The sequence below is a fragment of the Arvicanthis niloticus genome, chromosome 19 (assembly GCF_011762505.2).
Source record: "Arvicanthis niloticus isolate mArvNil1 chromosome 19, mArvNil1.pat.X, whole genome shotgun sequence".
NCBI lineage: Eukaryota > Metazoa > Chordata > Mammalia > Rodentia > Muridae > Arvicanthis > Arvicanthis niloticus.
In genome coordinates, this window is record NC_047676.1 from 37,058,907 (window position 1) to 37,130,995 (window position 72,089).

Consider the following 72,089-nt stretch of genomic DNA (forward strand, 5'->3'; position numbering starts at 1 on the left):
TGTTGTTGTTGTTTTTTTTTGATTGGGTGGTTTTTAATGACCTCTTCTACAGCCTTAGGAGATATGGTACTGTTTAGATAGTTTATCTGCTCTTAATTTAACTTTGGTGCTTGGTATCTGTCTAAAACATCATTCATTTCATCTCGATTTTTTGGTTTTGTTGAGTAAAGATTTTTGCAGTAAGACCTGATGATTTTTTAAATTTCTGAATTTCTGCTGCTTTGTCTCCCTTCCTTTATTTCTGATTTTGTTAATTTGGATACTGTCTTTCTGCCCTTTAGTTAGTTTGGCTAAGTGTTTATTGATCTTGATTTTCTCAAAAAACGAGCTTTTGGTTTTGTTGATTCTTTATATCATTCTATTTGTTTCTAATTGGTTGATTTCGTCCCTGAGTTGGATTATTTCCTGCTATCTTCTCCTCTTGGGTGTGTTCACCACCTTTTGTTCTAGGGCTTTCAGATGAGCTGTTAAGTTGCTAGTGTAGGATCTCTCTAATTTATTTACCAGGGCACTTAGTGCTATGAATTTTCCTCTTAGCACTGCTTTTATTGTGTCCCTTAAGTATGGATATGTTGTGCCTTCTTTTTCATTGAATTCTAGAAAATCTTTAATGTCTTTTCTTATTCCTTCCTTGACCAAGTTATCATTGAGTAGAGAGTTGTTCAGTTTCCATAAGTATGTGAGCTTTCTGTTTGTTGTTGTTGTTGATGATGATGATGATGTTGTTGTTGTTGTTGTTGAAGTCTAACCTTATTCCGTGGTGATCTGGTAAAATGCATGGGATTATTGCAATCTTCTTGTATCTGTTGAGGCTTGTTTTGTAACCAATTATATGGTCAATCTTGGAGAAGGTACTATGGGGTGCTGCATTGTTTTAGCTCAGAAAGGAAGTTGAAATCAATTAAAGAGGTGAGTGTGTGTCATCCCAAAATATAACCAACAATTCTCTTTCGTTAACTGACAGAGCGCACACAGAACAGTAAGTTTTCAAGGAAGATCAACAATTTCCACTATAAGAAAATCTCTCCTCTGACACCAGCTCTGCAAATCATGGAAAAAAATAGAGCCATGTGTCATGGGGTAAAGGCTAAGGAGCATGCTTCTGTGTGGGATTCTCATGGTTGTGTATGTTCTGCATGGGTGAGAGATTAGAATACAATAAAATGCTTCTCGAGAAGATGCCTACAAGGGACCTTCAAATATCAACAACAGAGCAACCAAACAACAAAAGCAAATCAGCAAGAAATAGTGTCTAGACAGCTCAGTGGCAGATGCTAACAATGTCTTTAAGTTGCTATAATACATTTTGAGAACAGGGCTTACACAGAATCCCCTGTGGAAGTACCATGAAGGAACTGAAATTAATCCATAGTCCTTTTAGCATGACACTAAAAGTCTGTGACACATTCGTAATTTTATTGTAAATCTCATATTTCAGAGAGAAAACTTTAAAAATACTTATTTTAATGATAATTGGTTGTTATATTAATATAGATAAATTTACAAGCTGTTTCAGAAGGGTGACAGCATACAGAAATAACCAGTAAGATTATATTAAGTTTTCAGTTAATGAATTAATCAGAGATAAACTTCCCTTTAAAATTAGCCAGTTTTGCTAATTTATTTCTTTCTCTTTTTAACATTATATTTGATAAATATGATTCATAAGCACTGGCTGCAATTCTCCAAAGATATGAGTTTATTTTAATAAAATATTTCATATATACCAGCAGAGTAGCTATATGCAGTATTACAGGATAAAATTCATTTTTGACATTTTTGAACAAATGGCTCAATTATGTAATTTTCTACAAAGGAAAACATATTAATCTGCAAAGTTGAAATCTGTTTTCAAAGTGATCTATAATTTAAGCCTGGAATTAGGACAATTTGTCTGAGCACATTGAATTTATGGCATATTTTTCATTCTTTATACATAAACTTGATTTATGAAGAATATCATCTGGAAAATACAAATGGATTTCCTATTTTATAGATAGAAAAATGGAGTTGTGAGGAAATGAAATGCTTTTCCCCAATTCATCTTGAAAAATGACAGTGAAATTGAGTAATAATGTAGGTGCCCTAATTCATGTTTAATTTCCATTGTGTTTGGCTTTCTTTTTGATTGTATATTACTATTAATGTCTTAGAATTGCTGGCTTAGAGAAGCTATCTCAGAAAATGTTAATATCCTCAAGGAACATTAATATTGCTATCCTACTAGGAAGATTTTTAAAGACTTAGTGGATTTATTTTGTACTAGGCAAATAAAGGCTAAATAGAAGATAAAAGACCTGATTATGTAAAATACATTTATTCAATCAACACCATCAATTTATAGGTTTAAATGTTTTTTTGTTAAAGTGTGATTTTATCACTAAATATTTGTTCCTTTTAAAAAATAAAGTTAAAGAACAAGTAGCTTAATTTAATAAAATAAAATATTTATAATAAAGATGTAATTTTTAATCTGTGGAACATGGAAGCAGAGAGAGAAAGAACAAGTTCATAACTACGTGAAATCAGTTACACAGAAAAGAACAGAGGAAAGATAGGAACAGAAGAATGGGGAAAATCAAGAGTATATTCTGAGAGTCAAGATCTACAAAGAACACTATGGAGATTAAGAGACCTTTTGTGAATCCAGCAAAATAGTTAAAAACTATTGATATTAAGTTACTACACAAAATTATTTTATATAGCATCAATAAATAATTGGAATTTGGAGAACTGTCAAATCAGCACCAGAAAATGAAGCAGGATTAATTTAGCTATACACGAATATGTGAATGTGTGTGTGTATTTCTCACACAGAATATGAAACTGAAAAATGCAAACATTGAATACTTACATAGAATGTCATCTTAGGTGGCAATGCCAAGTTCTACCAATTTAGTTTTTATGTTCTAATTAATTCTAGAAAAAATCATTGGTAGATATTGCAAAATCATGTTCTAAAACTATGAGATGACAACATGCTTAGAATAGCAAAGAAACACTGACAAATAAGTGAGAGGCAAGCCAAGGACATAAAAAAATATTTGAAAAATATAAATCTACAATTTTATATTATGCCAAAATTATATATTAAAACTAAACAGAAAGAAAAGGATACATTTACAAATTTGAAATGTATATAAGTAGATACTTCATCAAAGAATATATATTTGCAAATAAGCTCCTGGCATTGTATCTAACATCATTTCTCAGTTATAAATTAAAGACTAAAAGCAGTGGACTACCACTGAACTGTGTGTTAGGATGATTATAACTCAAAACTCTGAGAGTATTAATTGTGAAGAAGAATTTTTTTCAGATTGTTATAGTGATAACTCTTGTATTAGCAAGGGCTGCTAGATATTTGGTGCATCAATGTAAACACATAATTACATGAAATTTAAACACAGTCATTTATATAATCTTAATCATAATAACTAAACAAACAAGAAGCTACCTAATTGCTGCTGTTCTTGTATCCAAAAGCTTGAAAATTAAAACCTCTTGTTGAAGAAACTTCAAACACTGGAATTGAAGGAGTCAAGTTGAACTGACCTGGAAGTTCCTTCTTGAGGACTAATTCTCATAATATTTGAAGGTGCAATGAAGGCTACATAGAGAGAAAATCAAGCAATAATTCAATATAGTAGTAAAGCCTATGAAGGTCAACAATAACTAACATAGCAAAATGTCCCCATGAGTGTAATAGGGGCACTTATATCAAGGCAGTAACCAATATCCATCTAAGATCCATTATTTAAGAGAGAACTCATGACTAGTAAACCTAGTCCACTATCCAAACGTTTGAAATCATAAAATCTAGAGAAGAACAAACTACTAACACTTGCTTAAACCAGTATAGTTCCAATGCTATTCCAAATACATATCCTTAAGTCTATAGGAAATTATAGTTACTGCCATTCATCAAAGAAGCTTCTTTTTGAAGTAGACTGAGACCAGAACAGAAAGTCATGTATAGCCAAAATATAGAGAACACCTATCCATGGAATGCCAAACCTTAATGAAATATCTACAGAGGAAGTAGAGAAAATCTGTTAAAACCAAAGGACCGAAAGATCTACAATGAGATAATATATTCTACATATAACAGGGAAATTATACCCACAAAATCTCAACAGTTATGGTTGCATAAACATGACCTACACAACACCAGTTGTCCTGACATTGTGGATGGTGGAAATTTCATAAAGCATTAACCCTAGATGAAGACCTATAGGCAATTAATTGCTACTTGGAAAGTGAGAAACATCCTTATCACACGTCTGATAGGTTAACTAATCCCAAGTTGGCAGTCCAAACAAACACATATAAGCAACAAGGAATGGGTTCATTAGGCTTTTCGTTGTCTCTCTGTCCCTTACCATTCCCTCTCCCTCTTCTCTCTTTCCCTCTCCCCAACCTCCCCACCTTTCTCTTTATATATGTGCATAACAATGCCTGAAGAAGAAATCACTTATTTAAGAGAGTGAGAAGGGTTGGAGGGATGCAATTTCTATAAAGAACTCTTACAAAATTCAAATAAATAAATAAATAAATAAATAAATAAATAAATAAATAAGACACATAATCTCCCCTCAAAGTGTGCACACACACTCACACACACTCAAATTGACACATACAATATCATTCAATAAGTAACCAATAAAATGTGATATATCAATAACATCCAATGATATTTGTCACTAAAAATAATACATGATTGAATGTCAATAACATATATTTGGCTAAGTGAAAGAAAACAGTCAGAAAATGACACAGTAAGTTCTGTTGTTTAACATTGTTAACTGACCAAACTGTAGAGAAGCCTCTATTGTTTTTTTTTAATTTTTATTGGATATTTTATTTACATTTCAGATGCCATCCCCTTTCCCCATTCCCCCCACCCCCAGAAAACCCCTATCCCATACCCCCTTTTCCTTTTTGCTTTTATACACTTTTTAAAAATGTTAATCAAAGACTTTATAAGTTTGGTAATGCTCAATCAGACATGTAACCTAATACCCAGCCTAGATATATCAACTATCTTTGACTGGTGGAGACACATAAACAACTGCCTCCATATCCCCCCTTCTCCCTCTTTCTCTCTCTCATCACCTAGCTTTTCCTCTCCCGCTTCTCCTCCTCTCCTTAGTCCTTCTCTTCCTCTTGGTACCCCTCCCACCTTAGCTCCTCCTACATATCACCCTTCCTGTTAAAAATAACTTTTCTTTCAAAATACAATTAGAGCATAATTATGCCAATTTGTACCAGTGAGGTACAAGATAGTTCTAATACCCAGTCCATTAAAGCATGCTTTCAGGGACTTGTGGTCAGAGAGAAATACACAAAAGATATTCGAGAGATTTTAATTGTTCTGTACAACAGCATAATAATGAGAACAAATTATACTTAGGATCTGTAAGTTTAAAGCAGAAATGAGATGCAAATGTAAAAGATAATTCAGACAAGTGGAACCTCTTCAGAGGAAATGCAGAGTGAGCTATAAAACTTTATGAGGTTTTGGGGTTTATGAGAAAATCTTATTTGGAAGGGAAGAGCATGTGGGATTTTAAGCTATGTAACTTTAGAAATTATTTGAACATGGATGAGTATTCAAGCACTGTGCTCTTGCTGATAAACTTGATTTTCAGAAGACTATGGACTAACATTTTGACACTGCTATGCATGTATTTACTGAAAGTCGTCAGTTGAATAAATGAGTGGTAGAAAGCGTGTCCTAGCTTAGGAAGTGGAAATTTGCAAAATTAGATAGAGAGAATCACATGCATGGCAATAGGTCAGATTTGGAGACTTTAAGATGAAGTTTGAGTATTTCTGAACACAGAAAATATGCAAGTTTGGAAAAATTCATAGATTTGTGTGAGAATCTATGATTTGTCTGTCTATCTACACATTATAGATAATGCTATACCAGTGGAAATGAGCTTGTCTACTGTCTAGACATGTTTCAATTCCTATCATCAATAGAAGGAGCCAGAAATCTCAGAAGAAATAGACAATTCCTGAAAGGAGAAAGAAAATACCCGTGAGATGCTAAAATAGCTCCACAGAGCTAGAACGTTCAGAACACGACTTTTTAAAATACCCATAATGATAAGGTGTGTGAGAGCTACGCAGTTTCCAATGGTCATCTAGAAATCCATGAGATTATCAAACTGTGTACTGGATTATTGCCAAGTTTAAAATAAGTTATCACTAGTACATGATCAGTCGTGAGTAAGTGGAGGAGGTCTCAGGACCATCTTCAATTTGTTCTGTTAAGCAAAATCAAAAACAAAAAAAAACAGAAAACTTTTTAAAGGTTTTATGTAATGCAGTAAATTTCATTATTATTATATTGCAGTGGCATTTAAAAATATTGGTAACTATTAAATTTCCTGAGAATTATCTTTTTTTTTTCTATGAAGACTAAAACTACTAGTCAATATCCAGAGAGATAATGAAGAAGCAGAATGGTATTGTATTTTGTTATATAATGTTAAAATTTGCAATTTATAAAAATACTTTTTTAGTTCTGAAGGAAAAGTATATAAAGTAGAATTAAATGAATGACGTCACTGTCATTTATTAAAGAATATTTTATTAGACATGTGTTTTACCAAAAAGGTTTTCCCCTGAATCCTTTGTCAGGAGTCATGATCACTCCATCAGAACAAGGAAGAAAGGAAATCATGTGAAAGACGAAGGCTTCAGGGTATAAAGGCTCTGACCCATGACAGAGGAAATACATTCCAGTCTGACATTTGTGCAGTAAGAACAGAGGTCATCCACAGTAGTGCAAATCAAGAGGACAGGAGCTTCAGGAGAAATGCCTTCAAGAGAGAAAGAACAAAAAAATCATTATTTTATTATGATGTAGTCAAGAAGGAGTGTTCATTATTGACATGAGTTTAGGGGCTAATTAATAATAAGCTCAACAAGTAAAAAGAGGTGATTATTAATGCCTGGAATACCAAAGGGTCATTAGGAATTAAATTATCATACATTATTAGTTTACTTGTTACTAATATATAATCTTACTATGGAATTCTTAGGTTTGGAATCTAAACATCATTATGCTACATAAATCACAGGGAAAATAATTTTGTAAAGTTCATTTGTGCTGTTGATTTAAAAGCACTATGTCTACACTTTCTTTTCTATAAAATCAGTATGTACCTTCCTAAAACTGAAAAAAAAAAACCAAGTACTATTTTAAGTATAATTCTTATAAATAAAGACATATATTTAAAGAAAGTGCTTCCCTATAAAGAGCCAAGTCTAGACTGAGCAGGGACTTGATTATGGTCCTGGGCAACAGAAGGGACAACGTTGGGGACCTGTGATCTTTTATCAATAATCAATTTTTATAACAATTTAGGTTTCATCTTTGCAAAACATTTAAATCCGAGTACTTGTGTAATCACTACTTTTATTGGAAAATATTTCAAAACTCAATGTCATGATGTATATGCTCTAGCTATGGATAACTAGAGAATAATTAGGAAAAGCGTGAGAACACTGTTCAGTATGAACTCAGTTACTGAGAGCCAACTGCAATCTGGGAAAAATAAAGATCTCCAGACTTGCAGCATATAATTCTAAACGGCTGAAAAAATCTATTTTTTAACTGAGCACAAGTATAGAGAAGTGAAACAAAAATGAGGACTCACACGTTTTCTCTGGGAGAAACAGTACTTGTAAACTGAAGGAAATATAAAAAAAAATCATATTTAAAATTTTTCTTTGTTTCATGCAGCCTCAGGCAGAAAATTCAACCTCCTTTCATTTCCATTATCCTCCAATACAGTATACAGCAACCAGAAATAAGTGCTATTAAAGGTAATTATATTTGAACATTAAGGGAGTGGTAGAAGTATTAATCACAGCTTCAGGGAAACATAAATGTATGTCAACCAGCAAAGAATTCAGAGATATGTGGTCTTTAGTTTATTATAATATACTCTGTTTGTCTATCATCAATACATCACTTATTATTATTGATTGTAAATACATCTGTATGCCTCCTTTTTCTGCCCTTGTAACAATAGTACTACTTTTTAAAATGGAATATCTGTATATTCCATTCCTGCAGAAGCTCATCCAACACCTTGTCCTGTAGAAAAACAATTGAATATATTTCACATTTGACAATTCCTTAATTTTATCACAGGAAAACAAGTTTTTTGAAAAAATCTCCAATATCCAAATTTAATTTTGGAAAAATTTCATTGAATATATGCAATTTCATTACACACCATCAGTAGTTACTGTTCTGATGCAGTAACATAATTATGACACAAACAGCTTCTGAATGCCAAGATATCTCAAATACCACTTTTCTAAAATTTGACCCTTCTTACTTCTATATGATCTCTTAATAAATATAAATGAAAAAAAAAAAAATATATATATATATATATATATATATATATATATATATATATAATATGCATCCTCTTTATGCACAGATCATTTTTTTCTATAGATACTCTGGTTAAAAATGAAACAGAGGGCTAGCTGAATGTCCCATGCCACCATACACAAGCTAGAACATTGTCATATTCCTTACATGTGAGCTTCCCTTTACAAAATACCTTATTATGTGACAACTGTGTTTATGTTTGCACTGTCAAGTTCCTTTATGTCTTTCCCTCATAATATACTAACATAGGTGTACTAAGTCATGTGTGTCCACATCTGTCTAATAAAGTGATAAGGGCTTCCTCAAGAGCAAGAAATTCTTCAGTCATTCACATATTTATGATGTCTAGAAACACATAAGGAAATTTATGATTATTAAATTATAGGCTTGTCAATAGACTGGGAAATTCCACTGGTTCTTTTTTTTACTACTGATGTCCATATAAGCTTATTTAGGACTGTTATGCTTTTATTATTATTATTTAATCTTTTGTTACAGTCCAGACTTTATCCTCTCCCCAGTTCACCCTCTAACTGTTCCTCATCCCATACCTCACCCCCATCTCCAAGAGAATGTCCCCACACCCTCACCCCCAACCCCACTCCAGCAGACCTCCCCAGTCCGTGGGGCCTCAAGTCTCTTAAGGGTTAGGTGCATCTTCTTTCACTGAGTCCAGACCCGGCAGTCCTCTTCTGTATATGTGTTGAGGGGCTCATATCAGCTGGTGTATGCTGCCTGGTTGGTGCCTCAGTATCTGAGAGATTCCAAGGGTCCAGGTTAGTTGAGACTGCTTCTCTTCCTATACAGTCATTCTCCTCCTTAGCTTCTTCCAGCTTTTCCCTAATTCTACCACAGGGGTCCCCAGCTTCTGTCCATTGGTTGGGTGTAAATATGTGCATATGATTCTTTCAGCTGTGTTTAGGACCTTTCAGAGGGCAATCATGATAGGCCCCTAAGCATATGGTAAGTACACCATAGCATCAGTAATAGTGTCAGACCTTGGGGCCTCCCCTTGAGCTGGATCCATTCTTAACCAGAAAAAATGTACTATAAATATTTTCCTATTATGTTGTTGATAGTTTAACAGATATTGATATTTTCTGGTCACCTGAGTACTAGTTGTTTCATGGGCCATAGATGGAGACAGACAGCTGGATCACAGTGTCTAATCAGTGAATTTCATTGACTGTAGCCAGCCAGTATTTGGCCTCTAATCTGCAGGTCTTCCTTGTTGAACCCTCTCATTTCCTTCTTTCTCCACTCTCTTTATCAGCCTTGTATCTGCCCTCAATCATCACTAGCCGATTCATTGACTGATATTCACAGTTAATCCCACTGTGTACACAAAGAAGGACATAATATTGTATTTCAGAAAACTGTAACAGAATCCTATTAGGACTATGTAATAAACTGCAGTAAACCCAAAGGGGTCTGTCTAGCTAGCCTATAATTGAGTGTACCTTGACAAGTTTATACTTGCAACTACCTACAACTTTACACTGTCTTCTTGCTACAGTTCTTTTTATGTCTGCTCAGGAGAAGTTGGCCAGGAAAAACTGAACTCCGTGGTTCTAGTGTACATTTTTTTTCATGTTTCAGTTGTTTATTTTTTTAATATTTAGACAGATTTTTTGTTTAGTTTGCTATATGACATTTGGGGGGGTAGAGACAGAAACAGAGGAACAAAGGCAGAGAGAGAGACAGATAGAAAGAAAAGACAGAGCAGAACATGAAGTTAAGTGGGTAGGCATGATCTGGGAAGTGCTTGGAGAGAAAATACAATAAAGTAAGTTGTTAGAAAATAGTTTTAATTTTTTTATGTTTTTGAAATTATAATTTCATCTTTTTCTTCTTTCCTATTTCTTCCTCCAAACTTTCTTACATATCCTTTCTCTTTCATTCAAATTTATGGCTTCTTTTTTTTTCATAAATTTTTCTGTTGCTACATATAATTTTGTCCTTAAATACATAAATATAATCTGCCCCATCTGTGTAATATACACATACTTATATGTGTATGGTTTTGAGGGCTGACCATTTCATATCGGATAACTAAATGGTGTGCTCTTTCCTGGAGATTATTTCTTCTCCCATCCGCAGCCTTACATACTTGCTTGTAATTCTTTGTGTAGGGTTGGGTCCTCACGGTCTTTCCCTGATTCACATTAGCATGTCTATTGGTGCTATTCTTGTTGAGCTAATGTTTCAGCAGACATAGTTGTGAGATTTAATAGGTGTAGTGACACCACACTGGGAAAACACAATCTCATAGCAAACCCCCTCTTTCTCTAGCATCCTCTTTCCTCCTTTTTACCATCTCTTCTGCAATATCCTTGAATCTCAGGTGCAGGATCACCTAGGTATTGTAAATGTATCACTAGGGACAGGGCTTCATAGCTACTTTTTGACTGAAGTGGTTTTCTAAAATGGCCTCCATTTGTTCAAAGGCAAAACTTCCTTAGTTAGGAATGTGAATTACACTTATCTGCTGGTAAAAAGACAAATATTTAGAATGTAATTAGAATGTATTCTGGTTTAGTAAAGTGGTGGTTATAGAGTCTCATCCAAGACCCATGAATTTATTAACCCTGTGTAATTGGCTAGATTTTTGAACCAGCATGATTGCCCTCTTGTTGAGAGGGTCTCAAGTTCAATTGGAGAGCTACTGGTTATTGTCAAAATATGAGTGTCACTGATGTACCCTTAGGGTTATCATGTCTTTCTGGCTGCTATGATACTCAATAGATGTCATGGTTCGGTAGTTGCTTCCCTCCTTCTTGTACCATGAAGTTTAGTCCTCAGAGAGGAGACTTTCAGGTCAGCTCCAGCTCAGAGTCTCTGAACACTGTGTCTGAAGTGTATGGTGGTTTCTATAGTAGGAATTTAACTTTCCCTTCTGGGAAGCAACTAAGGACACTAGCAATAACTGATAATGTTCAGAGACTCATTTTGGCAGTCCTGGCAAACAACTCAAAACAGGGCTTCTCACACCTGATATTTTTTTTTTGTTAGATCATCTATGGCTCTTGGGTCAGGGGAGCATTGTCAGTGCAGATGAGAAAATTTCATATACTATATATGGGTATTTTTAAATAGATGGTTATTCATAGTATCCCTTAAGACTTTGTCAGATATCCTTACTCTTATTTAGTTGACTTCCTCATTTTTATGAATTTATCTTCTTCCTATAGCCCTAATTAGAACCCCCCCAATTTTTTATTTCTCCCTTCAAACTACTTACACTTGCCCTTGTATCTCTTTATTGCTCACTTACCTTGGAACAGTTCCCTTTTTACTTTCTAGTAAAAAAAAAAAAAAAGATTTTTGCACTTAGTCCATGGACTGTTCTCACACTTCATATATATATATATATATATATATATATATATATATATATATGTATATATGTGTGTGTGTGTGTGTGTGTGTGTGTGTATACAATTTTTAAGATACTAAATTGAAAAAAAATCACAAAGCACACTCTTATAGGCCTAAATCTAATGAAGAAACCAAGGTTTTTCCTTACCACACAATGTGCTGAGACTGTAGAATACTCACTCTGGCAGCTGCCCTTAGTAAGCTCCTTCTGCCCTAGTTCTTCTGGCTTCCATCCTTGTGTGAGTGAGGGCAAAAAACGAGAGTGAACACGGGCCAACTAACACAGACATTCTGTCAGGAATACTGGAGGGTGTTCCCTTTCAGCACTGTCTTTAAATCTGCCTTTTCTGTGATTTGTGGACACATGTGTGACCCCAGGACCCACTAGTACTCATTTCATTAAAGACAAATATGTCTCTTTTGTCCTTTTGTTTTCTATTCACCTTAGAATATCATTCACATAGAAACTATATTAAATATGCTTACTCTGACCACAACTATCATTGGTTGCTCCAAAGAAGTTAAATCTGTTAAGGACTTCCTGACTTAACTTTGTAGTTCCTTAACATGTCTCTGATTTTGAACATCATCTCAAAATTATGGTTTTTTCAAATGTCATTAGTAGTTACTGTATTAATTCTGTCTTATTAGCTATGTTGGCAAGAACCTCTGGTGTTCCTGTGATGGTCTTCCATGAGGCCAGAGGTCAAGATATAACAGCAAGTTTCCATGAAAGACTCAAACCTTGTGCAGCTGCATTTCAGTAGTACAAAGGACCTCTTGTGAGAGATTCCCTGGCACACCCACGTACCACAATACATGGAATTCTTTTCTTTTTTTTAATTTCATTTTTATTTTTTATCTTTCCCAATCTGCTTTTATACCATTTTAATTACATGCAAGTATTAAGATCAGCTCTAGGTTGAGGAACTAGCCATACAATAGATGCAAAAGTCAAAGAACAAGCAAGACAATCAACACAAATAGTCAAAGAACAAGCAAGGTGATAAACAAAATTCTGTGATCCCTTCCCTGATCACTGTTTCTAAGGGCTTATCAGGATGACCAAAATATCTGAGCCTACTTCCCTGTCCTAGCCCAAACTCATTTTCATGTCTGAAGCCTACTTCTTTGTTCTAGCCTAAGATTTAGATTTCTGCCTGAAATTACGTCTTTGCTCTAGCCTAACCTCAGATTCCTGCCTGAAGCCCATTTCTTTGTCCTTAGTTAATGTCATATTCCTGCTTAGAAGCCCAGTTCCTTGTCCTTGGCCAATCTCAGATTCTTGTTTTAAGGCAGTAAAGTGTGTCTAAGATGAAATCTAACTGAACTTTCTATTTTCATTTAAAAATAACAGGAAGTAAAGGCCAAGACTCCAAATTAGTGGGCAGATGTAACACAAATATAAAAACATAAGAAATTTTGTTCTTGTCATCCTGATCTTCACACTTTTTAATCTATGTTTATGCTTGTTATTCAAGTTAAGAACACTTGAAAATAATTTAAGCAACAGAGAAAAAATTTTTATGTTACACAACAAGATCACAAGAAAGGTAGGCAAGACGACTAAGCACAAGATGGTGCTCTGGATTGGATCCTAGAACAGAAAAGAAACAGTGGGTAAAAACTAGAAAAATCTGACTAAGCTTCTGGATGTTTATAATTAACCAAGAAGACATGAACTTTTTGAAACAAGCCTTACCTCAGACATAGAACAGTTCACCAAAATGCTGTTAAATATTACCTCAGATTTTCACAAAAGTTATTCTAGGGATCTTGCCAAAGTGTTCTGCTTATTATTAGAGATGCAGTAAATTATTGTAAAACACTGTCATATATTTTACACTTGTTTCTATCATGTTTTTATCAATTTTCTGAATAACATCAAGCCCAGTGTTTAAAAAGAAAATCTATATTTGAATTGATTGTTTGTCAATCCTATATTAATATGGTTCTCTAGGCAGAACTTACATCATTGATAAATTAAACAAAGTCACTTCTATTTTTAACAATCCATGGGTCTGAGTACAGAAAATATATGACAGCATAGTAGTTGAGAGCCAGACAAAAAGTTGGTATCAGCAAAAGCCAGTGGTATATTGTCTAATTACACCCTAGTGGTCCTCCCGCTCAGTGGTTCTCAACCTGTGGGGTCAAGGCTCATTTAAAAGTTGAAAGACCCTTTCACAGGGCTCACATATCAGACACCCTGCCTAGCAAATATTTACATTATGATTCATGACAGTAGCAAAATTACAGTTATGAAACAGTAACAAAATAATGTTATGCTTGAGGTAACCACAATATGAGGAACTGTATAAATAGGTTGCAGCATTAGGAAGATTGAGAACCACTGATCTAGCAAGTCAAAGTGTTCTTGAAGAGACTTCATGGACAAATTCTTAAGTACCACTACATAGTAAGCCTTTCCCATACCAATACCAGTAAGAAAACTCTCTTTATACTCTTTCAGAAATGTTATATCTTCTAAAATTACTTATTGATTCCTCCTTAGATTATAATTATTTATCCATATTTCAGCTGAAAGTATATATTAAATGAGTGAAAATCCATTAATATAGTTGAACATAGTACATATATCAAAATTGGAACGCATCTGGCTTTTGTCTGCACCCAAAAGAAAATTAAAAGGTTGATCAAATTGCTTGAAAGGCACAATAAAATTCGTAAGGCACAGAAAACATTAGTATCTAAGCAACCCAAAGAAAGTGGTTCTTTTAGTCTGATGAGCTCAAGTGGAAAAAAAAAAGGAGAAAGAAAAGAAAACAGACAAAAGAGATACATGCTTTAAGAGAAAAATTACTGGCAATTATAGCTCCCTTTAGGATAAACGAAATTAAATCTTAGGTCACCATGTCTATTACTTGAACCTTTCTTGAGGTGCTTGGAAGCAGTGCAAACTCCTCTATTTGAGACATTTTTTTAACTTGTAACAGATTAGAGGAAGATAAATATCCTCACCAGAGTTAGAATGGAAAACAAACTGTGAGCCTAGTGGTTCATACCTCAAACTAGGATACCTGCTAAAGGAGAAACAGTGGCCCTAAGTTCATTATGGGGAAGACCATGATAAAGGTCTTCATAAAAAGAGGACAACTGGCAATTGTCTCAAATAAGCGCTCCCCAGGACATACTCAATCAAGGCAGTGGTCTGAGTATGATTAATTCTACCATTCTATCTCCCCATCACCTTTCCTACCCTTCACAATCTAAATGTTGTTAAAGTTTGTTATTCTAATATTATGATATTAAACAGTTCTTCATGGGATTTGCCTACCGTGTTGTAAGCAATTCTAATACAGTGCATCTTAACTTAACCTGATAGAAGCATTCCATTTATTATCTTCTGGAACACTGATGCAACTGGCAAGAAATAAATAAGGGAGGTATGGAAAACTGAAGGCAGGCCCACAATAGAATAATAATATAGAAATTCTTAAAAAGTAGAAAATGATTAAAATGTATTCCAAAATTTTAATGACAAGACAATAAAGACAGCTTTTAATACAACTTTGAAATGCAAGCATTGTTCCCCCTTTACCATGTTGTACACTTCTACTTGGGTGTCTTGGTTAGGATTTTATTCCAGTGAACAGACAACATGACCAAGGCAATTCTTGTAAGAACAACATTTAACCGGGCTGGCTTACAGGTTCAGAAGTTCGGTTAGTTATCATCATGGCAATTTCCAGGAAGGCATGGTGCAGGAAGAGCTAAGAGTTCAACATCTTCATTTGAACTGGCACTAGAAGACTGGCTTCCAGGCAGCAAGGGTGAGGGTCTTAAAGCCACACCCATAATGACACACTTCCTCCAACAAGGTCACACCTACTCCAACAAGGCCATACTTTCAAATAGTGTCACTCCATAGGCCAACCATATTCAAACAACCACACTGGGCTCTAGGTTTCTCATAGCTGCTACCATATGGTTGAGCCTCTTTATGCATTGCCCTCCCACTCATTCTATCCTTGGATGTCCATTTGAAGACTTTTGTAACAAAAAGTTATTAATCTTCAAAACACTGGGATGATAAACTCATTTGAAGTTAAGTCTGAAAAAAAAGGTGTATTAGATGAACTTTTCCAAGGAAGATAATTTTCATCAGAGTTTTGATTGAGCCTTTAATCTCCTAAAGGTATATACATCTTAATGTGAATGACTTGTTAATTATGAAAGATACATGCAGGTACCTATAAAATTATTGAACTTTCTATATACATTGTATAACTGTCTTTTAGCAGTTCACAACACAACAGTCTCTACTATGGTATTCTTGAGTAAAAAATAGCTTGGTTAGATCATTAATCCAAATGACATGTATTTTTAATCACCAAATATTTTATGTAAATAATAGGAACAAGAAAAATGCCTAAATTGTGGAATTATAATGATAAATTACACATTCCTCATTGAAATTCCTTCTACAATGAAAATATCTAATTTAGTCTAATTAGCTAATACCATACCTCAGAATGATTATCTCCATCAGAGGGCCCCAAAACCATTATTTCATATATCTTAGTTAATTTTTTACAACATATCAACATGTTACTTTCAGCTAAAAAGCTCTGCAATCATGTTTTCAAAAATATTTCTCATTGTATTTTTATAAGTAACTGTAGTTATTTTATTGAAGTACTTAACAGCTAAATTTAATTTCTAAAATATTTTAATGGGAGGCTACATGTGCTAAGTTATACATAATAGTTTTTGGTCTTATCATACCCCCTTTTAAGAATTTAAGATTTTAGTGTCTTGTGTCAATTCATTGTACCCTGGTAAGACTACTGCCATTATAGAAATTAATACTACTATTATTTCTTTGATGTGAATTACTATGTGAATTTTCAAAAATCTGCTGAACTACTTCAATTATTCAACTACATTTTTTTTGGATATAGTTGAGCTCCTATGAAAGAAGGAGTGAAGGAGATGGAGAAGGGACAGAGAGAAAGGGGGGTGAATTGGGTAGATTGCCTATGTCAAGCTTTCTTTCCAACTCTTTCCCAGTGGTGAAAAGGATCCCTTTAAATACTATAGATGATTTATCAAAGCAAAATAACGGACAACCTACAGTTCACATTCTCCTCAAATAAAGGTCTTGACCCTTGAATAACTTGTATCAACTACCTTACCCAAAACTAGGCTGGCAATGGTCTCTAGAGCTTAATCTAAATAGCATGTACCCTTGTCTTCCTATCTTTTCCCATTTATTCTGTTCCACTAGTAAATTCACTGGCACACCCTTTTATGACAGTATTGGTACAAGAATCGTCATATCAGGGGCGCCTACTCTGGTGATATGATATTCAGAAAACTGTCTGTAATGGACAAACAAGTTGTTTTCATGACTAATAGCGGTGAGTTTGTTAATTTAAAAAAAAACTAGATCAGTTCCAAGTGTGCATTTTATGTGTGTGTGTGTGTATGTGTAATCAAGATATCCAAGTGACTCCTTGTCTTTAAACTAATATAATTGTCCTTATACTTAATTTACATATTAACTAGTTAACCAGACTATAGCTAACATTGCTATGTAGAAAACAAGACCAAAAAAAAAAAGTCTTTATGCAGTCAAAAACGTATAGCAAGCTTTCATTTGATAAATGAGCAAAAGGCACATGAATCAGTATCCTCAGGTCTGTTCCAACTGTTGACTTCATTTGCTTTTGACCCTATTACTTAATCAAATTTGCCCAGTATTTTGTAAGATGAACTCTGGCCTTTGTTTCAAAAGATAAACACATTTCAAATAATGACAAGCTGATTAAGTCACTATGCTAACAAGTGTCACATTAAGCTTTAAGATGAATCATGATTTGTAGATAATTAAATAATTTGAAGATTCAATTACCCTGAAGAACTGAAAATTCTATCTGATTCATCACATTGGTTCAGATGAAAGAGGTTTGGACATGAATTGGCCAGTTCCTTTGACTTTGGAACTGAACGCAGGAGTTTCCTTCCATAATGTCTTTATTTGAATCATTCCTACAGAATTTAGAAGGAAAACCTTGATAACTCTATTTTCCTGCATTTCCTTGTCTTTCAAAGAAGATGTCCACTTACAATGCATATTCCAATCTATGTTAAATGTGATGGTTTTCCTTCACATGGAATGATATTCACCTAAATTAGATACTGTATATGGGGCAGGATGAATATCCTTGTTGTCAAGTCACTTGGAATATCACTCTTAAAGTACTTGTAAGTCCCACTATGTAAGCTGCCACTTTCACAGGATGAAAAGAAAATTGTTCACAAGGCAGAAACCAAGCTTTTTCTCCTGCCTTAGCTGCTGTGTCATGGAAGTTTACATAAATAATTGTGCACTTACTTAGTCTGGGCCATTGTGTTAAACTATGTCTGAAATCCCTTAGTTAACTTGCACAAGACTAGAGATTTATTGTTGCTACTTGATGAACTGGTAGATGAAATCTCACTTTCCCCCAGGGTCTCATAAAAGATAAGAAATAGTGGTGGAATTTCAGTTCCACTGTGTGTCCATAACTTACGATTTTTTATGTATTGATACTCTGATGTGAGAAGTGTAATGTTTCAATGGAAGAGAGTTTCTGATACACATTAGCACTGAAAAAAATCAGGCTAGATGCATGTCTCACCTTATTGCAGAAATTCAGGTGAGCAACAGGACATTTGTAATATACACATAAGTTTGACAAGTTGAAGATAGTCTCTATTCCTACTACCACATCAAGTGCAATACAAAATACAGGTGGTCAGTTTGGGCTTTCTGAGACTTGTAACAGATTGCATGACTACAGAAGCAACTATCTGCTTGTTTTCCTTTTTGACATTTTTGTTTTTGTTTATATTTTCATCACATGTGTATCTTAATGAAAAGACTACTAAAAAGATGATTGATGAGTAAAATGCATTACATAGAAAGCCAAACAGAGCCCTAGAGGAAGGTAATAAAATTTTAAAAATCGTTATTGTACACTCAATGGAAGATGGACTGGTTTTGGGCATTTTGAAGAGACCAAACTTAAGGACAAGGGCAAGAATGAGAAGAGAAGATACAGAATATAAGTTCTAGAGTACTACAGACTAAATACCAGAGACTAGTTTGTTATTAAGAAAGCCTAATTTACACATAGACCAAGTGCCTCCTGCAGCGAGCAACCTGACACTATGGGAATGTTGCCTGTGTCTATAACTGGAAGTGCTGTTCCAAGAATGAGTTTGGATGTTTTGAGTTTATGTCTGTATTATCAGAGAGACACAGAAGATCGTGCCTGAACTTTCTTTACTAGGTTGCTCCTTTCACTCTAAGACGAAGTTGGACCAGCAATTATAGCAGGATGCCAACAAAACAGTTGACAAAGAAGGTAATGTATCTCAGAAGAAATATGGTACAGAATTCAGAGCTGATCTGAGTGTAAATATGATATTACCTTTGATACAAATGTCTTTATTCTGCTATCATTGATACATCGCAAAATTTCAGTGTTATACCACTTGAATAGTACTGTATTTTCTACTAGAATGTTACAAGGACTCAGTCAGTAAGAGAGCAAAATATCCTCAAGAAGACAAGGTGACGCTTTACATGAGGAGCCTGAAGATCTGGATTTAAGTCTGAGTCCTAAGTTCATATTCTGCCATGCCAGGCTCAGATGACTGCAGCCGTGCTGTTAGTGCCGAGCAAACGATAAGAACTGACCCAACCTGCAACCTTGGCCTCTGCAAGAAATGCCAAATGAAAACTTGCAAAGCTTAAAGTATTAACAAAACACACATAGGAGAGGAGATTCTTTGTCATATAATCCTAGGGGCAACAGTTTTAAATTCATGTAATAGTTCTTGATGAGAGATTTAAATTTTTTTCATAATCACCTCCTGTTCCAAGATAAAAAGTCACTTACAGTTTTTTTTTTTTTTGGGGGGGGTGAAATCTCAATATATTATAAGTTTTCGGTTTTCATTATTTTGCTCATGAAACTGAGTCATTTTTCTATGGAATCATGTCTCAAAACAAATGCAGTATGCCAATAAGTTTGTTTAGCAAGAAACCTGTTTATTATAGAGAAAGTGAAGTTCAGTGGTAGTCCTGACCTGAACAACTTACTGTAGCTCCCAGTCTGCCTTAAGAGTATTCCATTTTTAATGCCCCCAGGCTAAAACAAATGGCAAAATTCCAAAGGTTGCTTTGAGCTAATACAATTATTGCAGCAGAGGAACCCACTGTGTCCTACGAACATTCAGCAGGCTGAAACACTGGAAAGATATTCAAAATAGAAAGCTAAAGATCATTCCTGCATGTACGTAGTAATGGCATTTAAACAAAAGGATTCAAAAAATAACCAAGTTATCCATATCTGTGGGATAAATATCCATGGGGACTAGACAGTTCACATTTCAGTGTATCATCTTCTTGGCATTCTCTACCTCTTTAAAATATGCTCATGGCTCCCTCAACTAAAATGTTCCAGCTGTAAGGGAGAAAACCCTAGTGGATTCTGATTGTACTATGTGTGGATCCCTCCTGTTTCCCGTGTGTAACAAAGCAGTTGACATTGCAGCCATGCTTTCTTTTTTTGTTTGTTTGTTTTGTTTATTTGTTTTGTTTGTTTTGTTTTGTTTTGTTTGTTTGTTTGTTTGTTTTTCCAGACAGGGTTTTTCTGTATAGCCCTGGCTGTCCTGGAACTCACTCTGTAGACCAGGCTGGCCTCGAACTCAGAAATCCGCCTGCCTCTGCCTCCCAAGTGCTGGGATTAAAGGCGTGTGCCACCACCGCCCTGCACAGCCATGCTTTCATAGAGTGATCTCACGGACTCTATACCTCTTGCCTCATGGGTTTTTCTGCTTTTCAGGCATCCATTTCTTGCCTTTGCCTTCTCTGCATATAATTCAAACTATAAAGGACCTTCAAGCTTCTAACCTCACGAGACCATGCATTTCTCTCACAATGATGTCTTTGGTCTTGTCAGCTGTAATCATGAATCAAATTTAATATGTCATATCTTCTAGAAGAGCTTTTCATTTCCTTCTCAATTAGATGATTGTTTTTCCTCTCTTCTTTAACCCCCTTTCTTTGTTGCCCTAATTATGCCACTTATTTCATTTGACCCTGGCGAGAGTAACTGGACAACTTGACACAAGCATTTAAGTCAAGAGAGACTGCTGTCTGATGTGAGAGCAAACACTATCCACTCATCCAAAATAACAAGCTATATTGTTTTGGAACTCTTAAACAAAGATCCAAGTTTTTAAACCAAAGAGTCCTTAAAACCTAGATAAACAAACTTACAAAGTCCTAAAACAAATTCATTAAATGAAAATAAAATAGGAACTAAAGTTGCATCTTTACAGGTAAATATTTAAATTTGAGTATCAGCTTCTCAGCTTCCAGATTCGAATTTTCTCACCTTCTGTTCACTCTGCACTAATAATAATTCTTCTCTTACTGAGAAGTCTAAAGCAAAATCCACAGAGAATATCCATGGGATGCTGCAACCAGCACTACAAGATTACCTACCTATGAGTACATCCCAGCCTTTAATCAAGTGTTTTTGTTTAGAAGCAGCTCAGTGATGCTGTGATGTATCTTATGTCCTTATGTCAGTCCAGAGACATTGCCCCATTAATATTCCACACACCCTAAAAGAGCTGGACCTGGTCAAGGAGGCACAGGTGAGCCAGCCCCATGGTTGAGAAAGAGGGAAGATCTGGCCAGCAACTTACATGGCATGAGACAGTGAGGGTGCAGGGGTGATGCCCTCCTCCTCCCCCCTTTGCCTCCTGCAGTAGCCAGGAAAGCTGACACTAGACTTATGAAAGCAAAAAACCTTGTCCTGCACTCTGGAGAGCAATCTCTGCACCTTGCTTGAGCAATACAGTAGATCTGGCATTGATGGCAAAGGCATAGTGAGCCAGCCCTGAGGGTATGAGAGAGGGTGGATTGGCCCTGTACCTCACAGGTTGTGACACATGGGAGAATGAGCCCTGTGCATTGACTGGGCAGCACAGTGGAGCTGGCTCTGGAGGCACAGGTGTAGGTGAGCCAGTATGAGGGCTGAGAGCAAGGAGAACTTACCCTACCTCCAACATTGGGTCAGCATTGGGTGGCCTAGCTAAAGGAGGGCTGGAGAGCTCACACTGGTGGTGTGGATAAAACATAGCTGGTGTGCTGACCACTTAGGCCTAGATCCAAAGCTGCAGAATCTACACAGAGCAACAACAGAATAGCAGGGAGGAATCCCCATGAGGACACAAAATTGATGATGTTACAAAGCTAAAGATCTTGAACCAGACCAATAATTCATTGAAAGAAACATTTGCAAGTGAAGATAGACAATGGGATATACTGTCGGACACACTGTGACACATTGCAGATTCTACAATGAGATATTTGCCATGCTTTGGTTGTTGTTGTCATTGTTGGGGGAAGTTGTAAGGGCAAAGGGCTATAGAGAGATGAGTGGACTGGGTTGCATGATGTTAAACTTACAAAGAATCAATACAAAGGGGTTGGTTGGTTGGTTGGTTGGTTGGTTGGTTTCTTGTAACATTTATTATTGGGCTTGGGCACATTCATTTCCCAGTCTGAGTAGCCTCCAGGTATGGTGTCATTCTTCAAGCTACTGGCCAAAGTATAGACAGCTTACAAAGGGGAAAGTGAGCTGCTAACCACCAAGAAACTAAACAATCTAATCAAAAAAAAAAATGAGGTATTGTAGCCGCCCGCGGCCACAAGTCAACTGGATTCACCTGAAAGGGGGGCTGGGAATGAAGGGGGAAGGAGGGCGAGAAGAGATGAGGCCAAGACAAAGTTCTCTGATCAAGGCCCAAAGCTTTAATGTTCGGCTCTCAATTTAAAGGGGAAGACCCAACCCACAACCCCTCCTGGTTCCAGATGGGTGGGATAGTCCATAGTCCATTCCAGGTCACGGCCGGAGATGTCTCAGGGCAAGCCCAGGGGCAGTTCCGCTTCTGTGTTCCGGGCAGCCAAGGTGGGTAACTCCACCTAGATCCCGTCACTTGACCTTGTTGTGGTAACCAAGGTCTCTTCAGGCTTGCTCATGGTGGGGGGGAAGGTACAAGGTATAGAACTAAACCACCGAGAATTCACAACAGAGGAATCTCAAACGGCTAAGAGGCAGCTAAAGAAATGTTCAAAGTCCTTAGTGATTCGAGAAACACAAATCAAAATGACCCTGAGATTCCACCTCACACCAATCAGAATGGCTAAGATCAAAACCTCGGGTGATAACACATGTTGGCAAGGATGTGGAGGAAGAGAAATACTCCTCCATTGCTGATAGAATTGTAAGCTGGTACAACCACTCTGGAAAGCAATCTGGAGGTTCCTCAGAAATTGTAAATAAATGTACCTAAAGACCAAGCAATACCATTCTAGGGAATATAGCTAAAAGATGCCCCACCATGCCACAGGGGCACATGCTTCACTATGTTCATAGTGGCCTTATTTGTAATATCCAGAAACTGGAAACAACCCAGATGTTCCACAACAGAAGAATGGATACAGAAAATGTGGTTCATTTACACAATGGAATATTACTCAGCTATTAAGAATAAGGACATCCTGAGTTTTGCAGGCAAATGGATGGAACTAGAAAATATCATTCTGAGTGAGGTAACTCAGACCCAAAAGGATATACATGGTATGTACTCACTAATAAGTGGATATTAGCCACAAACAAAAGTAGAGAATACCCAAGATACAGTCCACAGAACTCAAGAAGCTCAACAAGTTGAAGGGCCCAAGTGAGGATACCTCAGTCCCACTGTGGAGGGAGAAGAAAGCAATCACAATTAGGAGGGAGGGAGGGGCCTGGGAGGGAAAGTGGATGGAGGAGGGGGAGGGAGGAGAGGGGAACCTGATCCAGTATTGGATGAGGGAAAAGGACTGAAGCCCTCAGGGCCAGCAGAAACAATGGGAACAGGCAACCTAGGGGGGTAGGAGGTTGGGGGGACCCTCGAGAATGCTCTAGAGACCCGGAAGATGAGAGACTCTCAGGACTCAAAGGGAGGGACCTTACAGGAAACGCTTGACAGTAGAGAGAGGGAACTTATAGAGCCCACCTCCAGCAGGAAGACAGGGCATCAAGTGAGGGATGGGGCTGCCATCCTATAGTCAAAACTTTGACCCATAATTGTTCTTATTTGAAAGAATTACATGGATGCCTGAGGGAAAGAAGGTCCAGTGACAGGCCCAAAGTGGGATGCAGCTCAAGGGGAGGTTCCAAGTTCCTGACACTATTACTGAGGCTGTAGAGCACTCACATAAAGGAACCTATCATGACTGCCCTCCAGAAGACCCAACAAGCAGCTGAAAGAGTAAGATGCAGATATTTGCACCCAACCAATAGACAGAAGCTGCTGACTCCTGTGGTTGAATTAGGGAAGAGCTGAAAGAAGCTGAGAAGGAGGGCAACCCTCTAAGAGAACCAGGAGTCTCAATTAATCTGGACCGCCGAGATCTCTCAAACACTGGACCACTAAAGAGGCAGCATATACCAGCTGATATGAGGCCCCCAACACATATAGGGCAGAGGACTGCTGGGTCTGTGTTCAGAGATGAAGAAAAGAACAAAGAACATGCATGTTAATAAGAATATTTGGAGAGGAACTGTCTGCATAGACATACTGAGTACTTAGAAATTCAGTGATGTGGAGAGAAATGTGTAGGTCTAGGGCCTAGATACAGTTTATTCAAGGCTATCTTTAGGCCCTAAATATTTGTTCCTTGTTAACCTATGTGTCAGAGCTAACACCCTTTGACTAGCAAATAAAAAGCCTTTGGAATCCATTAATAAACTCAAGGTCCACCAATCAAAATGTTCTCAGCTAGTGCCTAAGCCCTCAGCAGAGATCTCTCTGTTTATAACCTGCCTTCTGGAGACATTTACCAAGGTGTTTGAAAAGTGTCTTCATTTAATCCTTTCTTTTTTTCCATTAACATACAAACTTTAAGAAACATGGAATGTGGAAAAGTCTGTCTGTGCTCCTGAACCACAATAACTTGTATTTGGGACCAGAATACACTGCCTTAAATCCCTTTGGGAATGAGAGTGGTGTTTTTACATTGACACAGGTTAGCAATGATTCAGTAGGCAAGCAACTAAATTAGACAGGCAAAGTGCTGACTGTGCTGAATGGAGGGTAAGAGAGAGGTGAGAGTGAAACAGAGACACAGAAGCAAATGGATTAATAACTAGCTAGGAAGACTTCGCCAAGGCACCAGGATAGAGTTACAAGGTCAGAAGAATGGAGCATCCTAGAGTAGAGGAGAGGACAGTATAATATCAGGAAATTTTATCTTGCTGAATATATATATATTTACTACTTATCAAATATATATATCTGCATTAATCTGTATACATATAAGACATTTTATAAGTATGATATGGGAAATAACAGAAATCCTTGATCCCATTCAAGTGGCATTCACTAATGGTGACAAGGCACACAGGCAGATGCCATGCTTCTAATAACAGCTCCTTATACTTCTTCCCGAATACCTCCTTAGAAGGGCTTGTTTCTTGCATGGAGGAAAACACAAAATGGGTGAAAAGTATCACAAAGAGATCTGGGAGTGGAAGATAGCCCTGATGGTGAGTGAGTGTGTTAATTTATTTGAACAATGAAGCAACAATTTTGAGATACGTTGTGCATAATTATTCAAAAAGTTTCCAATTGGATTGAAGCCTCTCGGGAAGTAAATTGCTAAGCTGGGCACTGGCTTGTCCTTTTGCCTAACCTCACACTCATTTTACATCTCGTGGAGCTCCAAGGGGAACCTCCCAAAGAAACATGACTCCTTGAGTTATTATTTGAGAAAATTCTAGATAGAGATTGCACATAAAAGGGAGTAAACAAAAGTAATTTACTAGATAGTCTTACTGATTATGATGTTTAACATAATTACTATTTATAAGTAGTGACTCATTTGATCATTACCTCTTCAAACCAGTTGCCTTTCTCTAAAGTTTTTCCTGCATGTCCTCCAAAAATAAAAAGACATTCTTGATGATATTTTTTGGATGTCAGGCTGAGTGGAGGGGTCCCATCTTCACTCAAAATATCAGTATCAGTTGTGGTTTCTGACATTATAGAGTTGTTTTACACAAAGACATAAATGTTCATACAGGATTTCCAAAGTTAAATAAAACTTCACAATTTGATAAGTAGTAAATTATATTCTAATAAAAATGATTATTACTTATTTTTTCTTAAGGATGAGTCAATTATTTTTCATGTTTCTTAAAAAAAATTATTGGGCTTACATGTAAAAATTTTTAGATTACAATAGTGAAACCAGAAATAAAATGTGATGATTTTTAAAAAATCTATTCAATAACCATTTTATTTGTTTCTGAAATTGTATATTATGGAAAATGTCAACTTTACTTTTACCAAAAGGTTTTTTGTTTGTTTGTATTGTTTTGTTTTGTTTTGTTTTGTTTTGTTTTGTTTTTCAAGACAGGGTTTCTCTGTGTAGCCCTGGGTGGGTGTCCTGGAACTCACTCTGTAGACCAGGCTGGCCTCGAACTCAGAAATCCACCTGCCTCTGCCTCCCCAGTGCTGGGATTAAAGGCATGTGCCACCACTGCCCAGCTTACCAAAGGTTTTAAGTATTTATATCTATTTGTATGAAAAATGATTGACCATACAACTACTAAGACTTCGATTACTTTAACTTACAGTTATTTGTCCACACAGGATAGGATTAACTATCGTGTAGGCATTGATGATATAAATTTAAACATCTTCATCTCAACTGTTTTTTTTAAACCTTACAATAGTCCATAATTTTATCTTGATTGGGTTCATTAGGATTTCCATTGCCATGTATAAATTATTTAATATAACACAACTCTATGGCATGTTAAATTATATTCTTTTTCAATGTTCATTTTCTACCAGAAAATTTTAAAGGCATCCTTGTAGGTGCACAAAATGTTAAAGGAAAGTGTATGAGAATTAATGGACAATTGTGATCTTTTTATATATTACAATGTTGGTCTTTCAATACATTATAGTACCACCAAGATAAATCATCTTTATTTTCCATGCATCCAAATTTTGAACACTTTCCAAAAATTAGGAGCCAAGATGTGAGAAACCAGAACATTTCTGAGATTTTGAGAAAATTCTATGATATTTTAAATCTATTAATTTACTGATGAGTACACTCACAGACATTAATAGATATTGTTTTGTAATCAAATTATGTACTTTTTCTGCATAGATTTTCATTTGTCAGATGTAGTTTATGATTTATTCTTAATGTACTTAAAAAAACAATAAAGATAATTTGTTCTCTCATACAATCAACTTAAAAATCATTATAATCAAAGATGATATAAGATGCACATTTTGAAATTGAAAACATAGTATAGGAGACAAAATAAAGATCCCAACGAAGTTTGTGCAAAAAAATTGGAAACAGATGAGAATGACCTCTTGACCTTTCAAAACAACAATTCCTTTTCAATATCATTTTACAGAGGGAGTATCATTTTCAGGCAAGTATTTCTGTATAGGCAAGATTGACTAAGAGCATTTGACTTCTGTTTCTCATAAAACATCCTTCTCAAATAAGTATTTGACAAATGGAACATGTTGAAACAAAGAGTGGAAAAGTCACTTATTCTTTTAGAAATAAGGACTGGGTATTATCCAATGAATAATCTGCTATGCAATAAAAACATACGTTTTTATTATATGTTATAAGCTTGCATTATTATTTCAATGACTAAAGTTTGATATTAAAATATAACTGTATCATTTCCCTTTTTGATTTATTCCCTTCAAACTCTCCATAGACCTACCCATCCTTACTTTCTCTCAAATTCATGGCCTCTTTTACTCAACAAAACATTTGAAAGTACACTTCATTCCAGGAAACTGTAAAAGTTCTGTGGCTATTAGGAGCACAAACAGCTGACATGTCAGCATTGCTAAAATGAACACTGGTTAATGTATGTATAAATATATAAATCGTGTGTGTGTGTGTGTGTGTGTGTGTGTGTGTGTATGTATGTGTGGTGTGGTGTGGTTTGGTGTGTTCATGTCCCAGTAAAAGAGAGATTGATTAAACCAAGATAATGAAACTTAGGGAAAGGTGAACAAGGAATAGAGGGGAATTCCAAGCAAATATATTTGTTAATAAAATAATATCCTGTCAAGTTGAAAAAGTAGTCCTGTCCATTCTATTCTAATAATTTAATGCTTATACATTTCTATAGGTTGTCATTTTATAGTTTTGATTTGTATTAAAATATGTTTGGGCACTATATTTTGATTATATTCTTTCACCTCCCATGACTCCTTCAGATCTTTCCTACCCACATAACTTCGTGAGTTTTTCTTTATCAAAAATAAAAAAAAAAAAATCAAAACAGACAAACTAAAAGCAATCCACTTCCTCTGGCAGTTCAATATTCTTCCTCTACTACATTGGTCTCTAATCCTTGAGGAGAGGAGTTTGATAAACATATACTATTTAGAGCTGAGTATTCCAAAGCCTCTACTCTCTATACACCATCCAGTTGTGGGTCTCGGTGTTAAATACAATCTCCTGAAACAAGCTGAGTGATGGCCTGATCTATGAATATAACATGTTATTAGAAGTCATTTTATTCCTGTGTTCTTTTAGCAAAATAAGAGTCTTCGTTTTTCTCCTGAAGTCCATGACCTACATAGTCATGGCTCTCGGCCACTTTAGTAATGTCAGGTATGGTGAGTTCCACCTTATGGAGTGGGTCTTAAATCCAATCAAAAGTGGTTGATTCCTCCCATATTTGTGCTACTGTTGGACCAGTGTGTCTTTCAGGACAGTTGTCATTGAGGGCCAATAAGTTTGTTGATAGTTGATGCTAAAGATTCTTTACAGCTCCAGGCAAATGCAAACTATCTTCCAGCACCACGAACACTTGTCAGGACAAATGAAGCTGCCTATTGGGTCACTAGTACAATTTCTCCATATTTAATGACATACATAAATTGTGTCTTCAGTAACAGGGCTTTGCCATCAGGTTATGGAAAGTTACCAATAGCTTTAGAATTAGCCTTTGATATTTTCTGGGAGAGTCTCTTTGGTGAAAAAAAAAATCAGCAAGATGTAATCTATTTCTGATACTGGAGGTTTTACTTTGTAGCATAAGGTGTTATCACCTTCATTATATGATGGTTCCAAGTAATCTTTTATATATATTATAAGGCTTCTATGAAGTAATTTCCATATGATTTTTAAAAACCCCTTTAGTGTTAGTTTTGTGTATTTTTATTGGTTTAATTATTTTAATTTACCATTGTTAATAAAAGAAATCACATCAAATCTTAAACACTTATTACTCAATTGCATATATTAAATAACTAATCACTTGTTTGCTGATCTGAATTCCAAAGTACAGATATGTAATTATACACTTGGTTTTATTTATTTATATTATTTTCATGCCAGAACGCACTCCGTCACTAGCTATAACTTTATAATGTAATTTAATTCCCAGTAGGAAAATATCCACCAAACTCATGAATGTTAAATACTGTTTTTCTTTTAGATAAACTTAATTATCAGACTTTCAGATTCTACAAACTATTTTTCCAGGATCAATACTGTAATTTTATACTAAACTTAAACACCAGCCTGAAATCGAATGTCATGATGATGATGCTGTTGATAACAATGACAATGATGATATCGTGTATTCCTATATTTGGAGGACTTAGATTCACATACTCACTTATATTTCTTGTTTCCAAATTAGTTGGTACCTGTGAAAAATACAGGGACCTTTCTACCTGTACACTGTATGTGCACACACTGGAACATGTATATACAGGCACATACTTGATAAAAATAGCAGCACTTGTAAAAAATTGGAAATGAATAGCATGCTTGCCTCATCTTCCTAGGAAAGCATTTAAAACCTGTACTTTTAGGCATGTGGCTGCTTTTTATTACTTTAGAATTATTCTGAATCCTCTCCTAAATCTGAACTTCTTATCTTTTCCTAGAACTCCATTATTTGGCTTTCTTCCTCTCCTCTTCTTTTTCTGTGATAGGTAATCTCTTATTTGTATTCCATTATTTCTATTATTCAAACTTTGGAATAGAACCTCCGTGTCTATCAGCTTTTCCCTTGCATGGCTCATCTTTGTCCTTCATCTTCTGCTTCGCTCTTGAGTAGTCTTCAACTATGTCACTTCTGCTAACCAGTGTGTTCACTAGGGTTCATTTGATTACAGTGATCACGTATTTATTTAGCACTGTGTATGCCTATAGTTTACAAATGGTACCCGTTTAAGTATCGCAATCCACATTAATCAGATAAGTGATCTGTGTTAACTATTGTCCTTTGGCAATATTTTTTTTTATTCTTTGTGTTTAGGTATATGGTTGCTCATGTTGTCTGGTGTTGTGTTGTTTTATAATTACACATTTAGTTCTTGTTTGCCTGGTCATAACTGCAGCAGAAAGCCTAGGTCACGTGTCCCACAGATAAGTGTTTATTTTTTTCTTCACTGGGGGTAACCATACTTACTTCATCCTGTTTTTGAGGAAAGGCTGAGCACTAATTTGTGGAACACATTTTATCAAAACCTTTCACTTCAGAGAATTTTTTCTTATTTATGGTCTAAATTGAAGAAAGCATTTTTCTTATTGCTCTATCCCCCTTATTGCTCTATAATTGTTTGGAATTCATGTCAGCTGCAATCTGATATTCTCTGCATTAAAGACTGTAATACATGAGCTAAGGCTAGGTACCCACAGAGGGGTGGAATTAGCCACACAGTTGACTCAGTAATCTAAACACAAGCCTCAAAATTGAAATCTCTCCAAAAAACAGTTTTTACTCAGTTCTATTTTCAGATCTGTTCTTTTCTGCATTTCAAGCCTTCTCTCCACGTGTCAATTTTGTTCTTTTACATCACCAAGGCTGAATGCATTTTCCATTTGATATTTTATATTTTTCTGTGTTTATGTAGCCACTTTGTGTCACTGAAGTTTACATCCAATGTATAATTCCAAGTAAATATAAAACATTTTTAACATTAAATTTTTTTACGATAATGGTACACTTATACTTAATTGATTTAAACTTACCACATAGATACTTTCTGTTTTTCTCAATATAATCAAACTAATTAAGTACATCAGTCATGATTCAGTGAAAATCTGAAAGCTAGCTCTACATTAGCCATTATCAAAATGTTATCATGGAACCCTAAGGTAAGTAATGATTCTGAGATTGTGTATGTAAGAGCAAAAACTTTGAGTCTCCAAAATGATACACTCAGGTTTGCACAGCTTAGTGAAGGAGCATTTTCCAAATAACCAATAGATGATGTTATGAGATTATACGCAGGCAAGACAAGGAAAATGACAATGCAACTTGATGTGCCAGTTTGGATGGAGACAATTTCAAAAGGTCTAACTTCTGGATGAAGACTTACAGACAATTAAAAGCTGCTGAGGAGAATCGGGGTTCTCTAAGGATGAGCTGACTGATAGTATACAACATCCAAAGTGGGCAGCCCTACACTCATGCACATGAGCAACAGTAAGTGGACTAACTCAACAGGTTGTATATATTAGTGTGCACGCACACACACACATGCATATCCTCTGATTCAAAGAGTTTTCCCACCACTCCCCCAATATAAAGAACTATATGCCATTTACCTAGCTCTAAAAGAAGCCAAGGCCCCCTTTAACCTCTTTCAGACAGCATATATGTTGTCAATTTGCTCTCCTGGCTGTCAAGATCATTTGTCAAACTAGATGTCAACCCACTTTTCCCTCTACTCATACAGGTCTCTGCCCTCCTACAGGAAAGAGCCTCCCCCATCTATATCCAGCACATCCGGTCTCACAGTCCCCTGCCAGGTCCTATATCTGAGGGAAATGCACTTGCTTACCAAACTACCTCAACAGGGACATTCATAGCTTCCACTGAGCAAGCAGACCAATTTCATTCATGCACACACACAAATCTAAAGGGGCTTCATGCTCGCTTCCCCCACATTCCCCTTGCTCAGATCTAAAGGATAATAAAAACATGTGCCTCTTGTGCATCCCTCATTACCACCCCAGCTTTACAAACCATGGGCACCAATCCCCGAGGCCTCAAATCCAATGCCTTATGGCAAATTGATGTAACCCACATTCTCCAATTCAGTAGACAAAAGTATGTTTTTGTCACTCTAGATACATACTCACATTTTATATGAGCTACAGTCCAGACAGGTGAAAACTCAAAAAGGTCAATTTAACATATGCTCTCTTCCTTTCCCATCATGGGCATTCCTCAACAGATAAAAACTGATAATGGCCCTGCCTTCACTAGCTATCAATTTAAAATCTTCTGCACATGCTGGGAAATTGCCCATCATATGGGAATTTTCCACAACCCTCAGGGCCAAGGAATAATAGAAAGAACACATCAGACCCTGAAGACCCAACTCTTGAATCAAAAAAACAACTATTTATCCCGCTAATATACAATTAGTGATGGCCCTGACTACTCTAAACATATTTAACATAAACAAAAACTCCAAACACCCTCCTATTTCCCTCCATTGGCACACACCAAAATTAGCTCCCCCTATCCTAGTATGATGGTGAGATCGTTTGGACGGAATTTGGAAAGGACCAGACCCGCTCCTTACAGCCGAGAGGGGTTTTGTTTGTGTTTTTTCCACAAGACCAGCCTAAGCCTATCTGGGTCCCTGCCAGAAATGTCTGACACCACCCCACCAACCAAGAAGATAAACTGCCTATCACTGACAGATCAAGAACCAAGGAGGGGGAAGAGAAGGGGAGAAGACACCACACCCAGAGGAACAGCAGGATCTCCTGGAAGCACATCCATGACCTGGTGATGGCTGTCCAGGCCATGTGCCCTCCACAGGCCCCCCTCCTCTATTCTCTTGGATGTATTTTTATCATCTTTCATGTTAACTCTGCTACCACCCATCCTCTCCCTAGCCTTCCTAACACCTACCACTGGAGATTCTATGCTAGGGAAACCTACAGTGGACACAACAAAATTATAGGAACGCAGGACTGCCCAATTGAAGGATCTACAAGCTACACTCTCCTGGCTACAGTATATCCAATGTGCAGCAGACCTTCCCCTGACAACCCATCCCAATTCCTCTCAATGCTTTTTCTGTGCCTCTCTCTCCCAACCATTAATAATAGCCATTCCCATTAACTTTTCCCTTTACAACTGCCATTGACCCCTGCCCACAAGGAAAGCACAGGACATCCCTCTCTTTGATCTAGTCCTACCTCTTTGCCTTGTTTGGACTTGTTAACTGCTGAACGGGGTGGGGGGCGGGGAACTTGTGCTTTGCTGCGGGAGGAATGTTGCTTCTATGTCAATGAATCTTGGCTGGTAGAACAAGATGTACAAATTCTCAAAAAGCTCCAGGGGAACCTCTGGGCTCGCTAGACTTCAAACACCCCTACCCATTGCTACTCTAAGGCCTTAGTAGCTTGGATTCTTCTCCTCCTTGGCCTCATACTAGCCATTGGAGCCTTGCTTTTCTTGGCACCCTGCCTCATTCAGTTTCTAAAGCAGAAGATGAGTAGCATTGCAAAGGTAACTACCAATCAGGTCTTGGTTCACTATCAAACTGTTCCCAACATAGAAGTTATTCGGATGACACTTCTCCTTTGTAAAAAAAAAAAAAAAAAAAAAAAAAGGGGGGGGAGTTGTGAGGCAGTGGGTTGTGAGAGACAATGGGGTACCCAGTTGAATCTGCTTCTAACCCCAGAGACACTAAAGGGATGGTAGGGGTTGGCAGAACTCCTAGGCCTCCTGGGCCTCCTAGGCCTCCTGGGCCTCCTGGTTCTTCTCACGTAGCTTCAGCCTTCCACAGCCCCTCCCACAGAGAGGTAGGTCTACAGCCATCAGAAATATAGAAACAGTGCCTCAGACTCTCCCATATGTAGATGAGCTATCTTCAAGCTCTCAGACCAATCCAAAAGGTTATCTGCTACTAAACCCTAACCCACAGCAAAACCGTATACAAGAACCCTATTTGGAGAAGTGAAGTGTGTGTAAGAATCACCCCATTGTCTGAGAGTTTCTGTCACAAGAGCTGCAACACTTGGGAAGAGATCTGCTCAGGACCCTCCCCTCTTTGCTAGCTAGCTAGCTTCTCACAGGCTCCACCCTGACCGACTCAGCATAGAGCAACAGGTGCAGCACCTGGGAGTAACTGGGTTGTAACAGCAGAGACACGTCTCAGATGGGGGGGGGCAGAGGCAGCAGAGATGATTCCCCCATCCTGCTCGCACTTGACCCCCTACACCCGGCTGGGCTGGAGATCTTTGTGGGAAGCCTTCCGGTACTGGGATATATATATATATATATATAATATATATATATATATATATATATATATATATATATATAATATATATATATATATATATATATTATATATATATATATATATATTAATATATATATATAATTTAAAGAATTAGAGGTCATTAATTTGAGGAGTAGAAGAGAGTCATGTTGATACGCAAAAGGAAATTGATGTAAATATGGTGTTTATACAAGAAACGCTCAACAATACATTTAAAACACTATAATAAGTATATGCCTTATTCAAAGAAATAGATATATTGCTTCTACATTTTGACTATTATGAAAAATTCTGTAATGAATTTAAGAATGTAGACATCTCATCAACTTACTGCTTTCAATTCCTTTGGATAGACACTGATCTCAAATACACAAGTTAGATGAATTCTATTGTACTATCAGACAAAGACTGTAAATAATAATAATGTTCTGCATATTTCAAAATAGCTATGCAATAGGATTTAAATTGCACTCTCCACAAAGAAATGAGAGTGTTTTTTGAAAGAGCAGTCATACAAGTAAACCTGATTGGATTATTCCAAACTGTATACATGCATTGAGACATCATATAGTACTTCATAAATAAATAGAAGTTTATTTGTGAAATACTCAATTTAAGTAAATTAAAATATGAAAATATTAGTAGTGAAGTTATATACAACAGTGTGAAATATTGCTTCATATACCAGAAGGTTTTATGCTGCAAGTTGCCATTTAAGAGCCAGTATCTAGTATTTTCATGTGATATAAAAAAGATAGTTGGAATTTCATGAAATCAGCAATAAAATAACCTTTCTAATAAAATTTTTAATAAAATCTTATCCATGTGACCATATTCACATCATTTAGCTTATCACAAACAGTATGTTAAATCATAGCAAGTACAAATACAACCATACAAATTCAATTATTTCTGTTAAGTCAAAACCAAAAATGGTACATAAATAGTGCCACTGTCATCACTGCTGTTTTTACTTTGGAAAACTTATTTTTCACACAATATATTTTAACATATAATTGATTATTATTTTAACCAAAATAGTAAATCTGAAAGTCATCAGAATTAGTCTCTATATAAGAAGAATAAGTGCTAAGATACATGATTCATACAACCATGATCTCCTTAAGACCTTGAGTAGTTTTGTAGAGTTTAAATGTACCCTGAAACATAGAAAAATTTAAGAGTTTCTGCTGTTACAAAAGAAAATAACTACTAAAAAGTATATGTAGGCTCTTAGATGTAATACATTATTAAGTAAAAACTATAGTACTAGTTTGGGCTACCCCACTTAAGTTACTGATCAGAGAATCCCCCACCCAAATATAAACAATTGCCACTGATGCTTATTGTCCACCAAAAGTAGATGGTAAGACTACAGATGGGTAAGATTCTGCACAGAGCCTTACCGCCCTAAGACAGAAGTGCATTGTTTTTGATAATGCATATTCCACAATGGATAAGGAAGGCATTCTTGTCAGAATGACCTCAGACAGGCTCAGTCTTGTTTATGAAATAAAAAAAGGGAAGAGGCAGAGAGCTTTTGGAGCTGTTTTGCAAGAATCTGACATGGGCCGAGGACAAGGAAGTGGGTTTCAGGCATGAATCTAACCTTAGGCTAGAACAAAGTAATTTCAGGAAGAAATTTAAATCTTAGGCTAGAACAATAAATTAATTTCAAGCAGGAATCTAAATCTTAGGCTAGAACAAGGAAGTAGGCTTCAGACATGAAAGTGACTTTGGGCTAGGACAGGGAAGTAGGCTCAGATATTTTGGTCATCCTAATAAACCCTTAAAAACAGTGATCAGGAAAGTGATCACACAACTTTGTTTATTGCCTTGTTTGTTCTTTGACTATTTGTGTTTATTATCTTGCTTGTTCCTTGACTATTTACATCTATTGTATTGCTAGTTCCTCAACCTAGAACTGACCTTAATACTTGCATGTAATTAAAATGGTATAAAAGCAAAAAGGAGGAGGGGTGAATGGGATAGGAGGCTTCAGGGGTTGGGAATGGGAAAAGGGAATGACATCTGAAATGTAAATAAATAAAAGAAAAGACTCTATTGCTAAAGAGGCTACATGGGTTGGTCACTAGCATAAAACAGTCAAGCTGAAACTGAGCTGGAAGCTTTCTTCCTACTGGCTGGCTTTATACTGATGGAAGTTGCTATCCAAACTTTAGGGTCAGAAATGTCATCCATAGTCTTAATAACACCAAGGACCCTATATACAACACTACTGAACTCACTCTAGTCATACTGGCAGGTGCAATCGTTTGTTATATGAGTAATCATTGGCTTCCTGAGTGGATTTGGTATCTAATCAAGAAGAGGTGATTCCAATCTGGTTCTGTAAACCTAGTCATATATCTGAGACTGGGGAAGTCATAGGCTCTAGTGTGGATGATAATTCTGTCTGTTGAAAAATAAACATGATATATCTATCAAGTTGCTGTCTAGATAATTGTGTTTATTACATAGGCTAGTGATCTGTATACTTTGATCAGAGAAGCTTCTTTTGCAATGATCAGTAATGACTGCAGAGACTCATAACTGGTCAGGATACTGAAGATAAATGACTATTGAGTGCCCAAACATAAAAAGAAAACTATCTATGTCAACCGGTACAGGGATCAGGAAATATCACCAAAAAAGGGGTGGAAATCATATATGAGATGGAGGAAGGTAGGGAAAATGATGGGAAGTGCTTCCTTCTGGTCATGAGGTGTCTACTGTACTTATGCTCTCAGACCATTTGTGATTACTGTTTATCACCACAAAACTGGGCCTATCAACATTCTCTCTTGGAATAGAGAGTCTCATATGGTCCCACCCTTTCCTGAGTATGTAATATTCAGTTAATGGTTAGTGGAGTAAGGGAAAGATGTAAGATTCTAATAAGGTACCCATGTTCCTGTATGCAAACTCTTATGCATGCTTCAACCCCAATGAAATACATTGGGTCACAAAAATAAGACATGATGGCTGGAAAGAAGAAGGGAACTGATAGAAATAGGACATGGACCAGAGAGACTAACAGGAGTAAATATGATCAAATTACATTATATACATATTTGAAAATGCCATAATGGAACTCTGTATTGTGCATACTTAATATAATCTAATGAAAAATTTTAAATGTTCATAAGGGATCTCAAATTTTGTTGCCATAAGCAGTATAAAATGGTTTCATGTGCTCCACTATGTTCATAGCTGCCTTATTTAAAATAACCAGAAGCTGGAAAGAACACAGATGTCATTCAACAGAGGAATGGATACAGAAAATGTGGTATATTTACACAATGGCTATTAAAAACAGTGAACTCATGAAATTCTCGGGCAAATGGATGGAACTAGAAAATATCATCCTGAGTAAGGTAATTCAGTCACAAAAGAACACACATGGTATGTACTCACTGATAAGTGGATATTAGCCTAAAAGAATGGGAATACCCAAGATACAATTCACAAACCACATGAAGCTCAAGAAGGAAGACCAAAGTGTGGATGTTTCAGTCCTTCTTAGAAGGGAGAACAAAATACCCAAGGGAGCAAATACAGAGACTATGTGAAGCAAAGACTGAAATAAAGGCCATCCAGAGACTGGCCCATCTGGGGCTCCATCCCATATACAGACACCAAACCCAGACACTATTGCAGATGCCAAGAAGTGCTTGCTGACAGGATCCTGATATAGCTGTCTCCTAAGAGGCTCTGTCAGAGCCTGGCAAATGCAGAGGGGGATGCTCACAGTCAACCATTGGACTGAGCATGGGTCTCCAATGGAGGAGTTAGAAAAAGGACTAAAGGAGCTTAAGGGGTTTATAACCCATAAAAATCACAACAATATCAACCAACCAGAGCCCACAGAGCTCACAGGAACTAAACCACCAACCAAAGAGTACACATGAAAGATCCCATGGCTCCAGCTATTTATGTAACAGAGGATGGCCTTGTCAGACATCAATGGGAGGAGAAGCCCTTGGACCTGGGACGGCTCCATGACCCAGTGTAGGGGAATTCGAAAGTGGGAAGGCAGGAATAGGTAGGCGGGAGGTGGGGGGTGAATACCCTCATAGAAGCAGGGGGAGGGAGAATGGCATAGGGGGGGTTCCGGCAGGGAAACTGGGAAAGGGGAAATAAATGTAAATGTAAATAAATGTAAATGTAAATAAATAAAATATCTAATAAAAATAAAATTAAATTTAAAATTTTTTTTAAAAGTTTCATTTCTCCATGCCTTCATTGATGTTTGGAGAACTGGGAAGTCTTGTTTTTATTTTCAATATGATGTATTAAAACTGATATCTAATTACTTTACTTTTTCTTTCCCTGACTGGAACTCAAAAGGGTTTTTAAACAAGGATATAAAGCATGGTCCAAGTTTTAATGACCCAGTTAGCAATATGAATGTCATACACAGGCTATTTGGCCTCTCAAAATGTAGAGGATCTTCCTTCCACCATTTCATATACCAAAACTCAGCACAATTTTTCCAAACTATGCAGTAATAAAGAATTTTGGATGAGAGCAGGGAGTTTGTAAATGTGCCTTAGTCTGATTAGATTATGCAGAATCCAGTTTTCCCTAAGCAGCTGGATACTGCAAGACTAGCTGCATGTTTCACTGAAGGATGTTTTGGGTTGTCTCTGAGAATTAAGTAGGTCACACCACATTGCTAAGAAAGCAATGTGTCAAAAATAAAACATGGATTGTTGAGATCGGAATCCGGTTTCTAGTTTCATTTCTTAATTCTTGAAAACAAATACTAAGAAAAAAAAGCAATCAGATAGCAATTTAAACTTGTTCAAATTGGGTTGAATATGTTTTAATATGGGAAAATAATAAGTCTTAGAATAAAATGTTAGTTTGGATTTAAATAAAAATGTTTAAGATAGAAGTCTACTACTGGGGTTGCCATCCCACAGTCAAAAACTCTGACCCAGAATTGATCCTGTCTAAAAGTTATGCTAGGTCAAAAATGGAGAAGAGACCGAGGGAAAGGAGGTTCAGTAAATGGTGGGATTCATCAAGAGGAGGCTCCAAGGCCTGACACTGTTACTGATGCTATGGTGTGCTTACAGACAAGAGCCTAGCATGGCTGCTCCTCTGAAAGGCCCAACAAGAAGCTAACTGAGACAGATGCAGATAACGTACAGCCAACCAATGAACAGAGGCTGGTGACCCCCATGGTTGAATTAGGGAAAAGCTGGAAGAAGCTGAGGAGGAGGGCCACATATAGGAAGACAAACAGTCTCAACTAACCTGGCCCACTGAAATCTCTCAGACACTGAGCCACCAACCAGGCAGCATACACTAGCTGGTTCAAAGCCCCTGACACATTTACAGCAGAGGTCTGTCAGGTCTGGCCTCAGTGAGGGAAGATGAACCTAAATCTGGAAAGACTTGAGGCCCCAGGGACTAGGGAGGACTGGTGGCATAGGGTGGGATGGGGTGGATTGGAGTGGAGTGGGGTGAGTGGGTGAAGTGGGGTTGGTGGGTGGGTATATCCTCTTGAAGACAATGGGGAAGAGAAATGGGATGAGGAACTGTCAGAGGGCAGACAGGTAGCAGGACTGTAAAAAATTAAAGATGTAAGTAAAGAGAGGTTGGACAGATGACCAGTTGCTCAGTAGTTAGGAGTACATACTGTTCTTGTGAAGTATCTGAGTTTTTTCCCAGTGCCCAAGTCAGGTGAACATAACCACCTAGAAACAGAAGACTGAATAGCTCTGATCCCAGTGGACATGTACATGCACCTGAATACACACACACACACACGAGAGAGAGAGAGAGAGAGAGAGAGAGAGAGAGAGAGAGAGAGAGAGAGACAGAGACAGACAGACAGAGACAGACAGACAGACAGACAGACAGAGAAACACACAGACATACAGTCAGAGACAGACACAAAAAACACAGCTTGCAATAGATGAGAAAAAGTACAAACTTTTGTAAGAAAGTTGCAAGCCGATAAATGAAAGGTAAAATTCAGTGTCATATAAATTATGCCATGACAATAAAACTTACTGAAAGTGATTGGTGGAAGATTAAAAGATGAAGCAACTAAGTCTGATGGTTAATCTCAGTTGCCAACTTGATTGGACCTAGGATCAGGGACTTACCTCTGAGTAAGACTGTGATAGCAATTCTAGCCAGAATTGATTGAGGGACACTTACCCTCCAACAGACTCCATGCAGTCAGTTCCTTCCATCTGCAGGATCCTAGGAAACATTGGCGTTGATTTGCCTGTGCTCCTTCATTCCTTGTTGGTGTGTGCATCCACTATATTGCTGCCACTTACACTGGATGCTAGTTTATTTAGCCTTCCAAAATAAGCTGTAAGTCAGCCGCTCTCCAGGAATTGTTCATACCTTCAGTGGCAAATTGAAGTCTCTGGGGCATTTAGCCCTGAAACATTAAGGAGTTACTAAGTTCTCCATCTATCCAGTATACAGATAACCACTATTGAACTATTAGATCATACTGTGTGAGACAAGCTACTAAGTAACCTTTAAATACTTATGCATTCTATTGTTGATTTTTCTCTAGAGAATTTTAACTAATATAATAAACTATTAAAAATTATAAGAAACTAAGTATGCAGTATGAATATGAAATCTGATATTAAAATACAAATGCTATATTTATCTTTTGTGAATTTTAATAGTAAATGATAAGTTTGACCAATAAATGAATTCACACGACATGTATGTGTAAGTATATGTATATCATAGACAACATAACTTTTGAAGATAATTATTTTTATGAACATTAAAACTAACTTAAATAATTGTCTAAATTGGCCAGATATTAAGAAAGCAGAGACTTTTTTTTTCTCTTAGCTTAAACCTTCTATCAATGCCCTTGAATGCTCTGGCTTACCATACTGGTTATAAGGACTGTATCTGTTCAGTTCCAGACACCATGATGCCAAATTCTCTCAAGAGTTGCCAACTGCTCAACACCAAAATGCTGAAACATTTAACATTAACTCACCTAAGTAAATAAAGAAATATTGACAAAGAACTCTGCTCCTTGTTTTCATTATCACACTTTTCTGCCTTAACTGCTTCCCAAACACAGAATGTCACAATTAACCAAACTCAAATTTCTAGCCACCTCCAGCAGTCATTATTGCACCCATTAAGTTCATCCACAACAGGGGCATAATTTCTATGGAACATGTAACATATCCAAGAGATGAAGGAGCAAGCTCAGCATTAAAAGTACAAGTTGATATTTTATGTCAACTCAACCAGTGAACGACTACATTTCCTTGTATAAAAACAAATATAGAGCTGGCAAGATGGCTCAGCAGGTAAAGAACTTGTCTGACAAGCCCGAAAACCTCAGTTGATCTCTAGGATTCACATTATGAAAAGACAGAAGTAATTCCTGAAAGTTGTCCTCTGGCTTTAATACATACCATTGTGGTACACACAACCCTCCCCCCAAAGTATTAGATAGATAGATAGATAGATAGATAGATAGATAGATAGATAGATAGATAGATAAACAAACAAATAAATAAATGTTTAATAATATATTTATTTTCTACTCTATAATGGTGTACATGAGATTTGATTCCACAAACATTATAAAATAATTCCTGAATTAGTTTTAAAAGCCAAAATATCTGGAAATTACTCATTTAATTATATGATAGTTGAAATATATTATCAAAAGATAGCCCTAAAACAATTATATTTTATTTTCTATCAACCACAAGAAATAACCAATAGCTATTATAAGAGTTCATTTAGCTTTTTAATAACCCATAAAAAGTTGAATCATTATTGCATTGGCTAAAATGTAGACAGTGCTATTTTTAAAGTACTTAACATGTTAATTCTCTACAATTAAGATTAACAGAAGTCTGTGATGAGATCATAGACACCCCATCTGTGTCCCAGAGCCAAGCTTTTCTCCTTCTGTTTCTGTGCATCTTTGGTTGTGTTCTACCCATGGAGAAGCCCCCTGCAACGCAGAAGATAGGGATTTAACTGATTAAGCCCTGTCAAAGACTGAGTATCTATGTGTTCCAATTATGTCAGTGTCCACTGGATCTAACAGCCCAGAATTAAGACTAGACTTGTATCTTCGTTTTCCAGTAATAACGCAAATAGACTTTAAGAGGCAAACATTTGTGTGACATACTATTGGATATCACACACACACACAAATGTTCAAATGTTCAAATGAGCATAAGGGGTTTGGAAGAAACACCTCTAAAAACTATTTTAAGCTTCAAAAATATTATTTAGGAATGTAGTTGATACTATAAATATATAGTTTCATGCATATAGTATATACAGTATCATGCATCAATGAATTTATATTTAAAATAGATCTAATAGAAATTAAATATGCTCTTATCTCTCTTTCTCTCTTTTCCTCTCCCCTTCTCTGTGCCCTGTCTTTCTCTGCCTCTACTCCCTTAACAACCCCCTTCTCATGCCCTAAATAAACTTTATTTAAAAAAAAATAAATAAGGTAGCTAGAACTTGCAAAATCTATTGTATGCTTAAAATTAATTTAGCCCCCATTAATTGTGCCCTAAAATACGATTTAAGTGTCCAAAGATATGATAAAAAGAAAGAAAGAAATTAAATGAATCTGCAGCACTAAAGAAATATATTGCTGAGGATGAAGTACTTTCTGAGACAGGTGAACAGAAAAGGTCAACTTCTTGCATACAAACAGTCAGAGCTTTGCATATGCCATGGAGCTGCATAAACAGAGAGAAACTTAAGAGTAACAACCAGAAATGCTGAGTCATCCATCTCAGATGCAATGATTTGAGTTATTGAAACAATGAGTGGTCCATAGAAATCAATGCAAAGCTTATTATGTTGCAGTATTTTCCAGGAATTCATATACACTAAAATAAATGCTAAATATAATACAACATTTTTCCTAACTAGAGAGTAGGACCATGTAATATGTAAGATAGAAAAGGAATAGCATTCTATTTAAATTTCTATCACACCAACAGATAAAGTTAAAACACTATTCAGCAGTATGTCATAATAAAATCCCCAGCTTTACATTCATAATGGCCTAATAGTTTCCACTGGTCCTAAGTGTTTACACACACTATCTCACCTAGACTCCATTAAGTAAATGCTGGAAAGAGAATTAGGATTGTGCACGTTGGGAATTCTGGGGTCTAAATGAACCTGGTAAATCCTCAAAATGAAGACTTTTTATTAATATGCTAAATCTTTGAGATGTCTGCAGTCTAGGAATGGACACTCACTGACAGTCAAAATTCACACACACACACACACACTGAATCCTGCTCAAAAGAATTCATGAATGTTCATACTTACTATTAAGAAAAAACAAAAATAATTCTAAACTGCAGAAGGAACCTTATTAAGTATCAATACAAACGTGAGTATAACCCAAATGTGAATATTTCACAAGAATTTTGAGTAAGCTTCAATGCACATGCGCCTAATTAATACGTCCAAGAATAAATAAAATCAATAACATACAACCAAATGTTGAGAACTGCTCTACCCCACGTTTGGGGTCCAAAATGTCTTGGACCGTTCTGTCAATGTTGGAACCCACACTGCCAAAAGCCTTGGGGACTAACTTGTTAGCCCGCACTGCCCCAAGCTGCTCCAGTCCGCGGGTCGGGGTTCAGCAAGAGAGAAACTGAGGACGGACTCTCTGGAGGAATGGAGACCAGACAGAGTGTGATTCAATCCCGTTTATTCTTCAGTCTCTCTTCTTCTCTCCAAGTCCCTAGTTCCTAGTCCCTAATGCCTCCAAGTTCCAAGTTACTTCTTCCAAGTGCTAAGTGCCTAATGTCTAATAATTCTTTCTTCTGAGTTCTCTAGTCCAAGTGTCTTCTTACCTCATGCCTAATTACTAACTCTAAGTTGTACTGTGAGTTGTACTCTCTAGCCTAATTCCTAGTTCCAAGTTGTACTCTAACCTAATTCCTAGTTTTAAGTTGTACTAAACTCTTCTGTCTGCCTCTCATCTTTTATATGCCTCACTTCTAAGCCACGCCCTTAAGTCACACCCTTAGGTCTTACCTCTAAATCTGATCTCTAAGTCGCACCCTTAAGTCTCAGCTCTAAATCACAGCTTTAAGTCTCACACACCCAGGGGAAAATCCTGGGTATCTAAAGCAAGATGTTATCAGAGTGTGCTCAGCTGTGGTAGGCTATTGTAACAAGTCTCTTGTCAGGGTATATGGCTCAAGATGGCTGCAAGGATCATAGCCGCCTTCTGTATGCTCCCCACAACCAAAAGCTAAACTGGTCTTTTAAATAAAGCATACACTGTTAAAGGATCTAGTTATTGATGGCAAACTCCTATTGGGAAAGATACTACATATTTTGGTCACAGGGTATAGAGAAATCAAACTGTTACTTGTTGACCTTGAAGTTTCCTTCCTGATACCCAGCCTTGAGAGTGCCAAATCATAGTATATAGGCATCTTCAGAAGAAAATCTTATCAATGGTCTTAAGCATCTGTGAAGTCTGTGAGCTACAATAAAGACCAGCCTAGCAAAATATGCTTATTAGTACAATAGTAGCATGAATTTCTTGAAAAATAACCTACAGCTATATAATTGAACCTAAGGCCTGTTTCATGGGATGGAACTCAAGCACTGTAAACCCGGCAACCAAACCCTGACTGGAGAATTTGTGGGCTCTAGGAGAGAACCTACCACTATTGTTTTGCAAAATTGATGTAGTACCAAAGTGCCTTCTAAATACTTACCTTTACAGCCATAGATTTGTTTGGCTTTTAGTCCTCCTTGGAGAAGTTTCCCTTTGTAGTAGACAGCACTTTCTATAGAAACTCATGTTTCGTCTAAGTGTAAAGAATAAGTGAGGAGGGCATGCTCAGTTTTCAATGGGACTATATCGACCCTCCCCTCAAGACTAGGGAATATCACAGAAAAGGAAGTGGAAAGACTAGAACAGCCAGCTGTTAAGAGAGCACTACTGAGCAATTGTCTTCAGGTCATGACAAGACTACTGTACTCATGAAGTCACTGAAGCTTCTATTGTATCCAAAAGATATGGTCCCTGTCAATATCCCCTTGCCTGGGGGATTATTGATAATTAATTGTGACTGGGGAGAGAGGTATCACTTCCTCTATTGGTGTTGATATTGATTAGTTGCCATGCTTCAGTAATTGACCTCTTTCTCATGATTTTACTGCAGTTAGGTTTAAACTCAGTGGGTCTCACACACATAAAAAAGATATGAAAGTAGGAAGGCAACTGGGAAAGTAGAAGAGGGGTTTTGGTAGAAGAATCAGGGATGAGATATGGAAACAGAGTAAGAAGAGTCAGGATTCATTATGCTTGTGTGGGAAAATGTCAAAGAATAAAAACATTTTAAAACTATTTATTGCAGAGTTATGGAGTTCAGTGACAATGGATACATCTACAAAACAACTTCTGCACCTAAGACTCACTGAACATTGGAGAAGAGGGGATGGAGAGTCTGTAAGAGCCAGAGGATTAGGAAGTTTGAGTTTGACTGTCTCCTAGTAAGATCAGAAGCTACACCCCTATGGTAATACCAACATGACTGCCTGAACATGAGTTGAACAGAGATGACAGCAACAGACATGCTAAAGTGAATGGAAAAACTGCTAGGCTCCATCAATCAGCCCATGTTCACAAAAGTTCTTTGGTGTGTTTTGCTCTATAAAGTAATAACAAGCAATGATCAGCAAAGAAGGCAAGGCAAACCAATGCTACAGAGTTGTCTGCAAAGACTAGAAAAGCAAAGCAAAATGAACCACTGCCATGGTCTCATCAGTGAAGACCAGTGTCGAAGTCCAACAATGACCCTTGTCAGCTCAGCTCAAGAATCACCAGCATTGCAAGGTAAACAAATGTGATAGCATTGTCCACTGTCTGTTGGGTTATACTTATACTTTTTCAAAACATCTCCTGTTCTCTCAAGCATCCACTCCAGCAAACATCTCATTCTCTTTTACCAGGTCACTTCCAGAAAAACACCATGCATCTGTTCTTACCAAAACATTCTCTCACATGTCTGTTTCAGCAAAATATCCTCTCATAAGGCAGTTTCCATTAAAAAAAAATCACATGACACACTGAGTCTCTAAAGAAACAAAAAATTTTCATTTCAACATAGAATGTGTCTCAGACCACTGAAGTGTCCCTCAGGTCCTAGCCAGATAGCCTTTTCTATCTTGGCAACAGACAACATCATTATAACCTGTCCTCGATCTTAATGAATCATTCTGAACTCCCTTTCTTAGAACAGCAGAAAATAAATCTGTTTTAAAGGATGTGGGTGACTCTGTCATGCATATTCAGATAACTTTGATGTTCTTGTTTGCCACAAGGGCCACAGCAGATATCCTAATCCATGGAGCAAAACCCATGACAGTTAATTCCTTGGATCAATTTCCAGGTTTGGGAAGCCATAAGGGTCATTTTAGAACCCTGCCTATCATAATCACAATGACAGTTTTTAAAAACTAACAATAAAAAAAGCCCTAACGTCCTTATTCATTTTCCCAGCCCTTTAACACAAGTAACCTTATTTTCTTATGTGTTGTTTTAATAATAAGCCAATCTTTTAAAACATTCACATGTGTAGGTGTATTTATATAGCCATTTTTAACGATTCTTCTTTAATTTTTCTTGTTGCGATTTGATTATAAACAAGCAACTTCAAATAGTTTGAGTTTTAAAGTTTAGATCTACAGTCTGAATGTGTAAAAACTAATACAGCTCTTTGTTTTGAATCAATCTTTTCTACACTCGACCATGAAAACATGGCTATCACTGACTTTTAAAAAAGCCTTTTTGTTTTTTTTTTGTTTTTTTGTTTTTTTTTTCTGTATATCTGTGAGTCTGCAGAATTCTTGCCTGAGCTATATTTAAGAAACATGTACAGATGTCAATTTTAAACTGTTACACTAATACATCTTCTGTATACATTAGCATCAATAGATATAAAGACATGCTGCACCCTGCCTTTTTGCTTAAGAACATTATATAAGACACTTTAGCAAACTCACTTCTTGCCTTCATCTATGGCTCTCACACTTCCCACTCTCAACCCTGAGTCATATTCATTTCTATACTAATCTTTTAACTGTGAAGTAATTTATTTGAACTGACATTCAGGTACTTCATGTGACATCATAGTTTTAATTTTTAAAAAAAAAAAAAAAAAGATCTGCAGATGATCATAGTCTATACCTTAAAACTCTACGTAGCAGGATCCCCTACATTTCACTTTTATTTGTATTCTCTGCTCTAATAAAACAACATTCTCTCTCTGAAAGTATTAGTTGAACTGGAGTTTCATACATTTTGTGACTGTAATAGAATTACAATTCTCAAGGAAAAGTCCTAGATCCCATGGCAATCATCAAGAAGATGAAGCAGTGAAATCACTCCTGACTAAATGACCTCTACAAGCATTGTCAGGAGTTGGATTAGTAATGTGTTCACTGATTCCTTGCTTTCAAAGTCAACTGGAATGGCCAGCTCAAATCATAACAGCATGTGTGCTGAAGATGGTAAGGCTTTTGTGAGGACTAGCTAAGATAATATCTAAAACAATATCCGATCCTTCTAATCTATTATACAGCTCAGGAAACACACACACACAAGTAAAGCTAGACAGAGTCATTAAAATTCTTACTTGATAGAAGAAATTTAGGCTACAGATGCTTCCTGGCTGGGTGTAAGCACAGTGAGGTGAAAGGATTAGTGTTTTCATCCTGCAAACAGCTGTAGAGCACTGTGGGGCATGTTTCTATTTACATAAAGATTAGTTTAGTTATTCTAGAAACCTTGGCAGGGGTACCACAGGAGTGAGAAATCCAAGAAACTCATGACTAGGAAGGAGAAAGATGCTTTTATGTATCAGTTAAAAAACAAATCAAGTTTCCCAAGCTTGTGAAACTTGACTTAAGACTTTTCTGGGGACATAGACTCTACAGAAACGCACAGTGTGAGAAGAGAAGTCCAGACTTTTTAGTCTGAGAAACAGAGTATTACTCTCAGCGTGTATCCACATAAACAAACTCTTTAACTTTATGGAAAATAAAAGCAATATATGGAATATGAAAGCTAAACAATGTTAGTGCTTTGAAATTTTTAACTGTTTAATCAGGAATGAGTTCTCTTTATTGTCTTTCACTCTATAATTTCAATAAATTGTTAAACTATTACTAAAATTTCCTTATTAATAAAATGTCACATCTAGTCCAAACAAATGTCTTTTGGTAGCATTAGAGTTTTAAAAAGCACTACTGAAAGGCTCATGAACCCCCTGAAGGGGACCCCACTCGGGTCTCAGGATGGCGCACACCCAAAGGACACACAAGAGACCAACTTGCTGCAAGAACATGAGGTAGTTTAATGGTGGAGCATCCCAGGCCAACACGTGTCTCAATGTAGGAGACAGGGGCATCGACCTCATGGCTCAGGGATTTAGGGTTTATATAAGCTCAGGGTGGGGAAAAGGAGAAACTTTTGCACTGGTGTACACGATCGATTGGTTGTTTTCCAATTTTTGAACATCATCGGGCCAAACTGGTCCATGGGGACAGGGTGCAGTTCCTGCAGCCAGATGTTCATCTCTCTTATCTTCATTGAGGCCCATTCCTGGGGTGACTCAGCAGCCCTTTGTCCTGTATCTCTGCATTCTTTGTTAACTGATTAACTGGGCCTCTGCTTGGCAAACCCTGAAGGCTCCGGCTTCAGCTACTCAGGTTAGGGAGAAGGAATCTACAGGGCCCTTTTTAATTAGTTTTTCATGGGGACCCATTAAATTTTCTTTTACTACCCTAGAATGCAAATAAAGTGATCAATACACTGTCAGGGAATGACCATGTTAAAACAAAGTTCTTCTCCCAAAGCCAAACAAGCCAAACCTTTATATTTTAAGAAACAGTTGTAACTGGCACAAACAGTATCCAAGACAGAGCTTAGAACAAAACTCCCAGAAGTCTGTAGAAAACAGAGACACCCCATCCTCTCCTGAGGCTTGCTGACTTATGAATTATGAAGCAAGAACACCAAACAGGTGAAAGGTTAGCTTTGTGATAGAGAGAAAGGCATGTATTCTTTAAAAATAAACACTTCCTTTGAAGCATTTGATTTTAAAATCTAAGCAGAAAGAAATGGAGAGGCAGAGAGGAGGCCTGGGAGAATGAAGCCTATCAATGAGGCAAACAGAAATCTTATGCAACAGACAACTTTATTCAGAGCATCAAACAATTTATACTCTGGGGATTAAGAAAGATCATATGAGTAATCTCATAAATTCAAACTTTATATAATCATAAATGCAAGCCACAACACACATGGTAAAAAAAAATTTCCATCCAGATATATCAAGGATCTTTTAAATGTTTAATTGAAAATAAATAGCAAGCAATAATGAATATTCTGCAGTAAACATGCTTATCCTCTTCTCTGCTACCTCAGAGAGGAGCATGAAAACACATTCCAAGAATAATTCTAAGTTCTTAAGAAATCAAGGTCATAAGACTTGGAGTATTCTCAAAAAAACTCCGAGTTTTCTTCACATGACTCCATCCCTGGACCATGTTCCAACATGTACCATCAGACATTACTCAAAATAGTCTTCCAAGTGATGGAAAAATGCATAACAGATAAGGCATGATTTCTATTTTATTATATTTTTTGCTAATATATGTATATCATTTCTCCCTTCTCCTTCCACCCTCCAAACCCTCTGGAAATGCTTGTTTCAAATTTATGGTCTTTTTTTGTTTCACTAATTGCTGCCTGACTTTTAAAACACAACAAGGCTCAGTGAGATGGCTCATCAGACAAAGACACTTGCTGCCAAGCTTAAAGACATAAGTTTAATGACAGGACTTAAACAGGGAAAGGAGAGAATTCACTCTCACAAGCTGTCTTCTGACTTGTGTACATGCTGCATGGCAAAAAAAAAGCACGTGTATGTGTGTGCTCACATACACACACACACACACACACACACACACACACACACACACACACCAAATTTTAAAAGCAATCACAAAATAAGATAAAGACTGAAGATTCTACAGAACCTTTCCAGGCAATTTTGCTTGAATGTTCTCCAGAGTCAATGATTGGGTTTCATTTGGTGTCTGCTTCTACTCACTAGATCACACCAAAATTGAGGGAATTTTTAATGTGTCATAAAATTGCCAGCTCAGTCTTGTTTGCTTTAGATGCTTTCGAACCTACCTATCTCACTGAAGAATATATGAAAATGTTGTGAGTTTTACCAAATTCTATGATTTTACTGTAGATTCATTTCCCAAATAACAATGTAAGTGCTGTTTTCTTTAAGTTTTTCACAATATATTCAACAAATGTATCCATTAAATTTGTCCCCTTAGAAAAGATACCAAAATAATTTCACTTAATATCTTGAGCATTTGTTAAATCAAAAATTATAGGACAATGATGCATCTTTCAAACTTCCAATCTCTTTTTGTTAATGGATAACATCATCCAGCACTAATACATTACTACAAAGAAAAATGCAGCAATGCTTAAATTATAAGGACATCTTTCTATAACTCAGCATTAGCCATCTTTGTAGAGAAGTGTGTACAAACAGTCTTTAACAATAATCAATACAGATGACTTCCTAGGTCTAGGCAGGACAAGGGAAGCACAAATGGATGTGGCTACAGGATATGTAAAAGGTCTTAAATGGTTAAGAACCATCACATACAGGAAATAAATAAAATACACAATTTTTTTAAAAAGCCTGAAGTAGTACCTCCTGGGTGGACATTGGTCACACTGACCTAAGCAGACACTTAAAACAAGATATTTTCTTCTTTGTGTCCCAGAAAACTTATTCTTGTGTCACTGTAACCTAACTGATATCCCTGGGTACAGCCAGTGCTGCTTTAAGGAAGGAAAAAGGAGGTATGAGCGTGTCTCTGTGCCACTAACCACAAAATAAACAGTAGCCTACATTTGAAAGGCAATCACAAGTTTTAAAAATGTGCAAAAATACGGGAAATGTTACTGTGTTAATGAAATACACTCAAGTCACTGCCAACTCTAAAGAATAATGCCATGTTTACCAAGTAACTCAGAGTCTCATACCACTCCGCCCTCAGTTATGATCTCTCCTTTATTTCCTAAACTGCCATCTGTTTCTTCTTCTCCACTATTTAGAGATTCCCTTTCTTAGTTCAACCTTAATAGCCTCATTAAACTAGTTTTATTTTTCAAACAGTTTTTCTTACTCCAGTCTCTTCCTGGGTTTTATGTACCAATACTACTGATCTTTGCCTGCCTCTTGTGTGTGATTACTTTCTACTATGTACGTATGTGTGTGTTTACCCACAATGGCTTTAAATGACTCTACTTTGACAAATAAAGGTTATTTTTAAGTAATTCAACCAGTCTTTATTGTCTATACATTATCTCTGTTCCTTATATAGTCTTGATAAAAAAAAAAAATCTTCTTACTCATAAACATTAGGTGATCAAATGTTATTGGATTATGTTCTTCGAAATGCAAGTAGTAAAATTAATCTTCCCCTTGTCCACCTCTCTCTTCCTCTTTCCCTCACTTCCTTTCTTTCTCTCTTCCCCCAGGCATTTTACCAATGAGTTTACACTTCATCTCTAGACCATGATTATTCAAATAGTCTTGTGTACCATAGTTAAATGTTTTATATAAAATTTTTCTATTATTATAAAAATCAATGTCACAATGATAATCTGGTGATAGAAACTTCATGAGATTTGTCAGCTGACAACTTTAAGACTACCTTCTGGAAAGAAGAGCTTTCCAGTTTGTTAAATGATTTGGCAATACGAGAAGGAAAGATTGGTTTTGCCCATCAAGTAAGTATTGCCAAAATCATTCTAAATTCCACATGGGATCTAACACACAAATCTAGATCTTCAATATTCTTTTTTGAATTAGATATATTCTTTATTTACATTTCAAATATTATCCCCTTTCCTGTTCCCCCCCAAAACTCCCAGCCCATCCCCCTCCTCCTGCTTCTATAAGGGTGTTCCCCCACTTTGCTGCCTAAATCGTACACATATCACCAACCTATCATCTCAGAATTTATTAGAAATAAAGGCTCTGAACATTGGCCAGGGATGCAGGTGGACTAACTGCAGATCTTTACCTTTCCCTTCTCTTCTCCAAAGAAAATACCCCACTGTCATGTGTCATCCTCAGCTACCTAGCAGATGACATGTTATGGCTTCTCTTCATTATCTTGCTATATTCCCAGGGGACTAAGCAGGTCCTAGAAGAACATCCTGTTTTCCTCCATCCTGTGGATTCCCCTCTAGAACTCCCTGCTCTTAGCTCATCCTGATTTCTAAGTGTAACCTCTCAATACACAAAAACAGATTTTACTGGAACCGCAGCGGCCACACCTGGCAATATTCTAAAATAATTCCCTACCAGGCAACATACAGCCACCACACTCATCTAAGAACCAGCAAGGGCAACAGAAACCAAGAAACAAAACACCCACACAACAAAGACAAGAACAGATATATCAGCACCTAGTATCACAATCATCCCAAACCCACCCAGAGATAGTCATAGAAACACAGTCAATAACAGCCAGAACAATTTGATTCCACTAGAGCCCAGAGATCATATCACAGTAGGCACTGAAAAATCAAACATTGTTAAACACAAGACAAATACCTTAAAATACCATTTATGAGTATAATAGAGGTCCTTAAGGAATTCATTAAAGAAATGTATGAATACACAATCAGTAAAATGGAATTAATAAAATAGCTCAAGACCTGAAAGTTAAAAATGAATCAATAAAGAAAACCCATCTGGAAATGAAAAATTTAGAAGTTGAACAAGACTATGAGAGGCTAGCCTCATTAACGGACTACAGAAAATTAAAGACAGAATCTCAGATATTGAAGATACGATAGAAGAAGTATATATCTTGGACAAAAAAAAATGTTAAATCTAAAAACTCCTGACACATACCATCCAAGTAATCTGAGACACCACAGAAAGACCAAAACTAAGAATAATAAGAATAGAGCAAAGGAAAGAAATCCAGCTCAAAAGCACAGAAAAATATCATCAACAAAGTTATAGAAGAAAATTTTTCTATAAATGAAAATGGTCAAAACAGATGAATGCTTGTAGATGAAACCAAATGGATTCATACCACTTGGTATATATACACTCTGCACAAAACAACTCCAAATGGATCAAAGACTTCCATCGGATACACTGTGCCAATGAGCTTAAGATTATTGCCTACTTTTTTTCTGCTCATTGGCACTGAAAAAGCCTTTCTGAAAAAATACCATTAGTATAGACACCAAAATCAATAATTAATAAATGAACTTTGAGAAACTGAAGAGATTCTGCAATATAAATAATGCTGCCATGGGGATGGGGGGAGTGGCAGCCAACAGAATGAGAATAGATTATTACCAACTACACATACAATAAAGTATTGATATACAAAATATATAAAGAACTCAAGACTCTAGATATCACAGAAACAATAACCCAATTAAAAAATGAGATACAGACCTAACCAGAGTATTCTTAAAAGTGGAAGGACAAATGGTCAAGAAATTCTTAAAATAATGCTCAACAGCATTTGTCATAAGGAAAACAAGATTCAGAACTATGCTAAGATTTCATTATAAACCTTTCAGAATGCCTAAGACAAGCAATGTGGAGAAGGGGGAAGTCTCCTCCATTGCTCATAAGAGGGAAAACTTGTACAACCACTATGGAAATCAATGTGGTAGTTACTTGGTGTCTTAGTCAGGGTCTATTCCTGCACAAAACACCGAGGCCAAGAAACAAGTTGGGGAGGAAATGGTTTATTCAGCTTACACTTCCACATTGCTGTTCATCACTAAAGGATGTCAGGGCAGGAACTCAAGCAGGTCAGGAAGCAGGAGCTGATGCAAAGGCCATGAAAGGATATGACTTACTGGCTTGCTTCCCCTGGCTTGTTCAACTTGCTTTTTTTATAGAACCCAGGACTATCAGATCAGGGATGGCACCACCCACAATGGGCTGGGCCCTCCCCTCTTGATCATTAATTGAAAAATGTCTTACAGCTGGATCTTATGGAAGCATTCCCTCAAGGGAGGCTCTTATCTCTGTGATAACTCAAGCTTGTGTAAAGTTGACACACAAAACCAGCCAGTATACTTTGTAAGCTGGGAATCAATCGATCAAGATCCACCCAAACCACACTTGGGAATATACCCAAAGAAGTAGCCATTCTAACAGATAGACACTTGTCAATCTGTGTTCATTGTATTCTTAACAGCTAGACATTAGAATCAACAGAAAAATAGATAAAGAAACCCTGGTACATTTACACAGTGGAGTATTATTCAGACATTTTTAAAAAACAAATAAAGACACTCATGAAATAGAACTAGAAAAAGTCATCCCAGGTGACGTAACACAGACCTAGAAAGACAAATGTGTTATGTATTTACTTTTATGTGGACATTAGGTGTTCAGTCAGTGATAACAAAGCCACAGTCCATAGAATTACAGTGAGTACAGAGTAAAAGATGGGTGGGTACATAACACATGTATCTCTGTAGAAAAGGGAGATTGAATAGATATGGATGGATGGATGGATGGATGGATGGATGGATGGATGAATATAGAACAGGAAGATCAAGTGAAGATGAGGAAAAATGTGGAGGATGAGTGAGGGAATGTAGGGGTAGTATGGAAACATAACAGAGTATGTTATGAATTGTCCTGAGACATATATTCATATGTGAAGGTAGTCTAAGTGAATCTCCTCCGAAAAACTGGACATCTCTTGAGACCAAATGAAAATTCCAGTACTGGTACTGGGTTATCTGTAACTGAGCTTTTGGTGAAAGATGTCCCACAGGAATCCACAAGCAACCAGGCTATTGCTAAAATTATAGATTACTTTCCACAAACTGACAGCCAGACCACATTGCTGAAGACATACATACACAACACACTAGGCTGGTATCAAAAGTCAAGCTGGTATCTTCCTAGAATATTCACCCCTATGTTCTAGCATTTTTGGTACAGGGATATACTCTATACACTACCAAAGGAGAAGTGTAAACACCAAAACAGCCACCAATCATTTTATCTACAATGGTGTCCTGCAGGCAAGATAAGGTAGTTTAGTGATGGTACAAAGCTCGTGGAAGTAACCAAGCAATATCTGATTTAATTTAAAGCCCACTTCATGAGTTGGAACCCATGTCCTACACCGCTTAGGTGACAAAGATCCTGAGACTAGTTAGTCCAAGGACCTAGTGTAAAACCAAATACCGGTGTTCTGAAAATAAATAAATAATAAAATGCCAATTAAATAGCTCCCACTGGCATTCTGCCGACACATAGACCAATGTCGTACCCAGCCACCATCAGAGATTTCCCCTACAGCAGATGTGAACAAATACAGAAAATGACAGCCAGCCAGACATTATGCAGAGGAAGAGGTCTTGGAACATTCAATCCTAAACAAGGTATCTCCAAGAAATCCCTCTCCTTGGGCCACAAGAACCCAGGAAAAGAGGTGAGAAAACAGTGTGTAAGAGACAGAGGGATAGAGGACCAAGAAAACAAGGGCCTCTAAATCAACAAGATCAACACTTGAAAGAACTCAGAAACTGAGGCAGGACCTCTGTGTGTGTGTGTGTGTGTGTGTGTGTGTGTGTGTGTGTGTGTGTGTGTGTGTCAGATGAAGTCTTACAGATAAAAGGAAAAGTGGAAACATGCCCACATCCCTAACCCAGAAGCCATGTCCAATTGATACCCACTTGCAAAGGGACTTAGTTTCCTCCAAGAGGGTCTCACTGGGGAAACAAACTACTCCTAATGCTTCCCCAGCATTAAAATGTCCAACAGAAAATGAACTCAGCTGCATCTTCAAAGGTTCCTGTCTCCTAGTTTTATGTCTAGGATTTTCATTTATGAACATTTTTTATTTGTATATTTTTCTTCTCTCTTTTTACCCCACAGGTTCTTTGTGTATATATTATGGCTTTATAATTAGTGTTTTCATGGAATTCCTGTATATAAGAATGAGTGGGGAATCTCTTTCTTGTGTCATCTCTTGGGCTCTTATTACATTATATTATTATATTACATTATATTAATTATACTTATCCCTTAGAAACTTGTTAGTTCTTTTCTAACAAGAGACAAAAAAGAAATAGAATCAGATTAGAGGGAAGGTGGGAAGGAACTGGGAGGAGGAGAGAGACAGGAAAACAAAATTATATTATGAGGGAAAATTTATTTTCAATAAAAAAGACAGACAGAGAAGGGGGAGGAGAATCTCTCAGCACCCCAAGCCTTTCCAAATCAGAATCTTCCTGTTTATAATATCACCAAATAATTTGCATGTAAACAAACTTTTGAAAAGCACTGGATGAGGTCAAAAGACAGCTGTTTCACTATATCCCTAAGCTCCTTAAATATAGTAAGAATTCAAAAGCTCCTGTTATCCAGGGCTAGTTTTTGTTTGTTTGTTTGTTTGTTTGTTTGTTTTCCTCTATCCACAGATATTCCCTCACACAACAATTCTGCCAGAGATGAAAAGTAGTGAAGAGTTTATGCATGCAGTCATGGCATCCTTGTCCAAAGAGAGAATGAAATGTTCACAGCAGTTTTTCAGACACAGTGTGACACAACTGTAGGGGACACATCATTAACATGATGGTTCTTAAAGTCATGCACAACAGCAAGCATGCTGTAATTTACATTCATGGTCCCTCAAATAGCATAGAGCTTGAAATCAAACAGGATTTTATTTAAACTATGTGAATCTTAGTCATGTAGCTCTATACGGATTCTCTTATAGAGTAAATTAATATAATGTATTCAGTCAAACAACAAATGTCATGGCATGTTACTGAGATATATAAAAATGTCCAAGAAGTCTACTATTAGCATGAAATGAAATCATATGTCTCAAATTCAAATTTTTGTCATTTTACACCCAAAACAGTGCATTTAAAATAAAAAGGCTTCCTTTTTCAAATAAATTTGGAAAGAACAGTCAAACCATGGGAAATCACCGTAAAGATAATTCAAGAATGTTTGGACTTTCAAATCTTTGCTTAACCAATATCATCAAGACTCTGTGTCCTTGTATACATATCCTTTTTCTTGGTCTAGTTTTATGGCTGTGTGAATTTCCTTGACATTTTTTCTTTTTATTTTGAGTTTATGTGTATGCACATGTACACGGTATACAGATATATGCACAAGTGTGTGCAAATGAACACAGTGGTGCGCTAACTCTGAAAAACTTCATTTCTGCCTTACCTACATAATCTTTCCTAACCTAACAATATGGTTTAGCAGACAATGAACTGCTAGAACAGAGGTTCCCAACCTGAGAGTGGAATGACCCTTTCACAGTTGTCTCCTAAGACCACCAGGAACATAGGGAACTGCATTAAAGGGTCGCAACATTAGGAAGATTGACCACCCCTGGACTAAAGAGAGTAGAAAAGACCTGTGATTTTATTATTTTGTTATAGTGGACTTGTAGCCAGCCTTCATTGCTTTTGAGTGTAATTCAAGAAAGTACTTGGGAAATCTAGGTTGTTTTCAGTTTCAGGCTATTACAAATAGAACTACTATGAACATAGTCGAACAAGTGTCTGGCCTACAAGGACAGAGATAGAGCAAAGATGTAGGGAATGAAAGCCCAGATTGAGACCCATCTCATGGACAAGAACCAATCCCTGACATTATTAATGATACTCTGTTATACTTGCAGACAAGAGCATAGCATAACTGACCTCTGAGAGGCTCCACGCAGAAACCAATGGAAACAGATGCAGAGACCCACAGCTAAACATTAGATGGAGCTCAGAGAATCTTCTGGAAGAGTTGGGAAAATATTGAAGGACCTGAAGAGGACAGGGATGCGACAAGAAGACCAACAGAGTCAACTAACCTGAACACTCAGAAGCTCTCAAGGACTAACCAAAGAGTGAGTATCGCCTGGACCTAGGCCCCTGAACATATGTAGCTGACGTGCAGATCTTCATGCCAGTCTCTCAACAACTGGAACAGGGGTTGTCTCTAAATCTGTTGTCTATCTGCCTGTAGATCTTGTTCCCCTAGTTGAGCTGTCTTGTCTGGCCTCAGTGGGAGAGGATGTGCCTAGTTCAACAATGCCTTAATGTGCTCCATAAAGGGGGAGGGGTAGTGATACATAGAAGGGGTATTTCAAAGGAGAATGGGAGGGAAGAATAGGAGGAGAATCTGTGTGAGGGGGTACTGTGAGGAGAGGAGGCTGATGTTAGGAGGTAAAGTGAATATATAAATAATTTTTTTAAAGATTTTTAATAACATGTGAATTTTACATAAGTAGCAGATTCTAACATTAGATTAATTAAATAAATTCATGTTATTGTTTGCAAAACCAAAAAAAAAAAAAAAAAAAAAGGAGAAAAGGAAAAAAGAAAGTGTTCAGCACTCCAGTAGTAGCAAAGTAGTAGAATCCAGCCTGAGTGCTTGCAATACCCAGTTTCATTGTGCCCTCATCCAGAAGCATCAAAAATTGCCATCCTTATTTTCTTCACAGAGACAAAGCTAAATATAGGGAGAGAGGAGTGAGGCACCTGGTTCCCACATGTTAAGATATAATCTCTCAAGCTCTCTTTCAAAGAATATATATATATATATATATATATATATATATATATATATATATATATTCAGAGAACTGTCTTTTCTGTGGTAGGCCTGTCAGTGATGAGCATTCAGTGTTACCTGTGGGTTTACTTTTAAAAACCATTCATTTATTTTTTTTATTGTGTGTATGGACACATGCTTCTGTGTACTTCCCATGATGTCTATTTGGAGAACAGATGACAATATGCAATAGCCGGTCTCCTTCAACACACATAAAAAGTCAGGCATGGCTGAGTGCACCTGCAAACGCTCACAGCCTGGTGAGGAGAGTGAATAGACAGATGGATTGCTGCCATGTCCTGGCTGCTGACCTAGCCAAAATAAACAATGAGCCCCAGGTTCAGTGAGAAACTCCATCTCAATGGAATAAGACAAAGCACGGCAGAAGAAGGCACCCAATACGTGGACTTCAGGCATGTGCACGAGTACTAACACTCACAGATTCACATGTACACATGAATCATACTCACATACAAAATAATATTCTTCATGTATTCTAATTTGCATTAGGAAGAGTATCAGTAAATGTTTTCTCAAAAAAGTGAAAAAGAGAAATAGTATGGTTTGATATTTAAGTATTCCAAGAGAGAAGAACTTAGGTTAAACAAATACATTTATGAAAAATAAATAGTCCCCACTGTTTGGTGCCTTTATTTGCATTTGTAATTACAAGGAAAGTATTATGGGTCTAGTGCATTAAAACATTTGCAACTGCATATTAAATCTACTCAATGATGGTCCCTGAAAGTAGATCAAATAGTAGAAATGTATTTATATAAAAAGAATAAATATACCAATTATCCTGCTAAACATTCACAAAATTTTATTTAAAGGACACCTTTAGCAGTTAGCTAATCAGTTATGTGATTTGCACTGAAACATCATCAGGAACCTGAAGAAGAACACACTGCCAATGTACACCTGCGTTCACTCTCTAACACAATTTTTTTCTTTTTGGTGAGGGAGTTAAAGCAGTTTGCTTTAATTGGAAGGTAATTGAAGAAAAGAGCTGAAGTACGTAAGTAGGTATCTTTAGGCATATGCTTTGACATACATAATAACTAATGGACAAATGAGACCATCAATAACGCAAGTGTTTTCCATAGTATTTTTAATTGGATGATTGATTACCTAGTTCAATACATCCATAAGTATATCTTCAATGCTTATTCTTGTCAAAGGTGGTTGTAGAACAACAATGAGATTGTCTACATACAAAAATGAACAAAGATTTTTTCTGAATTTTAAAACAATACTGTAGCTTCCCTTTAGCTATATAAGGATGGTTTAACAGAAGATTAATTTTTAAATCTTTAAAAAATAAGCTTATTCCTAACATTCTAAACCAAACATGTTAGCAATTAAAATTCCTTAGAATATCTGTGAGTACACAGTTGGTTCCACTCTCTATCATGCAATTTAGCAAACTATCACAAAGGGCCTTATTTTGGATATATATATATATACATATATATATTCATATTCCAGTGTGCAACTTATTAACTCTTTAAAGTAAATTAATTTATATTGTAAAGTATTCCACATGCCATATGACTCTTACTCAGAGCCTTGTTTTTGACACCATTTACCTATTTACATTTTCTCCATCTCCTCTCATAGAAGTCCATGAGATTCCAGGTAGTGGCTGACTCCGTCAATGTTTATGTCAGTATCTATTATGATATCAATCTCAATTGGGTACTTAATAAACATTTATTTAAATTAAATTAAGTAAATGAATAAATATGTTACCAAACTCCTTAGTAGATTTTTAATATATTATGAGATCTTAATAATGTAAATTTGAAAAGGTAATGTTTATTTTTTCATCAAAAGTCTACATTTCTCTGTGCTTCCTCTTCTTCTTTCCACTTTCCTGGTACCATAGCCCATCGCCATCACAGTTGTTTGGAATCTAATGCCAATATTACACATGCACACATGCACACACACATACACAAAGACACATGCATGCATGCACTCAAATCTACTCTGAAAAAAATTCTTAAAATTACTTTTAGAAATAAATTGTGTTATAAACTTATGTGTAAGCCTCAATGTTTACAACTAAATAGAGACAAATGCTGCTTAAAACAAAATGCATTTCTCTGGATTACTAAATCTTGGGTTTAGAGAGTAGAGGTTATGGTTAAAAAGCTTTCCTTTTTTTTATTGTCTAAGAAGTTAGAGCTCAGAATAAACACTGCCAGCTTAACTGTAATTCAGTCCGTATCTGGAGATGATGACCTTTGGTGTCTACTTTATCTTATTCTTCTCTCTTTTCTGTCTGCATTTTTAATACTAGGTTTATTCTAAAATGCTTGTATTTCAGAAGTTTCTGGTGGAATGCAGAGGTAAAAACTCAACCACCCCTAGTGGTGCTACATTGTTTGAATTGTGTGCTTCACTCCTTCTTTTCTGTTTGTAAAATGTAGGAAATAATATCCTACAATATTTTGACTGTAACTACCTAATATAAATATTTAAAAACTAACCCCTGAAGAAAAGACAGTATCTTCAGCAAACTGTGACGAGGAAACTACATATCCACATACAGAATAATGAAAAAGAATTGATACTTCTCACTCTACACAGAATCTGTTCCAAATTGATTTAATAACTCAATGCAAGACCCCAAACGTGGAAACTTCTACAGTGAAAAGGAGTACGTGTTTTAAAATATAGGTGTTGTTAAGAGTTGTTTTGATAGGAAACCTATTGTTCAAATAAGGCCAACAACTACCAAATGGGATCTCCTGAAATTAAAGGTTTTTGTACAGCAAAGGAAACTATTAGTTGAGTAACAAAATAAAGTACAGAATGGAAGGTTTTGTCAACTATAGATCTGTGAGAAAAGAAGAGAAAGTACAAAAATTTAATGTTTATGTCATTGGCTACATAATTTCTACTTTTTATGACCTGAAACCTTTGAAAGTAAAGCAGTGTTGAGTTAATTACTCAGAAAAAGAATCTAAGGACAAAAAAGAAAACGTTCTCTCAGTGCCCACATGGAAATGAAGACCGGTTTTGCCTCTAAATCTATGACTATTCTTAGTACAGTTCAAACTGTATATGTAGGTTAAAAAAATAAATAAATAAAACAGTCCTTCTTTAAGTGTTACCAGGCAGCCAAGACAATAATTAACACTATGTGGTCTGTTGTGGTCTGGCCTTATCGCCAGCCTTGGTTCCTTCCATATCAGATCTATGTTTCTTCTTTTCTCCATGTCAGAAATTTGGAGAATGGCCCAGGTGTATCTGTGAAACCCTGGCAGGAGTTTGCTTAGAAAAAGTACTACATTTAAACTGCTTTAAAATAGAAATCACAAAGTAAAACCATATATAATGACCTTAAGTCATATTAACATTAATAAACCATAAAGAATACTAAAAGACAATAACAGAGTAGAAGACATTTATGGTAAATAACAAAAGTTTCAGGAGTTTAAAAGTATATACTTAAATGGTAAATTAAAAAAAAACTTATAAATAAGAAACTCAAGAAAATAAATTCATTTACTGTAAACAAAATTTTGTGGTTGATTGGAGATGTGGTTCAGTAGTAGAACCCTTGCCCAGCATGAACTTGATCTACAGCGCTGACAAAAAATCCTAGATAAAAAAAAACTTGAAAAGTCTACAGAACTTCCATAAACTAACTTGATGAGAAATCTATTAAACTGTTAAACATTTTACAAAAAACATGTTATTAGATAAACAGTGAGCATTCCATAGAATGGACTGCTTTTTATAGCCTGTAAATAAGCAAAGCATATGTGTATACCTATGTATGTTGCAGATGCTACCTATATATGCACATATATGAACACACATTCACAGATAGCATGAGGAGTCTAAACAATACTCTTATTGTTTAACAAATTCACCTTACTTACAGTATGTCAACCTAAATAGCTTTTAAGAGTAATGTTCAAAATTTATAGGCAACAATTTTTTCTTGGGTTATTCAAAGTCTTAAAAAAAAGCAAGTCTGAAAATTGATATAAAATTTTAGATGTTATGACACATAGCTATTGTATCTGAATCAAGTAAAATCTGTAACATATGTTCATTCTTATAGTAAAAAAATCAAGACATGTTTCAAACCATGAAAGGAGATGTGGAAAATGGGGGATTTTTGAAATTCTAAAAAGCAAGGCTAGTAGTAGAAATCTTAGAGTGTGTGATATAAGTGATTTGCCTGAAGATAGAAAAAAAAATTAACTAAGCCAACTGCCATGGTGGGAATCAGAAAATTGACTGCAGCTACAGAATCCAGCTTCACAGCCCAGTTTTTCAATGAACAGAAATAATAGGAAGGAAAGTTCCTGTGCCCTAACTGGGTATTGAGCATTTTTCTTTAAACAATGAATGAATCAGAATACATGTTTAGGTTCCTTCTACCTAGCAGAGAATTTAACCCTACAAAAATTTAATGGACTATACATCCTATTTCATCTTCACAGTAAAGTTCAAATGATTTTAATAAGGAACATATACAATTAATTAATTTAATTACTTTTAATTAATTTAATTAATTAATTTAATTAATTACATGAAGTAGAAATGTTGAACAAACACTAAGAATTTTTAAATATGAGATAACAGAACTAATTTTTATCCGTCAATAAAACATGTATCCTTAGATTATAATCAGATATGAAATAACTGCCATCATTTTTATAAAACGCCAAATCTTAACAGTAGGTTGTGATTTTAGGTTAGATAGGAGTAGTCATTAATAGTTAGAATCCAAACGGCTGTGGAAGAATGTGTGCCGCACCCCTCTCTAAAATTGTAGACAGAAAAATGATTTTTAACACCAACTTGGAGGGGTTAAGAAGGAGCCTCAATTAGTAGCAAGTGTCCATTACCAACATCTGTTTCAGAGAAGACTCACTATTTGGGGTTTAAAAGTGAAATGTTGATGATGTCATTGTGTTCATTAGGCGCATCTGAATATGATTGGTCAGTTCTCATTGTCCTGCTATAGGAAAAACGAGAAAGCTATGAAGCACATAGGATAACCGGAGGAAAGGCAGTGGACATAATAGACTTGGCAAAATAAAGACAAATATGTTCTATTGTATGGCTTGGTTTCAGGCCAAATGACCTCTCAAAATAACTAAGTAACACCTAAATTAATTTAAAACAATTTATTTACAGGATTGCTGAGTTGGAAGGTCTGATGCAATCATTTCGGAAAACAATCTTGTGCCTAGGGAGTCATCAGGAGGCCTGCTGAGTCACGGCTATGAGGCATCGCCACATGAAGTCTAAAAAGCCTGGTGCTTTTTCTGACAGTCCTTTTATAACGGCACAAGTTTCAAAGGAGTGTTTTTATAATGTTGACAGGTGTGCTGTGCTGTGCTGATTACTCATCAGACCATAGCCTCACACTAAAAGGGACTCTGTTTTACACGGTTGAAAATAAAATATGTTCCAAATTTTGTCTTATTCCACCTGTAAAACTGATGCTAATTAGCAAAAAAAATCATTTATCAAACTCTCAAGACTGGAAGGCAGTGGAAATATTGGGAAACAGATGAGGTGGAGGTAAAGTTTAGCTGTTTACACAGTGTGGTCAATTACGTCAATAAAAAAAAAAAAAACTAGTTCAACGCACAGCAGGGCAACACGGAAAAAGCTCGGGGCTGGGACGAAAGCATTATGACTCTGCAGCTTCCTTTGTAACACACTAGTTGTGTGTGTCTCAATAAACAGCCAAACTGCTTTCTGGACCGCATGCGCGCATGTACGTGCGTGCATGTGTGCGTGCGTGCAGTCAGGCGGACGGGCATGTGTGCATGCGTGTGGTCTCTAAAAGACATAATGTGTAGATTTTAGAATTACTAGTAGAGAACATGTCTGAATATTCATATTCACGTGCAAACATACAAATATACATTTGCATATGCACGATGCAAGACATGGTAGTCAATGAGTTTGATATAACCAAGAACATCTGGAGCTGTACCTGGGTATCTGTGTCTCATGACACTCATCATACTTCGTAGTTAAGTATCTTTAATATTTCAGTTAGTCTTATCCAGCCATATCAGAAACTAAAGGGTCAGGTCATTTTCCCAATTGCTGTATATTCACTAAAAGGGTATGTATTTTCAAATGACTCTGGCTGGTCATAACATTTGCTTCATTTGGATAGACCCCCAAAAGTTCTTTGAAAGAAAGATCCAGTCTATGATTGGAGGGGTTAAAAAGTTCACCTTACCCCATATTCTACGAAGCTCATAAACATTCAAAACTGACTTCAAAAATCTACAGCTCAGAACTCAATGTGATCTTGTCCATGCTCAATCTTTAGGTCAGCTCACTCCAAATCCACTAGGGTTTAATACCTTGACTTGGTTTGCTTTGTCAAATAGACTTATTTAACCTCTTTGTCTCCTATGAATTTGTTGCCTTTAACAAAAGGACCACGAAGTCTTCACACATCTGTGAAGTGTGAGGGAGGAGGCTGATCTGTAATTCACTGTGCTGCCCAAGTCGGCCCTCAGACTTGCCCAGCCCTTTTGTCTCAGATTTGGAAATGCTGATATTACAGGTGTGAGCCATTATACCCAGGGCATTTTTTTTTTTTACTTCATAATCCCTTCTTCTGAAAGTCTTAAAGACTATTGGGTTTTTCATTGTATTTGTTTTTAACGATTACTAAAATCCTCATAGATGGTGCAATTTAAAGGATAGACATTTCAAACAGTTTGGAGGGCTGGAAAGACAAGATCAATATTTCTATAACATGGTTTCTCTTGAGCATTTGCAGATGGTTATGATGTTTGTGGGCCTTTTTGTTTGCCTGTCTCTATTTATGTTTTTCTCTGGGAACTGTGTGTTCAATTTTACTTTTCTGATAAAGACATCAATTAGGTCCTTCCTCCAGTAATACTGGATTAAGGTCCAGCCTAAAAGCATCATTCTGTCATGCTTACCACCTAAAATTCCCTTTCTTCAAACAGTCACATTGTGAAATAGGTAGAAATAAGTCATTAATTTTCAAAAGACTGGTAATAGAGACCTCAGCACAGATAGAAATTACAATTTTCAGCTCTGAGTACTTGACAATATTTTTTTGCTCAGAGGTAAGTCAGCTAATTGATGCTCAAAAAGATGAAACATTTATGGGGCCTTCTAATTTGGATAGTTGACACTGCTTAACATCAAGATTAGAGCTGTTAGTTGCTCTGAGAGAGAGTTTTCTGGAAGAGGAGAATGTGAACCTCCTCCTGTCTCTCTTGAGATCTTTCACAATTTCATACCTTTTGCCATGTTAAGCTGACCAGCATCCTCTACCATCGATATTGAGTTTCTCAGACTCTAGATCCATAAACTGAGCAAATTTCTATTATTCACAAACTACCCTGAGTGCTGTACTTGAAAAAAAAAAAACAGCAGAGGAAGAACTGAAAGTTGGGTGGGTTTTGAGAGGAACTGGAGTGACTTGGAGAAGAGAAAGAATATGACTGAAATATATTTAAATTTTTAAAATTGCTTTAATTAAAAAATATTAAAAATAAGACAACACACTGGCATCAAAATAATAAGACAAACAAAGATAAAGCAAAAACACACAAATTAGAATAGGAGAAAACAGAGTGGATAAAATGAGCTATAGTATAGGCACAAGAAACACATAAAGACACAGGGACTCATGCACAGGAACATTATTAAAACATAAAACCAGAAACCAATACATAATATATATGCATATCCTACCCTAAATAGTGGTGTGTTTCCACCTATGGACACTTGATTTTTGACACAGATGGCAAAACCATACAATAGCTAAAAGCGGTGCTGGTCTAACTGGATATCTGCATGTAGAAGAATGCAAATAAATGTGTATCTATCACCCTGCACAAAACTCAAGTCCAAATAGGTCAAAGACATCAGCATAAAATCATATGCACTGAATCTAATAGAACAGAAACTGTGGACTAGCCCTGAACTTCGTGGTAGAGTAGATAACTTCCTGAACAAAACACTAATGGCTCAAACGCTAAGATCAATAATCAATAAATGGGACCCTCATGAAACTGTAAAGCTTCTGTAAGGCAAAGGACATTATTATTAGGAAAAAATGACAGCCTACAGATTGGGAATGATTTTCATCAACACTACATCTGACAGAGGGCTAATATCCAAATTTTACAGAGCACTCAAGAAGTTAGACCCCAACAATTTCAATAGCCCCCCCCCAAAAAAAAGAATGGGACACGGAGCTAAACAAAATTCTCAACAGAGGAACCTCGAACAAGATTCCTCTCGGACAAGAAGCACTTAAAGAAATGTTCAAAGTCCTTAGTCATCAGGGAAATTCAAATCAAAACAACTTTGAGATTCCATCTTACACCCATAATAATTGCTAGGATCAAAAACTCAAGAGATAACATATGCTGGCAAAAACGTGGAGCAAGGGGAACACTCCTCTATTGCTGATGGGCGTGCCAACTTGTACAACCACTTTGGAAATCAATTTGGTAGTTTCTCAGAAAACTTGAAATAGTTCTACTTCAAGACCCCCAGCTATATCATCCTGGACATATTCCACCATCTCACAATGACAAGTGTTCCACTATGTTCATGGCAACTTCATTTGTAATAGCCAGAAACCAGAAACAACCTCAATGTCCCTCAACTAGAGAATGGATAAAGAAAATGTTGTTCATCTACACAATGGAATGCTAGTCAGCTATTAAAAACAAAGACATCATCCAGTGCAGGCAAATGGATAGAATTTTATGATATCATCCTGCGTGAGGTAACCTAGTCCCAAAAGGACATGCATGGTATGTACTCAGTTATAAGTGCATATTAGCCATAAAATACAGGATATCCATGCTACACTCCACAAACCCAAAGAAAACAAACAAGAAGGAGGACCCAAGCAATGAAGTTTGAATTTCACTTAGAAGGGGGACTAAAATAGTCATAGGAGGCAGATGGAGGGAGGGAACTGGGTGGAAGAGGGGATGGGGAAGAGGATGAGAGGTTCATAATCAGATGTCGAGAGAGACATGGGGATATGGACAGATGGCCTTGTGAATGAACTGAATCTGCAGCTGGTGGGGGTAGGGTGGGAGAATATCTCAAGTATGTTCCAGACACCTGGGATAGGGGAAGCTCCTAAGAGTCAATGGGTGTAACCTTAGCTGAGACTCACAGCAGTAGTGGTATGAAACCTGAAGAGACCACCTCCTGTAGCCAGGCAGGAACCCTGGTGGAAAGATAGGGACAGGAACCCACCCACAGAACTTTCCACCCAAAATTTATCCTGCATACAAGAAATGCAGTGAAGCAGGTGGAGCAGAGACTGAGGAAATGGCCAACTAATAACTGACCCAACCAGAGGCCCATCCCATGGGCAAGCACCAATCCCTGACACTATTCATGATACTCTGTTATGCTTGCACACAGAGCCTAAAATAGCTGTCTTCTGAGACGTTCTACCCATCATCTGACCTCAGACATATGCAGATACCTACAGCCAAACATTGGATGGAGCTTGGGGGCTCTTATGGAAGAGTTGGGGGAAGGATTAGGGGCCCTGAAGGGTATAGAAACTCTACAGGAAGACCAACAAAGTCAACTAACTTGGACCCTTGGGGCCTCTCAGAGACTGAACCACCAACCAAAGAGCATACATGGGCTGGACCTAACCTCCCTATCCCTCTAACCTCCACACTGAGCATATATGTAGCAGACATGCAGTTTGGTCTTCATGTGAGTCCTGAACAACTGGAGCAGGGGCTATCCTTAAAGCTGTTGCATGTCTGTGGAATCATTTCCCATAACTCAGGCATCTTATCTGGCCTCAGTGGGAGAAGAAGCCCCTAACCCTGCAGAGACTTGATGTGCCAAGGTCAGTGGAAATACACACGGGGACCTCCACTGTCTCAGAGGAGGCTCAGGGAAGGGACTGTGGAAGGTGGCAACCAGGAGGGAGGGTATAGATCAGAATGCAAATTAAATAAATTAAATTAAAAAAAACAAATAGACTCAACTGGAGAAAACAAGTTATTCATTTCAAGTGATTATTAATTGCACTTAGCTTCTGGGTTAGGGATGGGGCTTGGGTTCACTTTCTCTCAGCTCTTGGACCCTATCTGCTACAGACCCACATATGCCTTGTATATACTGGCTCAGTCTCTGAGAATTCATATTTCCATCAGCATTTACAAGGTCTTGTTTTCTTGGTATTCTCCACTCCCTCTGGCTCTTATTCTTTTTCCACCTCCTCTTCCATGGGTTTCCCTTAACTCTGAGAGGAAGGATTTGATGAAGACATCTTGTTTAAGACTGTGTGCTCTAAGGTCTTTCACATTCTACACATTGTCTGGTTGTGAGTCTCTGTTACTGTCTACTACAGGAGGAAACATCTCCAATGAAGGCTGAGAAGTTACTGATTTATGAATACAAAAAAAAAAATGTCCTTACTGGTCATGTTATTGCTTAGTTCCATTAACAGAACACTAGTTTGTGGCTTTTCCTTGAGTCTCTGGACAACATTGTCTCAAGGTTTTCCCACCCAATCAATGTCAGGCATGGGTTTAGTCTCATGGAATGGGCCTTAAATTTAATCAGATATTTCTACAAGCTTTGTGCCACCACTGCACCATAGTTCAGCCAGGGCATCAGTGTAGCTAAAAGTATTTGTAAGTAGGTTGCTGTTTCCCTTTCTCCTTTGGTAGCATGTAAAGTACCTTCCAGTACCATGAACACTAGTCAGTAGGGGTAAAGGCTATACATAGGTATTATGAAACTCCCTTGGGTACTGTGAGTTCTGTAGGTGTTGTCTTCAGCAATTAGATCCATCATACCCTTAATGTGGAAAGCTACCAAAAGGCTTAGCAATAACTTGAGTTGTTTGAGGGATTCCATAGCTCCTTTGGCCAACAACGCAATTAGATATAAACTATTCCCAGTACTATAAGCTTATGTTTGTTGGCAAGAGATGCCAGCTGGGGCTCCATTTCACTGTTATTCACATTGACTTCATACATTATGTATTTTATGAAGATTCTAAAGCGTGAAGTACTTTTAAATTTTCTTCAGCCATCTCCAATCCTTAAAATTAGATGAGTTGCAGATGAGAACTAAACATAAATGCTGAAGGTAACACAGGCAAATATGTTAATGTTATCATCTATTGAAATCTTGGCATTTTCTTTAAACAAATATGTTTCCTAGAGTAACAACTTTTTGTTCATCAAAGGGAAATAGTCTATTAATTGAGTTCACTGGAAAAAGAAGAAAAGCCTAACCAAGCAGGAATTAGAAGCAGATCCATAGAAAACCTATTATAACTTTATGTAATTGATTCTCATATGTTCCATTTATTTTTCCTGTTCATTTCTTAACTGGGTCAGAACAAATTGTCATTATAAAACAATTTTGACAAGCCTAACGTGGTAAAACATAAACTACACTGATTCCCCCTATATTTTTCAACTCCAGCCTTAAATTATTTAACTGATTTTCAGCCTTGAAAATGCTCTTATGAGAAGTATCTTTCCACTCAACATACCAAAGTATAGATGCAAAAGCTTGTTATTTTTGAAAATCAATTAAGTGGTTTCACAACACTATATAAAAATGGCAGTTATTAAACCAGGTTCATGCCTGTGAAACAGGAGTTGTGGAAAATCTCATACTGTAGAAGACTGGATCACAAGTTAAAATTGCCATAGTGCTTTGGGGTTGGTGTTGGTGTTGTTTAAGGAAATCATCAAAAGAGTGTACAGTGCTTTCCAACATGAACACAAGCCATAGAATAAACTAACCTGTGTTCATAAGGGCTCACCGAGACTGAAGGGATAATCACAGAGTCTGCATGGGTTTGATCTGTAGCCTCTGCATATATGTTACAGTTGTGTAGCTTGATCTTCTTGTAGGACTCCTATTAATGGGCATAGGAACAGTATCTGACCCTTTTCCTCCTGTACTCAGTTGCCTTGTCTTGCCTTGATAGGAAGACATACACCTAGTCTTTCTGCATCTTGTTATGCCATGTTCAGTTGATATTGCTGAGAGGGCTGTTCTTTTCCAGAAGAGAAGTGGATTTGGGGGCGAGAGGAGGCGGGGGGCGGGGGGGGAAGGGCTGGGAGAAGTGAAAGGAGGGCAAACTGTGGTGGGGTGTGATATATGAAAGAATTAAGAAAAAGTAAACAGTTTTTCTGTTGGTAGCTTTGTTTTGTTATTGAGGTTTTGGGGGTTAATTTTACACTTGAAAAAACTGCCGGTATTTAATATTAAAATTCTTGTTTCCTTATAATGGTACTAAAGTTGACACATAGTCTATAGAATTCTACTTGATAAGCAGAGCACCCAGTGTTTCCAGTGTACTGTAATTGTGCCACCAATGAAATCATGAGTAATTATAAGTATAGCTACACATGCTGACTCAAAATTTACTGAGATGAAACGATACATATCAGCTTTTAAAAACCATTTATTTTATAAATATATATACACCAAATTTTGTAAAATGAAGATTCTCTTCTGTTTTTCTCAAAAAAGTAACTTAGTAGTTCTAAGAACCACAAAGATTCCTATTAATTCTTTTCAGCCAAGAAATAAAGACACTTCAATCTTTGACATCTAATGTTTTATTTTCCAGGGAAACAAGTTATTTATTGTTCATAGAAGGATGGATAAAGATAAATAGAAAATAATCTCAACAAACCAAGCACAAAACAGTAGCAAGTCAAATAGCTGTACAAAATCAAACATAAAACCCAGGGTGGGGGGAAAAGAAATAAGATTCAAAATGTTTCCTCTGTGTTTTTGAGTATTATTTCAAGTATTTTGATAATGCCTTCTATAGATCTAAGGATAAGGAGTCATTTCAATATTTTCTATGCATTGTGTTTTATAGTTTCAAAAATTGCTTGCCTTTTAAAAGAAAATTTTACAGTAAAATAGGCAAATTAATTTTCCAAAACATTCTGCAGTTCTCTAGAAGACTGAATAAATTTATTCATCCTCTTAATTATATCTTTTATAAAAAGTGTTAGTATTAATCTTTCACCACCTTCAGAAGAAAAGACAGTTTAAATACTTCAGCCTAACCTTCCTCTGAACTCACACACGGCTATATGTTGATGCAAACCAAATGAATGAGGGAAAGACAGATGGTGATTGAT

The 72,089-nt window shown here is 36.7% G+C and overlaps 1 long non-coding RNA gene across 7 annotated transcripts; it reads right to left on the minus strand.

Annotated features, from left to right (window-relative positions):
• Window positions 1-6,581: 6,581 nt before the first annotated feature.
• Window positions 6,582-47,980, minus strand: LOC143435076 (uncharacterized). Of its 7 annotated transcripts, none has more exons than XR_013105055.1 (7): window positions 47,884-47,966; window positions 41,094-41,183; window positions 40,388-40,619; window positions 11,952-12,037; window positions 9,038-9,179; window positions 7,674-7,705; window positions 6,582-6,833 (listed from the first exon to the last, which is right to left on the minus strand). It is a non-coding gene; the product is annotated as an uncharacterized LOC143435076 (long non-coding RNA). The 7 variants fall into 7 exon arrangements; XR_013105054.1 differs by having other exon boundaries at window positions 11,984-12,037; window positions 47,884-47,964; XR_013105050.1 differs by lacking the exon at window positions 11,952-12,037 and having other exon boundaries at window positions 47,884-47,957.
• Between the last annotated feature and the right edge of the window lie 24,109 nt (window positions 47,981-72,089).